General features: G+C 38.2%; 4 protein-coding genes and 1 pseudogene across 5 annotated transcripts in view; 4 read left to right on the top strand and 1 right to left on the bottom strand.

The window, feature by feature from the left end:
- The first annotated feature begins 7,394 nt into the window (after nt 1-7,394).
- Nucleotides 7,395-9,513, top strand: LOC116131004 (pentatricopeptide repeat-containing protein At4g14170-like). Its single transcript, XM_031416671.1, has one exon. It carries the CDS (start codon nt 7,460-7,462, stop codon nt 8,852-8,854), a length of 1,395 nt encoding a protein of 464 aa, XP_031272531.1. The 5' UTR covers nt 7,395-7,459; the 3' UTR covers nt 8,855-9,513.
- A 26,112-nt stretch (nt 9,514-35,625) lies between these two features.
- Nucleotides 35,626-53,493, top strand: LOC116130983 (protein DGS1, mitochondrial). 2 transcript variants are annotated; one of them, XM_031416648.1, is made up of 14 exons: nt 35,627-35,953; nt 36,493-36,607; nt 36,723-36,926; nt 37,611-37,748; nt 37,935-38,096; nt 38,243-38,437; nt 40,401-40,501; nt 41,748-41,837; nt 42,844-42,916; nt 42,987-43,015; nt 43,121-43,244; nt 51,331-51,441; nt 52,804-52,903; nt 53,069-53,493. In XM_031416648.1, the coding sequence occupies exons 1-14, from the start codon at nt 35,727-35,729 to the stop codon at nt 53,071-53,073; spliced, it is 1,674 nt and encodes a 557-aa protein (XP_031272508.1). In that variant the 5' UTR covers nt 35,627-35,726; the 3' UTR covers nt 53,074-53,493. The 2 variants fall into 2 exon arrangements, 1 of the variants encoding a protein (XP_031272508.1); XR_004128172.1 differs by lacking the exons at nt 52,804-52,903; nt 53,069-53,493 and adding an exon at nt 47,311-47,614 and having other exon boundaries at nt 35,626-35,953; nt 51,331-51,413.
- A 4,640-nt stretch (nt 53,494-58,133) lies between these two features.
- Nucleotides 58,134-64,723, bottom strand: LOC116131013 (cysteine desulfurase 1, chloroplastic). Its single transcript, XM_031416678.1, has 9 exons — nt 64,367-64,723; nt 64,122-64,281; nt 63,170-63,356; nt 61,610-61,755; nt 61,460-61,532; nt 61,240-61,303; nt 59,711-59,810; nt 58,669-58,827; nt 58,134-58,470 (listed from the first exon to the last, which is right to left on the bottom strand). The coding sequence occupies exons 1-9, from the start codon at nt 64,669-64,671 to the stop codon at nt 58,300-58,302; spliced, it is 1,365 nt and encodes a 454-aa protein (XP_031272538.1). The 5' UTR covers nt 64,672-64,723; the 3' UTR covers nt 58,134-58,299.
- A 49-nt stretch (nt 64,724-64,772) lies between these two features.
- Nucleotides 64,773-66,110, top strand: LOC116130955 (annotated as a pseudogene).
- Nucleotides 66,111-70,636: 4,526 nt separating this feature from the next.
- The window catches only part of LOC116130998 (G2/mitotic-specific cyclin S13-7-like), a 2,551-nt gene continuing 1,098 nt past the window's right edge, over nt 70,637-72,089 (top strand). Inside the window, exons 1-5 of the mRNA XM_031416665.1 lie at nt 70,637-70,875; nt 71,118-71,215; nt 71,292-71,546; nt 71,631-71,756; nt 71,831-72,079. Coding sequence (XP_031272525.1) covers nt 70,830-70,875; nt 71,118-71,215; nt 71,292-71,546; nt 71,631-71,756; nt 71,831-72,079 — 774 coding nt within the window. The 5' untranslated portion in view covers nt 70,637-70,829. The remainder of the gene's footprint in view (nt 70,876-71,117; nt 71,216-71,291; nt 71,547-71,630; nt 71,757-71,830; nt 72,080-72,089) is intronic.

The raw sequence follows: 72,089 nt of genomic DNA, 5'->3' as shown, positions 1-72,089 counted from the left end.
GGTAGTCTGAATCTTCATTCAATCGGTGCATCATAGCTTCGGGGCTAATCCTCATCATGTCAGAGTGAGACCAAGCGAAGCAATCTTGGTTTTTCTTGAGGAAATTGATGAGCTTTCTTTGGATGTCAGGGGAAAGTTGGGGTCCAACTTGTGTCTTTCAGTTTGGAAAGTCTCGGTGAATTTGGATCTCATCCAGTTCTACCATAGCTAGTTGGTTCGACTTTACACTTCGAACCGGATGGGTTTGTAATTGCTACATGGTGCCTCGCTTTATCTTGAAGGCATTCTAGTAACAATCTCTAAAGGCCTTATAATCTCCCTTTATCTCTTTGATGCCTCACTTGGTGGGGAATCGGATAGTATGGTTGAAAGTGGAAAGGGATAGCCCATATGTCATGAATCCACGGTCAGCCAAGGATCATGTTGTAAGGGGAGAAGGCGTCTAATATCATGAAGGTGATATAATGGTTGATCCTTTCGGCTTAGACTAGCAAAGTAATCTCCCCAATGGTGTACTTTTGCTTCGAGTTGAATCCTATGAGGAGAATTGAGTGACGATTGATACGAGACTCATCTAGTCCCATCACCTTGAATGCTCCAAGGAACATGGTTTGCTAAGAGCCGGGGTCTACCAAGTTTCTCCTAACAATGATGTTAGCGATCTAGAGAGTAATCACGAGTGCGTCGTGGTGGGGATCAAGAGTGTCGCTACTTCGTTTTCCACAAACTCTATGGTTAAGTTGGTGGCTTTCTATAATATCGGTCTAGAATGTTGGAGTTGTGGGTTAGTCGCGGCTCGAGCATGGCGCTTTGCTGATCATGAGTAGCATACCCCACTTGCTTCTAATCCGTCTGAAATAACACCACACATTCTGTCTGTCGATGGAGCTTTTGGTGAAGGAGTGACTTGGCGATCCCTGTTTGCCACGGTGCTTTTCCGTTTATTTGTCAAATATTCACGGAGGTGATCCCTTTTTAGAAGTTCGGCTACTTCAAGGTAAAGGGTGATATAGTCGACGATGACATGGCCGTGGTCCCCATGAAATTCACACCATTTAGTGGTTCTCATTTCGCTCTAGGGTGTTTCAGTTTGGCTGGCCATCTGACTACATTCCCCATCTCCTTCATCACTGCTACTACTTCCACTAGCTCAATGTTTAGGTTGTAATTGGGCTTCTTGTATCTAGGTGGTGTGTTGGAGTTACCCTCGCTATGCTGAGTCGGATGGCATTCTAATTGTCGCATGTTGTCACGTACCAAAACTCTTCTTATTGGATATGGCTCGATCAGTCTTGTGTCATGGCGTCTATCAAGGTGATGGAAGCGGCGATTATCATAGGCGTTCTACTTGGTCTGTGAACTTCGTCTTCCTCCGACCTTATTTCAATCCAAGCGCGGGCCAGCACATCTTCCATGGTGTTGCAATTGAACTTGGTGAGTTCCTTATACAACTTACTATCTAGAATGAGGCCTTTCCTAAAGGCATCAACCACAGTCTCTTGGTTACTGTACGGAATCGAGACCTTCTCACGGTTGAAAAGTCTCACATAGTCTCGGAGCGGCTTATTGTGGTGTTGCCGAATTCGATAGAGATCGCAGGATAGTTTTTCCAATTTTTTGCTGCTAGTAAATTGCTCCACGAAGGTGTCCGTGGGCTGAGCAAATGACGTAATAGAGTGATTGGGAAGGTTAGTGTACCATTGGAATGTTGGTCTTACTAGACTGGAGCCAAAGCTTTTACACATGCATGCCTCACAAAGATCTCTGGGTATGGTGGTGGCAAACATTCTTTACTTGTAGGAGGCTATATGGTCATCTGGGTCGGTGGTTCCATCATACAGCTTCATGTTGAGGAAGGTGAATTTGTGGGGTATATTTACGAGGGCAATGTTGTCTACAAACGGTGACTCGGTGTAGCTTTGGGGTTGGCTCTTTTTGAGGGGTGTTGGTACGTTTGGGATGCGCTGGATCATGGCCTCCATCTCGGCTAACCGCTTAGTAAGTGTTTGCTCAAGGGGTGTGGGCACAGGGGCATAGAGGTTGTTTAGGAATTAGGGAAACACTCTGGGATTGGCATGTATTGTCGAGCCATGCGGGAAGCTTTGCTAGGCTATGTCAGTTTCCATGTTCATGGGATGTGTTTGGTGGGCAAAAGTGGCATTCAGCAGGGGGTAAGGTGGCTTGTGTAAGTGTTTCGGAGGCCGAGTGGGTGATGGGTGGAGTGGTGATGAATTGAGTCAGCTTGGCCATTGGCATAGTTGTTGTTGGGGCCGCAGCATAAGGGTGATTGGCTGAAACGCCATTATCCGGGGTTAGGAATAGTTGTCTAGGTTGAATGGGATGCCGAGAGGAAGATACATGATGCTAGTTAAGAGACTAGTCTAAAGAGTAAAACTGGGTTACCTTATCTTAGAGTGCTTGACTCTCCATACAGATGGTAGCACTCTAAGCCTCCAAGGCCTGATGTTTGTTGTTGTTTTCCTTTACCAGTGCAGTGAGAGCCGTAATCTATGCCGCAACATTGGGCACCGAAGTATCAGTGTCATTGGTCATGGTAGTCGAATGGGGAAGAGGAGAAGCAGCTTAAGCAGGTCGTTTTGGGTCGAAAAATTGCTAGGGCCCCACGGTGGGCGCCAAATTATGAACAATTAAATTTACGATTAAATTTGTAGAGACAAGATCTTGGGAGGTGAGCCACTGACAATCTTGATGGACCTGCGGAGTGTGCACTTGCGGTTGAGGGGGCTTTTATAATTTATGGATGTCATCTGAATATGCCAAGAGCTTGGGGGTGAGAGTACTAGAACTTTGGGATGATTTCTAAATATCTAATGAGAAGGTTTGCCTCTGTTTATATAGTAAACCTAAGGGGTCTGAATCCTAGTAGGATTCTAAGTCTTACTTACTAGGAGAGTTCTCCTTTTGGAAGGAGATTGGATTTCTTGCCTTTATCGGTTCAGGCTTTCCTCTTTGGGTGAGATTTGGGATCTCGTCAGAAGAGGAAATTGACTAGGATTCTGATCCTTATTGTGAACTACTATGGGCAAATAGGCCGAACCCAGTTCAACTTAACTCGTAGAGTAGCCCAACTCATTGAGCAAGCATTTCACAAGATAGTTTAAGCGTGGGCCCAAACGGAATTGGGCTAAGGCCTTTGGACCGTGACATTGTCATCTTGTTATTGGACCTCATAAGGTCTAATATAATTTTTGGCCCATACATCTACTAAGTGTTAGAGTATATGCCCTAAAGCTAATCAATTATTGTAGAATTGACTCTTTGTAATAATATTCATTGATCAAGAAAAGCCATTTTATTCTATATCGCGTAAATCATTATTATTGTAATATGTATTGATATATATCCTTAGAATGGTAGAACCGTGACGAGGGTATCAAGTATTTCAAATCTTGATGGTGAGAACCTTATGAGCACATATGGTGGCCATTCTAGAAACGTTCGTAGCCCCAGTATTATTATGAAGTAAGGGCGCAGATAATACGGTAAGTCTATCATAGTGTTGAACGACATTGTCGAAAGGCAGTGACTGATCTCACTTGTCAAGGTTGTTTGGTGACAACCTGGTGCAACACATGGGTGCTTGCTGTAGGCGAATACACCGCTGCAAGTTCACTGGACAGACCCACCAGAGGATTCCATATGGATGGTAACCCCAGTGTCTATGGAACAAATCCGCTAACGAATGGTGGTGCATGTGATCCTTAGACTTGAGATCACCAGAGCGCCTTATGCACCGATTGGTGCAGTTTGACACTAGCCTAATGCAATTCTATTCAGAGCTGTCAATACGATGGTGATTGACTGCATCAAGGAGTGTATCAAGACTATGGTGGATAGACAGAGGATCACTGGACAGACCCACCAGAGGATTTCATATGGATGGTAACCCTAGTGTCTATGGAAGAAATCCGCTAACGAATGGTGGTGCATCCTTAGACTTGAGATCACCGGAGCGCCTTATGCACTGATTGGTGCAGTTTGACACTAGCCTAACACAATTCTATTCAGAGCTGTCAATATGATGGTGATTGACTGCATCAAGGAGTGTATCAAGACTATGATGGATAGACAGAGGATTCATCACTCACGAGTACGAGAGAAGTTATCTCACATCACAATTCAGTATATGGCAATGACACTAAAACTGTGGCCACAGTGGGATTGAGTTGTTGCTCTATCTGGATTATAATACAAGTCATTGGTCCAGAAACTAAATACATAATATCGAGAGTAACCGAAGGTTGACACTATTTCTATGCCTTCGTCTCGTCGAGATAACGTATGATGAAAGGATCAAATTGTACGGTAACCATATCGTTGACAGGTAGCTACTTTGATGAATCCGAATCTATCAGGTGGCCATGATGCCTTGCTAGGGCCAATCTTGGTCTGTGTATTAGTGAGACGATTAATTGATGTTAATCGCGATACTATACACTCCGATATGATGAGGAGCCTATGGGTCACACACATAGAAGATAATGTAAGAGCCAAGAAGAAAGAATGGCGTTTTCGTCTGTTTAGGTGAAATTGTATTTTGGTAATTTCACAGTACAATTAAATTTGCTGAGGTCGTAGCCTTTATTTAATTTATTAGAAAAATTAAATAAGTGAAATTACGTTTAAATATGTGTTCGCATATATTAATTAAATCATCATTATTGTTAAATGTTAATATATATATAATTGAGATAATGATGAAATAAAATAAATATCTAATTGGGAGTGTTTGGTAACATGGGGTGTTTGGGTTGGAGTCCAAGCCTATTCCGTATGGGGATAGGGCAACTAAGTTTTCAATATAAAAGAAAAAGGTTATTTGTAAAATGGGAGGGTTAATTTATTATTCACCTTTTCTTTGAAAAACAAAAGGCACAGCCCCATACATTCTCTCCCATGGCAGATTTGTTTTCGATTGAAAACAAAACATTTCTTTTCTTCTTTAATCTTAAAGCTAAAGAAGATCTAACAAATCCCTTTTTAGTTCTTTGTGATTGTCTTCGTGTGGACTACGTTAGTTCGATCCTACACTTGGGTCAGTAGCAAAACGTTCAAAGACAAAGTTGGAGGAGCCTCCAAATGTGCGTATGGTTTCTAAACTCAAGAGTAATTTTTCTGCAGATTTCTACATGATATAAACTGTAAAATTATACCTTGATCTTGGCTCTATGTGAACGATCCTTGTATTATTATTTTTGTTTTCCGCTGCATACATCGAGTGTATCCTAACACTAAGACAATCTGAAACTTAAAAACCTAACTAAAACTCTATTTGATAATCATGTGATATGTGACAGTTTTATTGTTTATTAAGTTGACAATAATAAATGCCATTTTGGATTACAATTAATTAGATATTATAAACAGTTTCATTTCAAATAAATAGAGTTCAATATTGAAGTCAATTTTACTGCTAATACATCACATTACTATTGCTTGGTGGGTGAGAAAATAAAGAGTTCGGGCGCCCATGCATTTTCTTATATAACCATTTTCTAGAATTAACATTATTACTGTCATTTGTAATCCTACAAATAATTCTCTTACATCTTCATGTGTGGCAGTGAACTATAGCATCAATCACAATGGAATATGAATTCATAAAGAGGAAGAATTTGAACAATTATGGAACAAGCTTGCTCGATGGGAAAATCAATGGAGGTGGTAACTTGATGACTGAAGGATCGAACTAGGTTTGTTTTGGTTATCTCTCTATGTAGCAGGCAAGTTCAAGATGTCATGAATTTGTTTTCTTGTCGCATTTTCTCTATCTGAGCTTACTGAAACCACGCAATTTTTGCCTACTGAACGTTGTATCATCTTGGAAAAACTTGACAGACCTAGAAATTTCTTGCATAACCTATGTCTGTACTTCTTAAAGGTCGTAACCTCACTTTCCTAACATCAATTTCTGATAAATGTTTCAGTGCCTTTTTCTTTATAATAAGGCAAGCAATTTTCTATTTGTAGTTTTGAATTTCAACAACTATTTATTGTCTTCAAGTGACATTTTGTGTCGTGGAAGAGAGGAAGAATGGTGTTCAAAGAACAGTCGAAAGACTCGATTAATATATACAGACTTAATGGTTGGTTATGCATTCTCACTAACAATCTTTCTTCTTTCTTCAGTACAGGTTTTCATGTTTAAACAATAAGCATCGCAACTATTTCTTTAATGTGAAGAACTGATTTACTAGTTGAGCTCCATATGCTAAGAATTTATAATTTCTGTCAGTGATCACCAGAGGGAGTGTTCAAGGGCAAAGCAATGACAGAAACTACATTGAGGCAGTACTTGTAACAAAAACCAAATTGGCCTAATGAAACAAGTGTTGAATCTTTTGGTTTTCAACTTTTGTTGGCTGAGCTAGCCTCTGATCTGTATCCTTGCTTTTGAATAGAACAACTATTATTTATAACAGCCCAATTAGATTATGTAATTTCTACCCTTTTGTAGTATTAGCATCATCACTTTCATTTGTAATTCTACAATGATAGTTGCATGCATTTTCATATGTTACAGTATGCTTTTGGCATCAAATGTTCATGCCTCATGGAATGATGAGTTGATGAAGACTAGGAATTCAACATAGTTAATGGTTCAAGCATGGTAGACCGTAGATGGTGACTCGTAGGAAGATATAAATTAAAGCAACTTATTGATGAGTTGTGAGATCTAAATTTTCATGTATTTTTAGTTGTTTGAGATAGTAGTTACAGGGTACTGGTCTTACATATCTTGGAAAATATCTTTCTATTAATGTGCATTTGCTTTCAGAATCAAGTAAATTTTTTTTTTTTTTTTTTTTTTTTTTAATAATAGATGCATATTTTTATACAAGGTAAACAAGTGAAAAACTTAAATTAGGTTTTCACTCTTCTATACTCCAAAGTCCAAACTTCAACTTCAAATCTCTCAATTTTCGAGTTCAAACTGCTTTACATCTTATTCCAACTCTTCAAATTGATCATTTTGAGCTCCCTAATTGCTATATTTTCGGAATCAACTTCACTTATATAACTATTCTAATTGTTTTTGAAATATTATTTTTAGATAAATATGTTGAAAACTTTTTCAATTTTTTTGTATTTTTCAAAAGAAATTTTAAATGATGACAATTTAAGTATTGAATTAGATAATAATAATGATGTTACGTCCTCAACAGATCTCCCTAAGATTTATTAAACTCCTTATAAGTCTATTATCTTAAGGTTATGTGATAGGTGATCCAAGATAATTCGAAGTAATAAAATGAACAAACATTGTTTGCCACCATGCCAATTCCTCCGGGTTTGAACCAGCAATTAAAATGCAATAATATCCTTGGCAAATGAAATTTCAAATAATCTAATAAGTTGAGCCATGCAATTATTGACCAAAGAAAAACAAATTCAACATGGATGATTAGTGTTTCAATCTCTTCCCCGAGTATCATCCATGCATAGAACCAAATCCAACCTCATTTCCTACTACTTTTCACTTCTTCATTCTTCCCCTCACCTTTCACATCTCCGCCACCTCCATGCTCGCTTGCTTCGTACCTCTCTTTACAACAATGTCATCCTAACTACCAAGCTCGTTTTGATGTACTCTAAACACCACCAACTCCATTCTCACTCTCTCTCCCTCTTCTTTCACATGCCCCACAGGAACATCTTCTCTTGGAATATAATTCTCCGCGAGTTTTCTCGCTCTAATTTCCCCCACAAATCCCTTCAATTGTTTCACCATATGTGGGAACAATCAAATGTTCGACCCGATGACTTCACTCTCCCGCTTGTTTTAAGAGCATGTGCCATTTTAGGAGACCTAAAACTCGGCCTTTCGGTTCATGGGTTGTGTCACAAATTGGGTTTCGAAAGGAGTTTGTTTGTTGCTTCTGCTTTGGTCTTTTTCTATGTTACTTTTGGGAGGATTTTTTACGCGAGAGAAGTGTTCGATGAAATGCCTGATAAAGATTCGGTTCTTTGGACTGCCATGTTGGCTGGGTATGCTCAACATGCGGAACCCATTTTGGCTTTACAAGTTTTCCGGGAGATGGTTGGTTCAGAAGTTGAGCTCGATGACGTGGTCATGGTGAGCTTGCTTCTGGCGTGTACTCAATCGGGATGGTTGAAACATGGGAAGAGTGTTCATGCTTGGTGTTTGAGGAGGTTCTCTTTAAGATTGGGATTGAATTTAGGCAATGCTGTGATTGATATGTATGTAAAATGTTCGAAATTATGTTATGGGAATATAGTTTTTGATAATATGGATGAAAAAGATGTGATTTCTTGGAGCTCTTTGATTTTGGGGTACGGATTGAGTGGAAGTGTAAATATTGCTTTGGAGCTCTTTCATCGGATGCGTGAGGAAGGGTTTAAACCCAATGATGTTACATTTCTTGGTGTTCTGTCTGCGTGTGCTCATGGTGGTTTGGTGGAGAAAGCGCGTTTGTATTTTAAAATGATGGAAGATTTAGATGTGAAGGCAGACTTGAAACACTATGCCAGTATGGTTGATTGCTTAGCGAGGGCGGGGCTTTTGAAGGAGGCTGAAAGGTTTATTGAAGAAATGCCGGTGGAACCGGATGCAGCTTTGCTTGGTGCTATTCTTGGTGGGTGTCGAGTTCATAATGATATTGTGATTGGAGAACGCATTGCCAGGAAATTAATAAGGTTGCAGCCAGAGAAAGCTGGATATTACGTACTCTTATCAAACATGTATGCAGCCGCAGGGAGATTTGATGAGGCTGAGAAAGTGAGGATCGTGATGAAAGAAAGAAATGTCTCTAAGGTGCCTGGTTGTAGTTTGATTGAATCGAAAAATAGTTTCGTTTTTCCCACAAGATAGTGAAGCTCAAGATGGTTCTCCTGAAAATGAGATAAAGATGATGAGAAAAAAATTATTATGTCTTGATGGGAAATAGAGACTAGAGAGCAAATTTGCTTAGAAATCATGTAAAATTGACATTGGAGATCTCCATTTGCTTAGGTGGAAAGGAAGTAGAGAGTCAATTTGCTTTTTGATGATGACAATAATCTTGAAGGTAGCAGAAAAGAAACTTTGGAGGCAAATGCGGCAGAGCTCTTGGATAAGGTTTGATGGATTTTGATGTTACAACAGTGGCTCTTGAAAAAGAGGTGAAGATAGTGAGGAAAATTTTATTCTCCCTTTGGTGGAAAACAGACTGCAGAGGAATCTGATCTTGAATGTCTTCATTTGCTTTGGTGGAAAGGAACTACATGGTTAATTTGCATTTTGATGATGATGAAAATAATATTTAAGGTGCTCCATTTGCATTGGTGGAAAAGAAACTGAGAAAATGCACCAACGCTCTTGGTCATGGATGAGTTTATGGGTTATGTTAGCGGCACAATCAGCACGTAGAGGCGGCCATTTATGTAAAAATAATTTTACTTGTATGGTCCAGGGTAATTGTTTTATGTTTTCCAAATGTTGCAGGATTTGGCAGCAACTCCAATTTTGAACTCAGAATTACTAAGTAAAGAAGGGGGATTATCAAAAGAAATCTCAAGAAAAGTGGAGATCTTATCTCTATTTGATTAGGAAAAATAACTAATTTTTTTGTTCGCAGTATTCTTGAAAAAATTATATAAATCAAGTTTATAAAATAGAGAGAGCAAGTCACAGAAGAGGGTAAGGAGATCTCCTTTTGATAAAGTTTGAAATATACCCCAATTATTAATACATGATATAGCAAAAACCATATATAAAATGATATTTTTAATCTACATAACATTTTAATCTAATAGTCGTAATTAGGTCGACCGTGCAAAAAAAAAATTTAAGATCTAAATTCAATTAGAAAAATTATCACTTTCTGATAATGTTAACGACAAATCACTGATAGCGTCCCTTAATTGAAAATTTTGTAACTTATGTATTGAAGTATTCAGTTAAATAGTTTAAGTAAGAACTGTGGTTAGTGAACCAAACTTTACTTAACCACTTTACTCTTTACAAAAGAACGAATGTAAGACTAAAAGAGAGAAATTCGCCTTTACTTTGTAACATCTTTTCTCCAAATTTCTGTTCTTTACTTTGTAACATTATGTTATAAAAAGTTTGTTTCCTAATTAATAATATCCTCTCTCTCTCGTATTCTTCTCTCCTATTTTTATCTTTTCCCTGAGGTTTGGAGAAAGCATCATTTTGGTCCAACAAAATCTGAAAAAGTTTGTATAGTCCCTATCAGATTGCTACAATTAGGGGATTATAATTAAAACGTCCATTATACCCCCATTTGTCTTATTAGTTATTACGAAGAAAAAAATAGAATAGAAAAATAGAAATTTAGAGATTTGTATAATAAAATTACACTGAAATATAATTAATGAATATAATTTAAAATAATATTACACCAACAATCCTCTCTCACAAACTTTCTCTCATAATCCTGACATAACAGCTCGCAATTGATCAGTTTACAACGGGTCCCATATGAGTCACACTAATTAATTGCAAGCTGTCATGAATTGTAAGACAAAGTTTGTGAAAAAGGGTTGTTGGTATAGTATTACTCTATAATTTATAAACAATTAAAAACATTTCATAACTAAAATTAAAGATTTAACATGAAAATCCATACCTTCAAAAACAAAACTAAAAATTCTCATATAAAATTTTACTGTCCTTTTTCCTTTTTTTTTTTTAATTATATTTATAATTTAAAATTAAAATGTTTCTTTCTTTAATTTCATTATTTTTCTTAAGAATGTAAAATGACAACCATACCCTTATATTGTTTAATTTTCTCTAATTGTGGTAGCCTGACACTACAATAGGGGTGAGCACGGATAGTGGGTAGAACCGGAACCTGCCTGGAACTGACACTGTGTAGGTAAGTTCCGATTCCATTTTTTTGGAACCGAAACCGGAACTTGGAAAAAGGAATTACAGTGGGTACCTGGCTTGGAACCTGCAGCGAGTACCCGATTTGGAACCTGTTTTGGACCCTAGGCTAAAATGAAATATTTGTGAAAAATGGGGGGTCTAGTAATTTTACATATAAAAAATTTAAAATAGAAAAAGTTAAATTTTTACAATAACCTAATTAAATAAATATACAATAATACTTATTACATATAAACTACACCATATAAAAAACTTTAATATATTAATATTAAAGTTTTGATTAATTAAGTGTCTAATTGGATTAGGACCAATTAAAAGTGTTTTAATGTTATTAAAAAAATTATTTTTAATGAAATAGTATATTTGATTGAATAATAATATAATATTTAGTTATTTACTTCAATTATCAAGTTTTAAGTATAAATTAATAATTAATTAATTATATATGATAAATTAATAAACATTAATACAATACTAGTTAAATGATTACTTAATCAATTATAACATTACATTATAGTTAAATGATTACTTAATTAAATGATTATAAATTTAAATAACTATAATATTACATTAAATATTTATAGTATGATTACTTAATTCATTAAAACATTACATTATAGTATGATCACATAATTAATTATAATATTATATAATTAAATAATTACTTGATTAATTATAACATTCAATTATAAATATTAGTACAATACTTAATTAAATGATTAGAAATTTAATTAATTATAATATTACATTAAAGATTTGTAATATGATTACTTAATTCATTATAACATTACCTTATAGTATGATCACATAATTAATTATAACATTACATAATTAAATGATTACTTAATTAATTATGATATTATATTATAAACATTAGTAATTTACTACATTAACACGATATTTAATTAAATAATTAGAAATTTAATTAATTATAACGTTACATTATAAATTTATAGTATGATTACTTAATTAATTATAACATTACGTTATAAACAAATGATTACTTAATTAATTATAACATTCTATTATAAACATTAATACAATACTTAATTAAATGATTAGAAATTTAATTAATTAAAACATTACATTATAGTTAAATAATTACTTAATCAATTATAACATCACATTATATAATAATCACTTAATTAATTATAATATTACATAGTTAAATGATTACTATTATAAATTTATAACATTGCATTATAAAAATTAGTAATTTATTACATTAATACATTACTTAATTAAATGATTAAAAATTTAATTAATTATAACATTACATTATAGATTAATAGTATGATTACTTAATTAATTATAATATTCTATTATAAACATTAGTACAATACTTAATTAAATGATTATAAATTTAATTAATTATAATATTAAATTATAGATTTATAATATGATTGTTTAATTAATTTAATTAATTATTTGTGTTTTGGTTTTGATTGAGAAATTTTATGTGAATTGTAATGAATTGATTGAATTCAAGTGTTGTCTAGATATTAGAGGATTTATGAGTCACAATGGACACAAATGAATGAGTAATAAAAATTGACAGGGGTGTATTTGTAAACTTTTAAGGTATTTTTATCATTTTTTAAACTAATAAGGGGTAATTGATTTTTTATAGGGTACCCAGGAAAGGAATCAGAACCTACATTCTAGGTTCCGGTTCCTTAAATTTAAGAACATGCACTATGCGGTTCCGATTCCCCCGTAAAATGCAGGGTACTCAAAACCGCTCACCTCTACACTACAGGGACTATAATGAGCTTTCCAGATTTTATTGGACCAGATAATACTTTTTCCAAACCTCAAGGATGAAAAGGTCGCTAACTCTCTATATATCCTACTTTAAAAATTAGAGAAACTATAAAATATGACCCAAATGGGGGTTGGGAATTGTAAAGTAGCCCATATATGGAAAGTGTATCGAGGATTAGCCCAACCACAATTTCCCTTAATTTTCAGGACAAAATTGTCCGCGTTCATTAAACCTTCAACCAAATTCCAAGCTTTAAAATGTTCAATCTTTAGCAATCACTTGCAAATCCTGTTCTTTTGATTCCAAATCAATGAAAACCTAACATACCTTTTTGAAATGTAAATGGATCCTTCGGTTATTTGCACAGATGAAGAAATCAAATCTCTTCTTCTGCTCCGTTTTGATCAATATCGGTCAAATTATGGTTAAAGAAGATTTGAAATTGGAAAGGAGGATGGGGATGGCAAAAATTCCCCATGGAAATGAGCCCCGTTGGGCCATGTCCTGTTTGAACCGGGGATTAATTGTAAAGAAGCGAGGACGAGAATGATTTTTCATCCTTGTATTAATTTCGGGCTGATGATGGGGCTTGATAATAATTCCTAGCCCTCGACTTGAAAGCCCGACAAGATTTGAAAATTAAATAAATAAAAATATTTTTTAAAATAAATTGTTGAACAAAATAAATCATTTTCTCTTTCAATATTATTTATCGGAAACATATTTTACATAATGTACATATTATAGTTAAAGACAGGGGCGGATCCAGAAATTTCTTCTAGGGTGGGCCAAATAAAAATCAATTGGTATATGAAACATTCGTATTCTTTTTTCCAGTCAATATTGTCACCAAAAAAAAAAAAAAAATTACATTTACTATTGTCCTCGGCGGGGCTTCATATGAGGAATCGTTGCATGAATCTCTTTATCAACACTGTCAAATATATCTTTCTCAACGTATGGAATTAGACTATCATTCAAGAATTGATCTCTATCCGATTGCGTAAAATAGTTTTCACAATTTTCATAGCAGAAAATGCCTCTATCACTGCAGTTGCAACTGGTAAGGTTAAAGCCAATTTGATGAGCAAATATCACATGAGTAAATAAGATGCTTCTTCTTTTCAACATTTTCTGAGCAAGACTGATAATATCATTTAGTTCTGAAAAATCACTATTTGAGTGCATACATCAAGTAATTATCAAGTTGAAGTTCAAGTGTCATAAGATCAGTAGAAGAAAATTCAAGTGGATAAATTGAGCAAAACAAACTAATTTCCTTATCAAATGCTTGAAAGCAATCACTTGGATTTAGGGAGGCCAGCAAATAAGTAATTTTGTATTACCTTCATTAAAACGACTGTCAAGCTCTGATAGTTGCAAATCTATATGGCATAGAACAACTCAACACGATAATGAATAAATTTGTCATCTCTTGAACATTACGCCGCGATCTCCCTGTGCAAAAAATTTCTCTTGCATATTGGCATATCTATATTATGAGCAATGCAAAAATGAGAACTTCATCAAGTAGATTATCCCATCCGTTATTTCTATCAACAATAATCTTCTTTTGACAAGTGAACTAAAGACATAGCATTATTAAATCTTGATCCTTCCTTGCAATGCTTGTGAAAGTTCAAATGTGATTCCCAAAATGTTTTCATCATGTGCAGGTTAAAAGCAAAATCAAAAGAAGTCATATAATCCACCAAATCACTTGCTTCAACTCGATTATAAGATTTCAGTAAGATCCTCAAGCACTTCAATAAAAGATGAAAACAAATTAATCAAGCTCAATAAAGTCCCATAATGTGAACCCCACCGTGTTTCCCCTGGTTGTTTTAGACTAGTATCTTGATAAGACCTTGTCCTGTTGAAAGCTCACCACTTTCAATAGCTTTTTCACCTTCAATGCTTGTTTCTCATTAAGAAGATCCCTAGTCTAGGTGACCATCACAATATTTATCACAAGAAACTTTCAAAAAAAGTCTCTCATTATGTATCCTTTTTTGCCACAGCTACAAGTGGCATTGAAGTTGGTGAGCAAAACATGCACATAGAAGGCCTATTCATTATCTTTCAATATAAGTGCCTTAACCCATTAAACTGACCGTCGATTACTCGCACCATCATAACCTTGTCCATGTAATCTTGATATGCTCAAATTGTATTTAGAGAACAATGTTTGCATTCCCACTTTAGTGACAAGCAGTCGTATCCGTGACATGCATAATGCTCAATAGACACTCAACAACACATCCTTTTTATTTACATAACATAAGATAATTGCCATCTGCTCTTTGTTGGATACTCACGAGCTTCACAACTAGTATAGAAAAAAAGCATCTCAAGATCACTAATTAGTTGTTGACGGTTTCAACTGCAAATGCATTGATTATATCTTTTTGGATACTAGGAGCAATCAATTTATCATGTCCAGGAGCATTCTCCAATGCGACTAATCTATATCTCATTTTGCTCAGCTGTATAGTGTAAAGTTCAAGAAAGTTTCCGATATTGATTAACAGACTCATCATGGCCACGAAAAGGCAATCCTTGCCGAAGAAGAAACCGACTAGCAGAAATTGATCATTTCAACCGAATACGATAATCTTCTTGCTGTTGGTCAGATTTTCTATTAATAATTGTACTTACATGCTGCTTTTGGTTCATCAAAGCTTGACAATTTTTCACAGCTTGATTATGATAGCTGTTAGGACCTCCAATATGATATTTAAATTTTTCAAGTCTCTTCCAATTGCGAAACCACAAAGAACAAAGAATCACACCACTTTGCTCACCTATATGGTTTGAAAAGATAACAACATAAACAATATGCAGCATCATTCTCAATACTATATTCAACCAGTAAGGATATTTGTAAACCAAGAACATTGGAAACTCCGTTCATGATCACCAGATTTTGATTTGGGAAACTTAGGTTAACGAGTTGACAAGGACCCTTTTGTAGATAACGCATTATGACTTGGTCTCGAACATAGGATGATAAAACGTAATCTTGGTCGAAATCCAAGATCAAAAGGAAGATTTCACGTCAACTTCGAAGCAATTTTTCTTTGAAAAAGGTTGGTTTCATGATCATTGACACCCGAACAAAGTTGAGATGTCTCAGCAATTGACTTTCTTTAAAATATTTTTCCATATCTAAATACAAAGAAATAAAATTATATAAATAAAAAGAAATAAATTAACTCACTAATTGCATTCTATAATAACTATAGAAATTCTAAATTTTCCAACTTAAAGTTTTAATCATCAACTTAAAGTCTTAAAGATTAAAACAATACATAAAAATAAAACCCTCCTTGATTCTATCTATATTTCTATTTCTATTATCTATTATATATTTTCTTCCAAATTTGGGACCACAAAAAAATCATTTACCTATCACAAAAATAGAATCTAAAAACTTCCCCTTTTTTCCTAAAAGTTCTCAATACAAAATTCAATGCACAACGTATTATACTATACACACAATAAAAAAAAACACATACACAAAGAAAATAATACTAACCAGAGAAAAATTAACTGATAGAATTTTGTTGAAGAGGAATTAGGGAGAGGACCAATCCAGCACAGGAGTTGTGGAAGACGCCAGCGACCACCGCACTGACTTACACTTGCGAGGGTTTGCAAATTGCAACTACAGAGGAAGATTATATTTTACACCGTTTCATTAAAAATTGAAGGTGGGCGGTGAGCAAGTTTTTAGTACTAAAGGAGAGAGTGGGCCAAGACTTTCAGTTCTAAATTGAGAGTGGGCCATAATTTTTTATATTTTACAATAAAAATTAAGGGTGGGCCAAAGTCAAAGTAAATAGAAAAATGTATTTAGTTTTTTTTTATATGAGGGTGGACCAACCCTTAATACACTTTGGATCCGCCCCTGGTTAAAGTAATAAATATTTTAGATGTAAATATATAATTAAAATAGAATCATGTTGTTATGTTTTAAAGAATATTTTTTAGATTTGAGGAGTTTTGAAAAGTAAATAAATATATTTGATATTAATTTTTTTTTTTTTGAATTAAAACTTAATTGATATATAATTAATGATTCACTTAATATTGCATTAATTTATAGCCTGCATGCAAAAAATAATATTATAAGAAACTAAGATCACTAAGTTTCTCTCTATAATCTATATTCATTAAATGAACTTTTGTTAATTGCAATTTACTTTTTTTTTTTTTCCTTAAATTAGTGTAAGTGACATTATAAACACTGTTGATGCGTGATTTTGCACCAACCAACGCACGTGTGAAATGCGAGCAGGCCCACAAGACACACGTGAATGTGAAAATGAGAGTAAATACGATGGAAGAAAAGTGTTTAAGTGGTTCGGATGCTAAGGAAGCAAATCCTACGTCCATTGATTTTGTATTAATGATAGGGGTCAGGTCGCGTTAGCGGACTGGCTACAAATGATATACAGAGAGATAATGCTATTTTTCTTTAGAGAGAGGGAGGCCAATCCCTTGAATGAGAAAAGAGCTCTCAATTTATAGTGAGTGGGTTAGGTTATCATTATTAGATCTATGAGTTGATGAGATTATCCATGCAAATCCTTCTTTTAGTCACATTGCCCATTCTAGAGTGATTACACGATTTGGTACAGGGATTGGACACAGTGGAATCACTACAGTTCTGGCTGGTCTGGCGAGCACCCCCTTTACTGACGGAGTGTGCTGCTCATGTCACCACGCGACGTGGCTACTTCTAACTGGTTGCGGGCTTACCTAAGCTCTGACTTTTTATGTGACTGAGTCTTGTGTCAACCCTATTTTTAGGCATAACAGAAGTCCCCTAGTTTTAAGGTTTGAGAATCGAACCTTGGAAACTATAAATGCCTCCCATCTGATGTGTTTGAAGAGACGTTGGTAGAGCCGACCTGATTGTAAAGGAGATCGAGAGGACATTCTCTCATAAGCGACCTAGGAGGATCCGCGACCTCAGGATCAATGACCTGGTCACGGGTATCAGTGTTAGTGGTGATCCGACCCAAGGGAATTTCGACCTGTTCTCACTTAGCAAACTTTTAGGACAACTGGTCACGCGCTTGTAGTCGGTGTCACATTGCTTCGCGATTGATGTGAGATGGGGTCGAACAATCACGTCGCTTCGCGATTGATGAGAAGTCCGAAGAGTCACGTCGCTCACGACCGATGAAAAGTTTGGAGTCACGTCGCTTCGCAACTGACGAAGAGTGTTTCTGGTAACGATCTCTTCAGATATTATCTGTTGCACCTTTTGCAGGGGTGCTTAAATGAATGATCTTTGCTCTGAAACGTGTCTTATGCGCAATAAGTGCCAGCTACAACGCATTAAATGCAAGTATGCTGAACGACATTCCCTATCAAAGCATAAATGCGGCTATGGGCGCATTAAATGTGGAGGAGGGAAAACATGCCGTCGCTTGAGCATTCAACGGAAGGGGGGTGACGATCTGGTTTCTTGAGGCGTGACGATCACTCTTCCTCGTTGATTTGTGACACGTGGTCGCGATCAACAGTCAGATGTGTTTTCCGCCCAAACGTCGTTTTGATTTTGGGAAACCAAAACGCCATTTGCTTCACTATAAAAACCCCAAGCTCTCTTTAGGCAAAGGTATAACATTTTCATCTCAGAGAGCAAGAAACTTTTGCCAGTCTTGATTCTTTCCTTTCAAAGTGGTGTTTGCTCGATATTCGGAACGAAGAGCTGATCTTTCTCATTCCTAGAGGTAAAGATGATTCCCTCCTTTATCTTTAATGTTTTTAGCTTTTGACAGTCACCGTGTGAGACTGTCTGTCGGTAGCTCATCGGAGGCGAAATACTCTTCGTTGGGTTGGAGCCGTTGGTGAAAGCTCTTTAAGTATCCTGTTAGGGTTTTTCCTGGGTTAGGGAGGAAAATCTTTCCTCCACGTTATCGTACAAAAATGTACAAAGACTAAATGGTACCATTTTGTTGCTTTTGCATATTGCAAAAATGGACCCCCCAATGAACAGGGCAGATGAAAGAGAGGTCGCCATAGAGGATGCCCCTGCGGGCCCCCCTCAAGAGATTTATAGTGTACCGCTAACGAGTTGCAAAGGGTGGTTAACCAGTTCGCTGTCAACGTAGAGGTTTTTCGCGATAGGGGCTACTGCCCGGGATCCGCCATGTGGGATGGCCGCAATCTCGGAGGATATCTTCAAGGGTGGGGGGTTGATCCCTTTCCACCCTTTCACCAGTTCGGTCCTTGATCACTTGAGATCGCACCAATGCAGCTCACCCCGAACGCGTACATGATCATCATTGCCATGTACATCGCGTGTCGGGAGAATCGACTGGGCGAGCAACCACGGTTGAGCTCAGTTGCTCGTACATATTAAAAAGAGCAAGGACAAGAATTCTCGGTACTTGTCTAAGCGAAACTCAATACAAGAGGGGATACATAGCTATCCGAGCAATACGGGACCATACAACACAAAATTTTCTTTTTTCGTTATGACGACATTAGCCACTTTCAGGATCCGAGTAGGTTTTATTCCTTCTGAACTCACTCGATTTTTGTTTTTCGCTAACGAGCTGTTTGTTTTCCTTGACAGTTAATAGAACGACCAGTCAACCTGCTCGCAGACCTGGATAGAATCGTATCATTTGGTTTTCTGCTCGCGGAAAGCCGCGTGCGAGGTTGTTTGTGACAACCAAGAACTTACGGAGGTATGACTTCTTCAACGCGTACGCAGCCTTAGATCCCCACCGAGTAAGTTTCTAGAATGTCCTTTCTAATTTTCCTGTAGTGAATTGTTTTACTAACGGTGTTCGCATGTATGTGACCATGCCTCCTAGGGTGTCCAAATCGCCACGATCAAGACAATCTCTTTTCCCCAGAGGCATACCTCCGAATCAGCTAGAGCTGCTTCTAGCGGTCCCGGCCGGAGAGACACAGGTAAGTACTCCGACCGACCTACGGAAGTTCCTCCATCCTCGACGCTCCGCCAAAGCAGAAGTCTACGGCCTCGAAGCCTAAGAAGAGGCGGCAAATTCAGAACGGAATCGGAGTCCGAAGAGGAAGGCTGGGCATTCAGCCCAAGAGGTCGCCGCGTTACCGAGCGTTCAGTCGGGAGGGCCGCTTAGAGGTGCGACTGGCATTTCTATCGGTAGTCGACTCGACCTATGGCCGCAGTCCTTAGGAGGAGGCCGGGCAAAGAGCCTGCGAGAAGGCTCTACTTGCCGAGGGTGTTAGTACACCTGTGCTAGACTCAATGGCCCAGCTCGGATCATTTGTAGCTGGTGGTCTAACATTGTGAATGTGGGTTCGCGGAGTCGTTCAAGCAGTTCTTGGCATCCAGTCCTGCCAATCTGCTATCCATATCATTCCAACTCTTTAGCCAGGTAAGCGAGTTGTCTGGACGAGGACCTTTGTTCGCTTTTTTGAGGGAAGTAGACTAACTCTTTACTCTTATCGTGCAGGCCTTGCTTTCCATGCATATGCCCAGCAGAAGGCCCAACTAGGGTCTGCCGAGAAATTGGTTGAGCTGTGGGAGGAGAATGCACGGCTTATGCAGGAGCTGGAGTACGCACGAGCAGATAGAGACTGCCCATCGCTCAGGCAGACCAGTACATGTCTAAAAGGGACGTTGCTCACCGCACAGTAGACTTTCAGAAGATCGAGCTAGACAAACACGACGAGGAGGTGAAGGAGCTCCAGCGGACATGACCAGACTCTCCAGAGGCGGGTGAGAAGGATCAAGCGCTAAAGAATACCTCTGAACGAGCCATGCGAGCTGAGTAAGAAAGGGGCAATCTATGGGAGGCTACTAAAAGAAGCGAACAGAGCTTGAGGCCGCGCTCCACTTTGTACAAGGTCGCATTGCCTCACTAACTGCGAAATGCAACAACAGGAAACAGAGATGGAGAACAAGGTTGCGGATTGGACGATCAGGTCCATCTTTGCTCTTCAACCGAAGAAACCCTGAGATGGATCTATCCGATCTCCCTGGCGAGTACCGGGACGAACTGGCTACTCTGACGCAGGCCGGGGCTGAGGAAATGGCGGGGACCTAATCTAGAAGAACATCAGAGTACGTCCTAGAGGTGGTACCCAAAAAGGAGGTCGGCGACCAACATGGGGATGTAAAGGTGCCCCTTTGGGGCCTGGGGATGAGGATCAGTGATCAGCCCTTGTATTTCATCCTGCTCGATTATGTACTTTTTTTATTATAAGTAAATAAATATCGCTTTTGATAATTTTTCATGAGTACTTATAATTTTGGTTACCCTCCATTACATATGAGGTCGCATAGTAACTTTATATTACACTATACTAACAAATACATAATCTTTTAAACTTCAACAATTTTATTATAAATTTGTTCACACTATGATAACATCCATTAATCTAAATCCTAATAAAGATTTATTTAATTTACATTTATTATCAAAATAATGACTAGTCACACAAATATAATCTTGTTTAGCTTTACCACTCCAAATATCGGCAGTTAGAGCCACACTAACAGACAAGTATGTATTTTTATTTTAATTCTAATTTCATTTTATAAACAATTTATTAAATCATTTCAAGTTTCAGTTTTAGAATAACTTTTAAATCCTGGAAAAAATGAATTTTGAACAAATTTTCAAAATATTTATCTTCCCCATATTAATAGGTTGATCAGTTGCAGCAATATATAAAGCTAACGTTCCCTATATACATCAGAATTATAACGCCAATTAGTACCCAATAGTTATTTGAGTTTGATTGCTTTTCTATTTCCATGTTGATTAATATGTTTATTAGCATGCCTTTTTAAAGTACTAGTACCATTACTTGAATCGCTTTATAAATATTCCACAGTATTTGAATCTCGCTTTCTTGACTTGAATGTCATTTTCTGTCTCATAAAACTTGTCGAAATACGCCCAAACGTCTGATGTGTGTCTGTCTTCGCTTTCGACGGCAGTTGATGATCCCGCCTCATTTGAGATGAAGTTGGACGAGCACGACGATTACGAGGATGACTTCTAGAACCACGGGAGCTGTTGGAATTGGGGGCATATTTTGAGGTGTATCGGATTCTGAGAATGGGAAAGCGAGACTATTTGAATCTCCTCCTGCATTTATGTTAGTAAAATCAGCGGGACTAGGACTAGGATAGTAGTTTCCTTCATCATTGTAATTGATGGAGAGAAATATATAGCCATTGTAGTTGAAAAAAAAATGATGTAGAAGAAATAAAAATTAAAGAAAGAGAATTGGAATATGGAAATTGGAATTTGGAAAATTGGAAATATGAATTAAAAATTGCAAAAACTAATAAAAATTAAAATACGAGCAAATTGATAACAAAGAGATTAAAAGAATAAATGAATAATTGAGATATTAGAGATTAGAGAATATGAGAGAATGAGAGAATTTGAGTTGTGAGAAAAATGTGAGAGTTTAGGGCTAATTTATAGAAAAATGGGAAAGAAAAATGATGAAAAAGACCCTTCCAACGGCTATAAAACGGCTACATTTCGAGGGTAAAGGGGTAATTTGAAAAAACAAATTAAATTTTTTATTTTTTTTTATTTTTTTTTGACCAACCCGCCAGGTTGGCGGTCTCTTTTAGAAGAGATAAAACGGTAACCCGCCGGGTTAGCAGGTTGCCATTTTGCAACTCGGCCCGCCCGGTGGTTGTTGCCGGGTTGGGTATTTGGCGGTCCGGGTTCAACCCGCTTCATTGCGGGCCAGGTTAGGGTTGACTAGCCTAACCCGACCCATTTGTTCCACCTCTACTTTGTAGCAATACAGCTCCCGATTTGTAACAAAGGATGTATGTTCTTCGTCTGGCGCGTACATCGGAATTTGATTATATCTCGAGTACACGTCCATAAAACTTAGTAGCTTGTGCCCCGAGGTGGCATCCACGAGCTGGTTGATTCTGGGCAGGGGAAAGCTATCTTTCGGACATGCTTTGTTGAGGTCGGTGAAGTCGACACAGGTTCGCCATTTGTCGTTGGGCTTCTTCACTAGAACCGGGTTGGTAACCTAGGCCGAGTAGAGCGCTTCTCGGATGGATCCGTTTCGAAAAAGGTTATCCACCTCTAGTTTTAAGGTGGCATATCACTCCGGATCCATCGCTATTTTTTTTTTTTTGGCGAATCGACTTGGCTTCACTGTCGATGTTCAATGCATGGTAAATGATATCCAGGTTGATCCTGACCATATCTGCTTGTGACCAGGCAAACACATCGATATTCTCTCTGAGGAAGCTGGTCAGCTCGGAGGCGAACTAGGGGTTGAGATTGCTCCCAATCCTTAACACTCTGCTTGGCTTGCTCTGTTCGACCGATACTTTAGATAGATCCTCAACTGGCCCAGTGGAAGGGCATTCCTGAATACGACGATCCATATTATCCTTGGCTGGACCAGGCTATGGCTCGATCTGGCTGATCGCCATAGCCTGTTGGGGAATGTCGCGCGAGATACCTTTCCCTTTGCACGTTATATGTACTGCTTTTACATAACAGTCGCGAGATACGCACTGAGATCCACTAACTTCCCCTATTCCCGTCGGGGTGGGGAACTTCATCTTCAGATGGTATATCGAAGTGACTGCCTTGAAGTTTCTCAACAGAAGTCGCCACAGGATACCATTAAAAGCAGATGGGCAATCCACTACCAAGAATTCGGTTACCTTAGTCACTTTGTCAAAGTCACCGAGCGTGACTGGAAGCAAGATCGTTCCTTTGGGGATCAGGTGGTCCCTTGTAAAACCATATAGGGGGATCGAGGCGGGCTTCAGGTCGGCCTCGTCCAAGTTCATTCTTTCAAAAGCTGTCTGGAACAGAATGTTCACAGCACTTCCGTTATCCACCAACATTTTGTGGACGTTATGGTGCCCTATGAGGGGCGTGATTACAAGAGCGTCATCGTGGGGATGATGCAAATGAGTTGCATCCTTTTCGAAGAAGGTAATTTCCTCCTCCTTGCAAACCTTTTGTGGTTGTTGCATCGTGCTTATCACACTGATAGGGTTGTGATGGGCCACGTGAGCATATCTTTCCTAGGCACCTCGCTAGTTCCCTGCGAGGTGCGGGCCTCCAAAGATTAAGTTGATACTGCCTATGCCTTTGCGATCACGATGCTTCTTTTCCGGTTCCCCTTGATTTTTCTCTTGTGCGGAAGTAGAGTAGTAAATATATTCCTTAAAATGCCCCCTTCTTGATAAGGTCTTCGATTGCCTGTTTGAGAGCTCGACACTCATCGGTGTGATGCCCATTATCCCAATGAAAGAGACAGTACTTTTTACTATTTTTGGCTGATAGGGGATTTTTCATAGGCTTAGGCTCTCCAAGCAGGCTGGCTTCTTCTGATTTGTCAAAAATAGCCGATACAGATGCATTCAAAGGCGTATACTGATTTCTGTCGTGATTGCGAGGAGGAACAGGAGCATAAGACTTTTTGGGCTCATAGCGCGGTTTCTTTTTTTTTTGTTGATCGTCAGTAGTCCATCTGCGATCAACTCTCTTACTCTCCCTCCGACCACACGCACTGCCTGAAGTGCCGGGGTTGCGGCGGTGGAGCGCTGCCACTGAATTTTCAATCCGGAGGTATTTCTTTGCAAGGTTATAAAAGCAGGTGAGGGAAACATCATTCTCAGCCTGTAACTCTTTCCACAGGTCGGTCTGTGGACGAACTCTTACTATTATGAGAGTCCAAACATACTCTTCGAGAGTGTGAGCTACCTTGTTGAGTTCTCTGTGAAATCCGTCGATGTAAGACTTGAGGGACTCATTCCTCTCTTGCCTTATATTGCTGAGGTAGCTCAAAGGCATTGAGAACTTTCGATTCACTGGGAAGTGCCTTAGGAACGTTGCGCTCATCTGAGGCCACGAGCTGATCGATCCCGCTGGGAGCGACCTGAACCACTGTTTGGTATGAGAGGTTAGAGTTATTGCTAAACAACGACACTTCGCTAGATTTGAGACCTGGTGAAGCTCCATTAGGTCATTGAATTCATATAAATGATCTTGCATATCAGAATTTCCATCGAATGCTTGCATGTCGGGCATTCTAAATCTTGATAGAAGTAGGGCAGCTATCACTTCTAGAGAGAAAGGGGATGTAGATACGACCTGCCCTTGCTCATTTCGCTGAGCTCTTAGTCGGTATAGGGCTCGTTGCAGCTCTTCAATCTGAGGCAGCGGAGCCATTCGGGGATTGCTTTCGCCCATGCGAGTTCGACCCTCGCGATTGCGATTGAGGAGAGTCGGGAGGTCAGATTCCTCTTCTCCTCGGTCGGCAATTTCGATCGCTCTCGACACACGCTGGCTAGAGTCGTGTGATAGCAATGAATAGTGCGAGGAATTTTCATGACCTTCGCGGTGGTACGAACCGCCTCGCAATGTGTGGGAACCTCCCGCACGATGACAATCAGGATCGTTTTTCTGGCGGTGATAGGAATCGGCCTGTCCAGTACTTTTATGGGGTTGTGTATGTGACGTGGCATGGGACGGCTCGAGCTGCGACCTTTCATCGAGTCTTAACGCCACCAGTATTCTATTCGAGACGTGGTCGGTGTTCGCCGGCCCTTTAGAGCCCTTAGGCCTTTTTTTTGCCACTTGCGTACCCTTTCTTCGACATGCTGCAGTGCTCACGGCACGGGCTATCTCCCTTTGCTGCGCTTTCGCGCAACCTGCAGGCATTTTTGGCGGTTGCACCGCCCCAGCTGATTGGTGGCACGCCCTGGTCTAAACGGTCTAACTTTTGGTTGACCGTCTGGAGGGTATTGTTGAACCTCTCCAGGTAGCTTCTGATGGCAGGGTTAAGTTGTGAACTTGACGGGATATCCGCTGCGATATTTTGCGAAACCGAAGGCACCTCGGCAGAGGTGTCCTCTTGGACTTGGGGGATCTCCTCAACCCCCTGATTGGTTCGCTCAGGTTCAAGTCGGCAAGCCATTTACTGTTGTAGGACCAGTAAGAGATTCTCCTGATGAAGGATGAACACTAAATCATGCACTCCTTCTAGCGCCAAATTGTTGTTGTGTGATTTTGACACCAACCAAACGCACGTATGAAATGCTGAGCATGCCTAGAAGACACATGTGAATGTGAAAATGAGAGTAAATACGATGGAAGAAAAGTGTTTAAAGTGGTTCGGATGCTAAGGAAGCAAATCCTACGTCCATTGATTTTGTATTAATGATAGGGGTCAGGTCGCGTTAGCGGACTGGCTTACAAATGATTATACAAGAGAGATAATGCTATTTTTCTTTAGAGAGAGGGAGGCCAATCCCTTGAATGAGAAAAGAGCTCTCAATTTATAGTGAGATGGGTTAAGGTTATCATTATTAGATCTATGAGTTGATGAGATTATCCATGCAAATCCTTCTTTATGTCACATTGCCCACCTTCTAGAGTGATTTACACGATTTGGTACAGGGATTGGACACGTGGAATCACTACAGCTTCTGGCTGGTCTGGCGAGCACCCACTTTACTGACAGGAGTGTGCTGCTCATGTCACCACGCGACGTGGCTACTTCTAACTGGTTGCGGGCTTACCTAAGCTCTGACTTTTTATGCTGACTGAGTCTTGTGTCAACCCTATATTTTTAGGCATAACAGAAGTCCCCTAGTTTTTAAGGTTTGAGAATCGAACCTTGGAAACTATAAATGCCTCCATCTGATGTGTTTGAAGAGACGTTGGTAGAGCCGACCTGATTGTAAAGGAGATCGAGAGGACATTCTCTCATAAGCGACCTAGGAGGATCCGCGACCTCAGGATCAATGACCTGGTCACGGGTACTCAGTGTTAGTGGTGATCCCGACCCAAGGGAATTCTCGACCTGTTCTCACTTAGCAACTTTTTAGGACAACTGGTCACGCTGCTTCGTAGTCGGTGTCACATTGCTTCGCGATTGATGTGAGATGGGGTCGAACAATCACGTCGCTTCGCGATTGATGAGAAGTCCGAAGAGTCACGTCGCCTCACGACCGATGAAAAGTTTGGAGTCACGTCGCTTCGCAACTGACGAAGAGTGTTTCTGGTAACGATCTCTTCAGATATTATCTGTTGCACCTTTTGCAGCGGGTGCATTAAATGAAATGATCTTTGCTCTGACAACGTGTCTTATGCGCAATAAGTGCCAGCTACACGCATTAAATGCAAGTCATGCTGAAACGACATTCCCTATCAAAGCATTAAATGCGGCTATGGGCGCATTAAATGTGGAGGAGGGAAAACATGCCGTCGCTTGAGCATTTCAACGGAAGGGGGGTGACGATCTGGTTTCTTGAGGCGTGACGATCACTCTTCCTCGTTGATTTGTGACACGTGGTCGCGATCAACAGTCAGATGTGTTTTCCGCCCAAACGTCGTTTTGATTTTGGGAAACCAAAACGCCATTTGCTTCACTATAAAAACCCCAAGCTCTCTTTAGGCAAAGGTATAACATTTTCATTCTCAGAGAGCAAGAAACTTTTGCCAGTCTTGATTCTTTCCTTTCAAAGTGGTGTTTGCTCGATATTCGGAACAGAAGAGCTGATCTTTCTCATTCCTAGAGGTAAAGATGATTCCCTCCTTTTATCTTTAATGTTTTTAGCTTTTGACAGTCACCGTGTGATGACTGTCTGTCGGTAGCTCATCGGAGGCGAAATACTCTTCGTTGGGTTGGAGCCGTTGGTGAAAGCTCTTTAAGTATCCTGTTAGGGTTTTTCCTGGGTTTAGGGAGGAAAATCTTTCCTCCACGTTATCGTACAAAAATGTACAAAGACTAAATGGTACCATTTTGTTGCTTTTGCATATTGCAAAAATGGACCCCCAAATGAACAGGGCAGATGAAAGAGCCAGGTCGCCCATAGAGGATGCCCCTGCGGGCCCCCCTCAAGAGATTTATTATGTGCTTACCGCTAACGAGTTGCAAAGGGTGGTTAACCAGTTCGCTGTCAACGTAGAGGTTTTTCGCGATAGGGTGCATACTGCCCGGGATCCGCCATGTGGGATGGCCGCAATCTCGGAGGATATCTTCAAGGGTGGGGGGTTGATCCCTTTCCACCCTTTCACCAGTTCGGTCCTTGATCACTTTGAGATCGCACCAATGCAGCTCACCCCGAACGCGTACATGATCATCATTGCCATGTACATCGCGTGTCGGGAGAATCGACTGGGCGAGCCAACCACGGTTGAGCTCAGTTGCTCGTACATATTAAAAAAGAGCAAGGACAAGAATTCTCGGTACTTGTCTAAGCGAAACTCAATACAAGAGGGGATACATAGCTATCCGAGCAATACGGGACCATACAACACAAAATTTTCTTTTTTCGTTATGACGACATTAGCCACTTTCAGGATCCGAGTAGGTTTTATTTCCTTCTGAACTCACTCGATTTTTGTTTTTCGCTAACGAGCTGTTTGTTTTCCTTGACAGTTAATAGAACGACCAGTCTAAACCTGCTCGCAGACCTGGATAGAATCGTATCATTTGGTTTTCTGCTCGCGGAAAGCCGCGATGCGAGGTTGTTTGTGACAACCAAGAACTTACGGAGGTATGACTTCTTCAACGCGTACGCAGCCTTAGATCCCCCACCGAGTAAGTTTCTAGACTGTCCTTTCTAATTTTTCCTGTAGTGAATTGTTTTACTAACGGTGTTCGCATGTAGTGACCATGCCTCCTAGGGTGTCCAAATCGCCACGATCAAGACAATTCTCTTTTCCCCAGAGGCATACCTCCGAATCAGCTAGAGCTGCTTCTAGCGGTCCCCCGGCCGGAGAGACACAGGTAAGTACTCCGACCCGACCTACGGAAGTTCCTCCATCCTCGACTGCTCGCCCAAAGCAGAAGTCTACGGCCTCGAAGCCTAAGAAGAGGCGGCAAATTCAGACCGAGGAATCGGAGTCCGAAGAGGAAGGCTTGGGCATTCAGCCCAAGAGGTCGCCGCGTTACCGAGCGTTCAGCTCGGGAGGGCCGCTTAGAGGTGCGACTGGCATTTCTATCGGTCAGTCGACTCGACCTATGGCCGCAGTCCTTAGGAGGAGGCCGGGCAAAGAGCCTGCGAGACAGGCTCTACTTGCCGAGGGTGTTAGTACACCTGTGCTAGACTCAATGGCCCAGCTCCTGGATCATTTGTAGCTGGTGGTCCTAACATTGTTAGAATGTGGGTTCGCGGAGTCGTTCAAGCAGTTCTTGGCATCCAGTCCTGCCAATCTGCTATCCATATCATTCCAACTCTTTAGCCAGGTAAGCGAGTTGTCTTGGACGAGGACCTTTGTTCGCTTTTTTGAGGGAAGTAGACTAACTCTTTACTCTTATCGTGCAGGCCTTGCTTTCCATGCATATGCCCCAGCAGAAGGCCCAACTAGGGTCTGCCGAGAAATTGGTTGAGCTGTGGGAGGAGAATGCACGGCTTATGCAGGAGCTGGAGTACGCACGAGCAGATAGAGACTCGCCCATCGCTCAGGCAGACCAGTACATGTCTAAAAGGGACGTTGCTCACCGCACAGTAGACTTTCAGAAGATCGAGCTAGACAAACACGACGAGGAGGTGAAGGAGCTCCAGCGGACCATGACCAGACTCTCCAGAGAGGCTGGTGAGAAGGATCAAGCGCTACAGAATACCTCTGAACGAGCCATGCGAGCTGAGTAAGAAAGGGGCAATCTATGGGAGGCTACTAAAAAGCAGCGAACAGAGCTTGAGGCCGCGCTCCACTTTGTACAAGGTCGCATTGCCTCACTAACTGCGGAAATGCAACAACAGGAAACAGAGATGGAGAACAAGGTTGCGGATTGGACGATCAGGTCCATCTTTGCTCTTCAACCGAAGAACCCTGAGATGGATCTATCCGATCTCCCTGGCGAGTACCGGGACGAACTGGCTACTCTGACGCAGGCCGGGGCTGAGGAAATGGCTCGGGGACCTAATCTAGAAGAACATCCAGAGTACGTCCTAGAGGTGGTACCCAAAAAGGAGGTCGGCGACCAACATGGGGATGTAAAGGTCGCCCCTTTGGGGCCTGGGGATGAGGATCAGTGATCAGCCTCTGTATTTCATCCTGCTCGATTATGTACTTTTTTTTATTATAAGTAAATAAATATCGCTTTTGATAATTTTTCATGAGTACTTATAATTTTTGGTACCCTCCATTACATATGAGGTCGCATAGTAACTTTATAATTACACTATACTAACAATATCATAATCTTTTAAAACTTCAACAATTTTATTATAAATTTGTTCACCACTATGATCAACATCCATTAATCTAAATCCTAATAAAGATTTATTTAATTTACATTTATTATCAAAATAATGACTAGTCACACAAATATAATCTTGTTTAGCTTTACCACTCCAAATATCGGCAGTTAGAGCCACACTAACATGACAAGTATGTATTTTATTTTTTAATTCTAATTTCATTTTTATAAACAATTTTATTAAATCATTTCAAGTTTCAGTTTTAGAATAACTTTTAAATCCTGGAAAAAATGAATTTTGAACAAATCTTTCAAAATATTTATCTTCACCCATATTAATAGGTTGATCAGTTGCAGCAATATATAAAGCTAACTGTTCCATATATACATCAGAAATATAACGCCAAATAGTACCCATATTAGTTATTTGAGTTTGATTGCTTTCTCTATTTCCATGTTGATTAATATGTTTATTAGCATGCCTTTTTAAAGTACTAGTACCATTACTTGAATCAGCTTTATAAATATTTCCACAGTATTTGAATCTCGCTTTCTTGACTTGAATGTCATTTTCTGTCTCATAAAACTTGTCGAAATACGCCCAAACGTCTGATGTGTGTCTGTCTTCGCTTTCGACGGCAGTTGATGATCCCGCCTCAGTTTGAGATGAAGTTGGACGAGCACGACGATTACGAGGATGACTTCTAGAACCACCGGGAGCTGTTGGAATTGGGGGCATATTTTGAGGTGTATCGGATTCTGAGAATGGGAAAGAAAGACTATTTAAATCTCATCATAAATTTATGTTAATAAAATAAGAGAGACTAGAACTAAGATAGTAGTTTCCTTCATCATTGTAATTGATGGGAGAGAAATATCTATCCATTGTAGTTGAAAAAAAAATGATGTAGAAGAAATAAAAATTAAAGAAAGAGAATTGGAATATGGAAATTGGAATTTGGAAAATTGGAAATATGAATTAAAAATTGCAAAAACTAATAAAAATTAAAATACGAGCAAATTGATAACAAAGAGATTAAAAGAATAAATGAATAATTGAGATATTAGAGATTAGAGAATATGAGAGAATGAGAGAATTTGAGTTGTGAGAAAAATGTGAGAGTTTAGGGCTAATTTATAGAAAAATGGGAAAGAAAAATGATGAAAAAGACCCTTCCAACGGCTATAAAACGGCTACATTTCGAGGGTAAAGGGGTAATTTGAAAAAACAAATTAAATTTTTTATTTTTTTTTATTTTTTTTTGACCAACCCGCCAGGTTGGCGGTCTCTTTTAGAAGAGATAAAACGGTAACCCGCCGGGTTAGCAGGTTGCCATTTTGCAACTCGGCCCGCCCGGTGGTTGTTGCCGGGTTGGGTATTTGGCGGTCCGGGTTCAACCCGCTTCATTGCGGGCCAGGTTAGGGTTGACTAGCCTAACCCGACCCATTTGTTCCACCTCTACTTTGTAGCAATACAGCTCCCGATTTGTAACAAAGGATGTATGTTCTTCGTCTGGCGCGTACATCGGAATTTGATTATATCTCGAGTACACGTCCATAAAACTTAGTAGCTTGTGCCCCGAGGTGGCATCCACGAGCTGGTTGATTCTGGGCAGGGGAAAGCTATCTTTCGGACATGCTTTGTTGAGGTCGGTGAAGTCGACACAGGTTCGCCATTTGTCGTTGGGCTTCTTCACTAGAACCGGGTTGGTAACCTAGGCCGAGTAGAGCGCTTCTCGGATGGATCCGTTTCGAAAAAGGTTATCCACCTCTAGTTTTAAGGTGGCATATCACTCCGGATCCATCGCTATTTTTTTTTTTTTGGCGAATCGACTTGGCTTCACTGTCGATGTTCAATGCATGGTAAATGATATCCAGGTTGATCCTGACCATATCTGCTTGTGACCAGGCAAACACATCGATATTCTCTCTGAGGAAGCTGGTCAGCTCGGAGGCGAACTAGGGGTTGAGATTGCTCCCAATCCTTAACACTCTGCTTGGCTTGCTCTGTTCGACCGATACTTTAGATAGATCCTCAACTGGCCCAGTGGAAGGGCATTCCTGAATACGACGATCCATATTATCCTTGGCTGGACCAGGCTATGGCTCGATCTGGCTGATCGCCATAGCCTGTTGGGGAATGTCGCGCGAGATACCTTTCCCTTTGCACGTTATATGTACTGCTTTTACATAACAGTCGCGAGATACGCACTGAGATCCACTAACTTCCCCTATTCCCGTCGGGGTGGGGAACTTCATCTTCAGATGGTATATCGAAGTGACTGCCTTGAAGTTTCTCAACAGAAGTCGCCACAGGATACCATTAAAAGCAGATGGGCAATCCACTACCAAGAATTCGGTTACCTTAGTCACTTTGTCAAAGTCACCGAGCGTGACTGGAAGCAAGATCGTTCCTTTGGGGATCAGGTGGTCCCTTGTAAAACCATATAGGGGGATCGAGGCGGGCTTCAGGTCGGCCTCGTCCAAGTTCATTCTTTCAAAAGCTGTCTGGAACAGAATGTTCACAGCACTTCCGTTATCCACCAACATTTTGTGGACGTTATGGTGCCCTATGAGGGGCGTGATTACAAGAGCGTCATCGTGGGGATGATGCAAATGAGTTGCATCCTTTTCGAAGAAGGTAATTTCCTCCTCCTTGCAAACCTTTTGTGGTTGTTGCATCGTGCTTATCACACTGATAGGGTTGTGATGGGCCACGTGAGCATATCTTTCCTAGGCACCTCGCTAGTTCCCTGCGAGGTGCGGGCCTCCAAAGATTAAGTTGATACTGCCTATGCCTTTGCGATCACGATGCTTCTTTTCCGGTTCCCCTTGATTTTTCTCTTGTGCGGAAGTAGAGTAGTAAATATATTCCTTAAAATGCCCCCTTCTTGATAAGGTCTTCGATTGCCTGTTTGAGAGCTCGACACTCATCGGTGTGATGCCCATTATCCCAATGAAAGAGACAGTACTTTTTACTATTTTTGGCTGATAGGGGATTTTTCATAGGCTTAGGCTCTCCAAGCAGGCTGGCTTCTTCTGATTTGTCAAAAATAGCCGATACAGATGCATTCAAAGGCGTATACTGATTTCTGTCGTGATTGCGAGGAGGAACAGGAGCATAAGACTTTTTGGGCTCATAGCGCGGTTTCTTTTTTTTTTGTTGATCGTCAGTAGTCCATCTGCGATCAACTCTCTTACTCTCCCTCCGACCACACGCACTGCCTGAAGTGCCGGGGTTGCGGCGGTGGAGCGCTGCCACTGAATTTTCAATCCGGAGGTATTTCTTTGCAAGGTTATAAAAGCAGGTGAGGGAAACATCATTCTCAGCCTGTAACTCTTTCCACAGGTCGGTCTGTGGACGAACTCTTACTATTATGAGAGTCCAAACATACTCTTCGAGAGTGTGAGCTACCTTGTTGAGTTCTCTGTGAAATCCGTCGATGTAAGACTTGAGGGACTCATTCCTCTCTTGCCTTATATTGCTGAGGTAGCTCAAAGGCATTGAGAACTTTCGATTCACTGGGAAGTGCCTTAGGAACGTTGCGCTCATCTGAGGCCACGAGCTGATCGATCCCGCTGGGAGCGACCTGAACCACTGTTTGGTATGAGAGGTTAGAGTTATTGCTAAACAACGACACTTCGCTAGATTTGAGACCTGGTGAAGCTCCATTAGGTCATTGAATTCATATAAATGATCTTGCATATCAGAATTTCCATCGAATGCTTGCATGTCGGGCATTCTAAATCTTGATAGAAGTAGGGCAGCTATCACTTCTAGAGAGAAAGGGGATGTAGATACGACCTGCCCTTGCTCATTTCGCTGAGCTCTTAGTCGGTATAGGGCTCGTTGCAGCTCTTCAATCTGAGGCAGCGGAGCCATTCGGGGATTGCTTTCGCCCATGCGAGTTCGACCCTCGCGATTGCGATTGAGGAGAGTCGGGAGGTCAGATTCCTCTTCTCCTCGGTCGGCAATTTCGATCGCTCTCGACACACGCTGGCTAGAGTCGTGTGATAGCAATGAATAGTGCGAGGAATTTTCATGACCTTCGCGGTGGTACGAACCGCCTCGCAATGTGTGGGAACCTCCCGCACGATGACAATCAGGATCGTTTTTCTGGCGGTGATAGGAATCGGCCTGTCCAGTACTTTTATGGGGTTGTGTATGTGACGTGGCATGGGACGGCTCGAGCTGCGACCTTTCATCGAGTCTTAACGCCACCAGTATTCTATTCGAGACGTGGTCGGTGTTCGCCGGCCCTTTAGAGCCCTTAGGCCTTTTTTTTGCCACTTGCGTACCCTTTCTTCGACATGCTGCAGTGCTCACGGCACGGGCTATCTCCCTTTGCTGCGCTTTCGCGCAACCTGCAGGCATTTTTGGCGGTTGCACCGCCCCAGCTGATTGGTGGCACGCCCTGGTCTAAACGGTCTAACTTTTGGTTGACCGTCTGGAGGGTATTGTTGAACCTCTCCAGGTAGCTTCTGATGGCAGGGTTAAGTTGTGAACTTGACGGGATATCCGCTGCGATATTTTGCGAAACCGAAGGCACCTCGGCAGAGGTGTCCTCTTGGACTTGGGGGATCTCCTCAACCCCCTGATTGGTTCGCTCAGGTTCAAGTCGGCAAGCCATTTACTGTTGTAGGACCAGTAAGAGATTCTCCTGATGAAGGATGAACACTAAATCATGCACTCCTTCTAGCGCCAAATTGTTGTTGTGTGATTTTGACACCAACCAAACGCACGTATGAAATGCTGAGCATGCCTAGAAGACACATGTGAATGTGAAAATGAGAGTAAATACGATGGAAGAAAAGTGTTTAAAGTGGCTCGGATGCTAAGGAAGCAAATCCTACGTCCATTGATTTTGTATTAATGATAGGGGTCAGGTCGCGTTAGCGGACTGGCTTACAAATGATTATACAAGAGAGATAATGCTATTTTTCTTTAGAGAGAGGGAGGCCAATCCCTTGAATGAGAAAAGAGCTCTCAATTTATAGTGAGATGGGTTAAGGTTATCATTATTAGATCTGTGAGTTGATGAGATTATTCGTGCAAATCCTTCTTTATGTCACATTGCCCACCTTCTAGAGTGATTTACACGATTTGGTACAGGGATTGGACACGTGGAATCACTACAGCTTCTGGCTAGTCTGGCGGGCACCCACTTTACTGACAGGAGTGTGCTGCTCATGTCACCACGCGACGTGGCTGCTTCTAACTGGTTGCGGGCTTACCTAAGCTCTGACTTTTTATGCTGACTGAGTCTTGCGTCAGCCCTATATTTTCAAGCATAACAAACACAATAAAAGTTTATATTAAATTAAAAAATTATAATTTAAAAACAATTGATTATAGAAATTTATTTTAAAGAATTTTAGGTAAGGCAGAGTGGGGAGGGGATGAGGATTTAGGCTTGCCTTTTCTTTTTAGGGGATCCCTGGCCCAATCCCCATTAGTAAAAACTAGGATTAGGCTGGGGACAGGGATGTCCATTTCTTCAAGGATTTGGCCCGGGATGGAATGCCCCTTTCTTGGGGGAGGGGATGCTCATTGCCATTCCTAGAGGAGGGAAGGGTTAGCTTAGGGTTAACTGAGGGGTATTTCGGGTAGTCAAAAAGAGGAAAATTGGGTTCGGTTAATCCTTGAGAAACTTTACCCATTAGGATTATTTTCAATTCTTACCCCCAATTTGGCTCAGATCATTAATTGCTCTAATTATTCTTTCTTTTTAGACAAGTGAGAGGGCAATTGACGTAATTTCAACAATCATAGAAGGTCTTTGACGTACTTAGATCTGACATTCAGTTCAAATTCCTGAAACTTCATTTGCGGTTGAAGAAGAAATTAGAAAGCTGCAAAGCTTTTGGACTCCAACTGGAAATTTCATTAATCTAACTTGAAAGATGGAAGCGCAGTCCGAATCTCAAGTTGAAGCAGACAACGAATCGAACGCCGTCAAAACCCTAATCTCATTCTACTCCCATTATCTCTGGAACCGACTCACCTCTTTCTTTCCCTCTTCCCCCTTCAATTTTCTCGGGAAAATGTCGCTTCTATATCGCCAAACATCTTGCAAACGTAGGCCTATTCTCCCTCTCCCACTGCCTTCTTACTCCTCCGACTCCTCTGTGTATGTTCTCCTCTTCATTTCTTTTTCTTTGTTTTCTTAAATCAGTAAAGTTACTTTTTTTTTCACTTCAAAATTTTAATTCCGTTACAATCCTCGCTTAAGTGCGTTTCAATTTTAATACTTCTATTGGAGGAAAAAAAAAAAAAAAGTAGCGAACTATATATTGGAAGTTGAAGTAAACAAAATCAAAGCATGCTAAAAATAGCAAACCACTTTTATAGAAGAAAGGAGACTTTTTGTTACAAATACATAATGGAAGGAGATTAACTGAATTTTCCAGGTTCAGGCGGCATGAGCCCCCACTCACCCCGTAGCGGTTCCGTCCCTGAATGGCTCAAAAGCTGTAGCTTTTAGCATATGCGTTTGATGTAGGCCGGTGCTCCTGGTTAACCTGAGCAACATTTAACTGTAGTTTTTGTTTATAATTTTGAAGAAATCTCTCCCTCTATTTTAAATGTACTTTAAGGCTTGGTATTCATTGCTTCACTCATTTGTCTTATTCTATGGCTTTAAAATGGTATTTTGATATACACATATAGGGTTATGACTGAGACATCAAGAGCATTTGATGTGTTGGAGGACATAATGGAACACATGTTCTTAAATTTGCATAATATCCAGGAGGATCTGCAATTTTGGCAATCTAGAGCTGAGGTTAGAATTAGTAATCCCATTTTCTTTTATCTTTTATCTCTTTTAATCTCTTGGCAGCAATGCTGTTATGCACTTTGTTATTTCCTAATTGTGTAAACGTTTCCTCTAAATTTAGGGATCTAATTCTCAAAAAGTATACTTCATGATTTTTGAGAGAGGGCCACAGGCCTTTCTTAACGGGATGGCTCAGTTGTTGAAAGATTGTGTATCTGAGGGTTCTGCCATTGAACAACTATGCCAATACGCATCTGCCCATATTTCTGAGAGGATAGTTGTCTTAACTACCTTAAGATGTTCCCTTGCCACATTTTTGGCGCAGGTTTGCCTCAACTTGTTCCTGGTTTAGTTTTTCTATCTTCACTCATCTTGTACTTTTTCCTTAATTGTTTTTCCATGAGGTTATTAGAAGGATTTCTTGTATTCAAAATTGTGAGTTCTAATGTGTGAGGTTCTTAGAGTAGTCTACGGAGAGTTGTATCTGAAATTCTTCCCTTATTTTCTTGTCTTTGAAGAATGTGGCATGTGTTGGCTGTTGTTTGGATTTTTTAGAATGAAAGAATAGAAGAATCTCTTGAAGGAATTGAAGATACAGTGGAGGTTTTATTGGATAAAGTTTGATGTGTGGCATCATTGTGGTTCAGGTTGCCAAAATGCTTCAATGATATGTGCTGTTCTTTATTCTAAGAGATTGAAAAGTTGTTTTGATTGTTTAAGTTTGACATGTTTAATTTTGTATGTTTGTTCTTTTGGCCCAGTATGTGTTGTGTTGGGTGTAGTTCTCATTTTTTTCTTTTTTTCTTTTTGTAGGTTTCTTTTGTCTTTATTAATACTCTTTTCTTGCTTATTTATCAAAATGTTATCTTCCATCAGATATATCTTATATAGATGCACATTAAGTCCTTATTTGTCACGTGATTATATATTAAGTAGTAGTGGCATATTTCTCATATTTTTTAAAACCATTTCTTATAGATCATGAACGAAATTCCTGATACTCATATAGGTTTACATGGAGGTTGAAAAATGTGGGGAGGAGTTAGTGAAAGAACCAGAGAAGTCATTGCCTTCTTTACTGGTTACTATTAATGGTTTCTTCTCGAAGTTAGAGGCATCAATTGGCCATATACATGCAATGCGTCAGGTAACCACAAGAAGTCATGAGCAATACTTTATTTTTCAGTTGTTTCAGCATTAAGATTTTTCGTGTTATTTTCATTTCCATTTTCATATTCACTTTATGTAGTCTACAACATAAATAAAAGTCACTTCTTTTGTTTGAGTGAAATGATATTTCAGTTCCATGTTTTCTTGTGCAATGGCTATGCAGATCGAATCTTCTGTTGATGGGAGTTATGCATTTCCTTTACTATTTGAGGAACTGCCAGAAGTTAATCAAGAAGAGTCTCAGTGGACAGATTGTGAAATTAGAGTTTCTGTTAACTTGGTATACCAAAATCTACAGAAACTAGATGAATACTTATCTCATATGGTACGGGATTCTACCATTTTATGCTGTATGTACTAATTCTTAGTGAATATCATACTGATTGACTGGCTTAGTTTTATGGAGTTTCAGTTGTAAATTGTTAATCTATTTTTAGACATATGTTCCCTTCTTGCTTTCTCTTCTTGTAGGTTGCCAAATACCAAAAACCAAGCAAAATAACCCTACAATGGATTCACTACACATGTGGAGCCATTGGCCTATCAGTTTGTTCTATTTGGCTACTAAAGCATAGTAGTTTGATGGGTAGTCCTGATCTTGAGAATTGGTTTCACGAAGCAAAGGATTCAACTCGTAGCTTCTTTAATGACCATGTGCAGCAACCGGTATGTTCTTGCATTTCAAGCTCTTCATCTTTTTCTTAAAAAATCCTCTCTCTCCTGTCTCTCTTTTCATCATACCAAATGACTCATAGTAATGCTTTCGCTGCTAATCACCGTAAAATTTTAGCCCTTAATTTTTCAAATCCTTCAAATCAGTGCTAAAATTATGATAAGCTGATTGAGGCAGAACTCAAACAACCTCTGGTTAGCATTATAATCTACTCCAAACATCATCACCCTAATCACATTTTGAAAAATAACTCATCATATTACTCCCTTTCTTTTTACGAAGTTGAACCTTTGAGGGAAGAAAGGTTTGATAGCTCGTTTCAGCTAGGTCATTGCTGGCCCATGTAATGAGCAGAAGTGCAAACTAAGAAAGGTTTGGAAACAAATCATTTACTGGAATATTCCCATGCCAGTATCCTCCCAAAGCTGAATTCCCTCTCCATTCCCTGCCTTCGACCTTTGTATTATTAAGAAAAGAAGGAAAGCCTAGATTTCAAAGATCACTGGTTAGAGCCATTAGTGACAACCTTTAAATCCCCATACTGTTTTTGTTGTCAATATGACTCTTTTTGTCTGTCCTGCTTTTGTTAAAGGTACTTTTGGATTGTTATTCTGTAAATAATAATTTTTTTTTTTTGGTGGACAGCTTGTTTATCCTTTTATAAATTTTTTCAACAAACAAAACTGGTCTTTGTTTCTTATAAAAATAAAAAGTTGTGCTAACCTGAAAACTAGAAAAGGGAAACAGAGGGATGCTGAACGATATTTTTCTCTCGTGGCTCTAATTAGATCTATTTTCAGTTGCGTTTCTTGTAGAGGTGGAAAATTTGGGCCGGGTTAGGCGGGTTAACCCTAACCCGGCCCGGGAAAATGAGGGTTAAGCCCGGACCGTCAAGATGGCGGTCCGTGTTGACCCTAACCCGGCAGCAACCCCCGGGCGGGCCGGGTTGCACAATGGCAACCCGCAACCCGGCGGGTTGGCCGAAAAAAATAAAAAAAAATAAAAATTTTTATTTTATTTTTCAAATTACCCCTTTACCCTTGAAATATAGCCGTTGGAAGGGTCTTTTTCGTCATTTCTCTTTCCCATTTTTTCCTATAAATTGGCCCTAAGTTCTCACAACTCAAATTCTCTCATTCTCTCATATTCTCTAATCTCTAATCTCTCAATTATTCATTTATTAGTTTTTGCAATTTGCTCATATTTTAATTTTTATTAGTTTTTGCAATTTTTAATTCATATTTCCAATTTTCCAAATTCCAATTTCCATACTCCAATTCTCTTTCTTTAATTTTTATTTCTTCTACATCAAGTTTTTATCCCATTGGGTTTTTCTTGGTGAGGTTTTTAACGAGACAATAATTGTTGTAATTTCTTATTTTATTTTTTAATAAATGAATAAGTCTAATTTTTCTTATATTATAATTTTATTGTATCAAAATTGAATTAATATTTGAAATGTTAACAAACAAAAAAATTGAATTGAATTATTGATATTTGAAAAGTTAATTAAAACCAATTGTATTTATAATTATTTATTTGAAAAGTTAAATAAAAAAACAAAAAAAATAGGAAAATCGGGCTAACCCAGCCCAGCCCGCCACCTAACCCGGCGGGCCGGGCTGGGCCGGCCATTTTGGAGAAAATGGCGGGCGGGTTAGGCCCGGCCTGCCAAACAAAGTAACCCGGGTCGGGCCGGGCGGGTTACTTTTCCACCTTTAGTTTCTTGTACCAACTTTTCTTTTTTACATGTCTATAAGAAGCAAGTAATGAAACAGAAACTAAGCTGAAACAAATAAATGCAATCAGAATTACATATATATATATATATATAATGCAGACAAATCTTCTCCTGTTCTTCCTCCTTTTCTCTTCAACTTCTTTCCCAGTACATAATGTTAAGCTTCTTTTTAACGTGAATGATTTGATTTCTATCCTAACTCAATTAATCACCAGCTTCTGTCTATTAGAGATGAACTTTTTGAGACATTCAGGAAGAGGCACAAAGGTATGATGGAGATTGAAGAAGTGCAGTTGACTTCAAATTCTTTGCACAGGTTGAAGTTTGTCTTCTACTTTCCTTTTTCTTGGTCAAATGTTGGGTAATAAATACTAATGATACATATTTAGATTTTACTTCAATCTCGGAGATGTTTCCCTATTATGAAATTATCCACTGAATCTTTCTTAATGAAGCTGTTCAGGCAAAGAAAACTATCTTAGGGTACAGGAATGCTGAATGCTAAGTTTATCCTCTCATTGAACTCCATATTTAGATCTGGCCTCCAATTTTGGCATTACACTCCGAAGTACCTCATCACACCAACATCCTAGATCTTCTTGCAAAGTTGATCTTCTAAGCTAAACAATTTCCCGGATCTTCCTTTGAACTGAAGAAGTACTTGGGAAGATAGTGAGAAAGCAGCTGATGCTCACTGACATATTGAGGATTGTCAATTTCGAACTAATTATCAAAAATAAATGAGGATCCTAATCAATGAGGCTCCTTCCAACATGTTAACTTAAGAAAGCTATATTATTTATTTTAAAAATAAGTTGTGATGTGCATTTGCTTTTGCCTCTGCTTAACTGATTAATAATTATAATTCGTTTTGGTATATTAATTTTTTGAAAAAGATGATGTTCTTGAAACAATCCGTTGATGCAATATTTTAGGTTGTTTTTATTGGAAAAGTAGTAGGAAAGTAACCAAATCAACTCAACTAGGTCTCAATCCTTAACTATGTGGACAGCACTACACTGAATCCACTTCCTCCGTATTGCCCTGTATGAAATATTTCTTGCAAACTGCTTGAACAAATCTTTTTCTTTTGTAAGTACCTTTGCCCATGCAGTTTTTTGCTCTACCATTTCCCTTTTCGTCTCCTCTCAAATAAAACCACTTATCTGTATCTGTGCAGTCTAGGCAAGATAATCACCTAATCAAATATTGCATGCATATAAGAGGAATTTTATCATGAGAGTTACTTTAATGTAATATAAATTCGGAACTTTAATTTCCTTTAAGTTGTCCTGCTTTTCTTTGTTTCAGTCTTGGTCTGCATGAGAGTCATGGGACAATTAGACATATTTAGGAGTGCCCTTAGTTCTACAATAGAGCCATATGCTTGTTCTTCCCCTGTAAAGACTTCCATATGTATACTTTTCACGCATTCCTAGTTATGGAGCATATATGTGCATTGGATCAATTGATGGTAGATTACTGTTTGACATTAAAATATTTGATCTTTGTTGGGTTTGACTTCCATTTAACCTCATTGTATTTATCACCTTGGTATGCAGGATGTTATTGTCATTCAGTGAGCAGACAAAAGGCCAAAAGTTCCCAGAGAATGCATCAGACCAGAAAATGCTTGAAATAGTCATGGCCAGGTGGATTTTCTCTATTGGTAATTGGCTGTTAAATATGATAGTATATAAAATAAGACATGCTTAAAGACACCTGTAGCATAGGTGTAAAGTTTTATTGTAGTTACTGTATTTAGACTCAAAGTCTATCTTCCTCCGCGTCAAATTTCCATTTAAGAAATAATGCAGGATCACCAATATTTGTTTCAAACCTTCAACTTATGTTGTAGTTCATTAGTAGCATTGGAAGGAGAAAAGTAAATACCTCCACTCTCAAAACTGAAGGTGTTATTAAAACTAAGGCAGTAGGTCAAAGGAGATGATTGGGAAAGCCTAGAGGATGACATCCCAGAAATTCTTCTCCAGAGCATGGATATGTTGCAACACCTCTGACTGCTCTACTTTCTTTCCCCACTGCATGAAGTTGGCAGGTTCTGCCTTCTGGTATCATATCCCCTGCTTAGTCTCCCATCTCTAGTTATCTAATAGCTATAAGCAAAGATAGTCCAGTGCCCAATGATGTCTATCTGTATATATAGTCACTGTACAGAAGATGACCCACCGCTAGTTTTGATAGAATTGATTTTCTTGATGACACGTTTGACTTTTTCAATTCTGGGTACAACAACTACATCTGATTGTATAACAACATATGGAATTTTACACCATAAGGGTGACCCAAGCCATACTTCATGAGGGTTGTAAGAACATAATGAAGAATGTTTTAATTTTCAATTTCTGATGTCAGCTTAGGGTTGTCCCTGTAGTTATGTTTGTTTGAGCTTCTCATATACTGTTAACAATTCAGCTGATGCATTGTTACTTAGCCCAGCTTTCATTACTCTTTTGTTACTTGGCCAGGGTTATGCTTGATAAAAGAATTAGACCATCCAAATCTGATTCTACGCCAAGTTTATTATTCATATGTGTTTGAATCTAAAAATTCTATTTCTTTACCACTTTTTTGATTGAAGTACTCTTCTTGCTTCTTGTCTGGACTACTGTTGATTATATATCATTTTGAATGGAGGTATGAGAAGGAACTTGTAAATCCTATTCATAATCTGCTAAGTGGAGAGCTTGCCCGTGCTTTGCTCATCCAGGTAGTACATACTGCTTATAGAATTTTGTTGCTGCTTAAGGTTCAGTTATGTAACAATTGGTACTTTGCAGGTTCAGAAACTGAAACTGGATATTGAGACGTGAGTTCAACTAACTTTTCATCCTTGTCTATATAATAGAATCATATTGGTATTGTAGTTATTGATTAATCAATTCAGTACATAAAGATAAATTTTCTCGTACAGGACGATGCTTGAACTGGAGCAGATTTTGAGGGCAAATGAAATCAACTTTGCCATTCTAGCTGCCTTACCTGCATTCTTTCTTTCATTTTTCTTGCTCATGTTGATCCGTGCATGGTTTAAGCAGGTAAGAATTCAGAATAATTAAATGAGAATGCATTTTTGTGGCAGTTAATGGGTAAAATAGACATCTTGCTTTAACTAAATTCAGCCAATCTAATCTTACTTTGGTTGGTGCCTTCGCTTATTGAGTCAGTAGGTGGAATCATGATTCCTTTCCATGTGCACCATGGGACTTAAGTTTGAGTCACATCATCTACCTATTCTGACTTATTTGCTTTTCTTTTTGTTGGAGTTGGCTATGGGATGAATACTTATTCTCTTGATCACATTTCAACCTGTGTTGACTTGCGTGTTGATATCAATAGCTATCACACAATAGTTTTATAAGATGCATGTCCACTTAATCATAATTCTTCAGCTCTTCTTTTCAACTTGAAATGTTGTTGTAATCCCACTACCTTTTCTTGGAAGGTGATACAACGTCAAAGGGATGATCTTACTATCATAGTTCTAAAAAGTTAAATGAACTATTAAAGTATTCGGGATAGAATAACTAATTCTTCTTCCATTTTCATTTTTCTATTCTTTTTTTTTTTTTTTTGGATAGTTTATTTCAATGAAGTCCATGCTTTGCACATATTGCTTCTGATTGAGAATTGAGAAGGGAAATAGTTTTTGCCCCTTTGAATCGCAGATGGTATATTTTGAATGAGAAATGAGGGTTTTCATAAAAATAGGTTGCTGCTAGTCATGATACTAATAAAACCCCAGGATTAACAAACAACAGTCAACCAATAATTCAGACAATGCACCAGTTTCCAGTGTTTCACAAGACAGATTGGAATGGATTTAATCAGATAGATATTAAGAATTGAAAATAGTAACTAACAGAGCAATATTCCAGGACTGAAATGAAAGAAATTACAACAGATAAATCCCAGCAGTTTGAGGAGCTGGGGACCTCCCTGATTCACACTTTTACAAATTCTCCTTTTCAAACAAAGGCTCTCCCTTTTATACATGAATCAGCTAACAACTTTTATTCCCTTTTAACCAATTGCTTCACACGTCACATGCCTCCAGCTTCTCTCCACTCAATCAGTTTTCTTCAATTCTGTTAGTCTCTCTCCACTAACACATGCTTCTCCAATTCCAACCAAATCTGTTAGTGGCTTTTTACCCTTGTGCCCTCTGTGCTGGTAAACCCTTTTGATGGGTGGTCTATCAATACTACAACCAACACCCCCCCCCTTGAAGAGTCACCTTGTCCTCAAGGTGAAAGTGAGGAAATTGAAGAGTGATAGTGTCGGCCAACTCCCAGGTTGCTTCAAATGGGGTTAAATCCTTCCACTTGATAAGGACTTCCTAAGAGCCATTCACTAGAGTGCAGACGGCCAGGACAGATTCCGGCTGAACCTGTAGCTCCATGTCCTCCGTGAGGTCGGGTGGTAGAGGTTGTATAGGAATCGAGATGTGCAGACTACGCTTGAGCTGAGATACGTGAAAAACGGGGTGAATTTTGGCTGTTGAAGGTAGCTCCAGCTTATATGCAACCTGTCCAATTTTTTCCAAAATGGAAAATGGTCCATAAAAGCGAGGACTCAACTTTTCATTGAGTTTAGAAGTCAAGGACCTGAAGCGGTAAGGCTGAAGCTTAAAAAACACTTGGTCTCCTGGCTGAAAGTTAACATCCCGACGATGGGCATCTGCCTGTGATTTCATGTGGTTCTGGGCATTACTCAGGTTATTTTTCAGTGTATCCAGGATGACATTACGACCAACCATCTGCTGATTGACTTCTTCAACCAGTGAAGGGGAGTCGGTGAAGCCGGGAAGAGTGGGCGGGTCGCGGCCGTATAGTGCTCTGAAAGGTGTCATCTTGGCGGCACTATGAAAAGTAGAATTATACCAAAATTCGGCCCAGGCCACCCACCGTGGCCATTATTTAGGCTGGTTGCTGCAAAAACAACGGAGATAGGCTTCTAAACAACGGTTAACTGCCTCTGTTTGGTCGTCGGTTTGAGGATGGTACACGGAGCTAAATTTCAGCTTGGTACCTGCTGCCTTAAACAATTCTTGCCAAAATTGACTGACAAACACTCGGTCTCTGTCGGATACAATTGAGTTTGGAAACCCATGCAGGCGGACAACCTCCGAAGCAAACAAATCAGCCACTTCCTTGGCCTTGTATGGGTGACATAAGGGAAGGAAGTGACCATACTTAGTTAATCGATCCACCACTACCAATATCGTGTCATATCCTTTGGCTTTGGGCAGCCCTCCGATAAAATCCATACTAATGTCTTCGAACACCTGAGTGGGAATGGGTAAAGGTTGGAGAAGACCCGTAGGCTTAAAAGCTGAATGTTTATTTAGTTGACAGATGGAACACCATTGAACAAAAGTCTGAACATCTCTTTTAATCCCCTCCCAAAAAACCAGATTCGTCACTCGTTTGTAAGTTCTAAAAAATCCGAAATGGCCACCGGCAGGACTATTGTGGAGTTCTTCCAACAACCGCGGAATAAATTTAGAAGATTTAGGAACTAACCTGTTTTTGTAGAGCAGACAGCTGCGGCGTAGATTGTAATTTGGGTGACTCTGATGATCGAAAAGCAAATCTTGGATGATAGTTCGAAGCTTTGCATCTTGCTGTGCTTCAGTTGCTAGATCATCGAATTCTAAGAAAGTAACTACCGAGACAGCAGTGAATTCCATGTCTTTTCTGCGGGAGACGGCATCCGCCACATGGTTTGAACTACTTGGTTGATACACGATCTCAAACGAGTAGCCGAGAAGCTTAGAAAGCCATTTTTGTTGTTTAGGTGTTTTCACCCTCTGATCGGTCAAGAACTACAAACTGCGTTGGTCCGTTTTGATAGTAAACTTTTGTCCGCTGAGGTAGTGACTCCATTTTTGAACTGCGAATACTATGACCATTAACTCTCTTTCATATACTGATTTTTGCCTTGACTAATGGGAAAATGCTTTGCTGATGAATGCTATGGGACGCTGGTTCTGAAGTAAGACAGCTCCCAATCCTTGGCTCGATGCGTCGGTGTGGACTTCAAAAAGGAGATTGAAATTAGGTACAGCCAGCACAAGAACGGATGACATGGCTTTTTTCAGATTATCAAAGGCTTGTTGGGCCTGTTCATTCCACCCAAAGGTGTCTTTCTGAAGTAGTTTAGTCAACGACTGAGCTATCGACCCATAATCTTTCATGAATCGACGGTAATACCCTGTTAATCCCAAGAATCCTCGCAATCCTTTGGTAGTCTGTGGAACAGGCCAATATAGCATTGATTCAACTTTGGTTGGGTCTGCTTCCACCCCAATCGCAGGAATCAAATGTCCCAAATATTCTAACTTCAACTGACCAAATATAAATTTTTTTCGGTTGACAACCAGCTCATTATCAGTCAAGATTTGGAAGGTGTATCGCAAGTGAGTGAGGTGGGCTTCTAGGTTGGGGCTGTAGACTAGGATGTCGTCAAAAAATACCAGTACAAACTTCCTTAAAACTGGTCTGAAAATGGTCTTCATCAAGGCCTGGAAAGTGGAAGGAGCGTTAGGGTCTGGTTGGGAGTTTTTTTTTCACTGGTTTTGGGGGGTTTTTAATTAGACTGGTTTTGAGGTGTTTAAAAACCATTACTTGCCAGATTTTTAATGGGCTGGTTTTGACTAGTTTAAAAACCCCCCAAAAACAGTGTAGTGTATTTTTGAGGGGTTTATAAAACACCCAAAATTGGGGTGTTTTGGCTGGTTTAAATATTTTATCCCAAAAAAATCCATTTCCACTAATAATCGCTGCATTACTACTCATTGCCTTTCTGATGCTTGTTATTTCCTAAGATAAGAACACAACATGGCGGATAGGAAAGTAGTCTATAGAATTATTGAGGCTTATATTTTGCCTCTTTCTTATTTTTCTTCCCAAGGGAAAACCTAGCTAAGACATTATGTACCCTGGGTTTCCTGAACTCCGCCAATTTTCTTCAGCTTTGTGACGCCTGGTGTCACCTTTTCTTGTTCTGCTCTTTATTTTATTGTAACCAAATTTATGACTTATTTTTTATTCCTGCCTCCTATCTGGTCTATTTACAATAAGAGGTTTTATTTTGCTGTAGGGCCCCAAATTCCTTCAACTCCATCTCCAAAATCCACATCAAAAAAGCTTGCATCTCCGTTTCGCTGCCTTTCTATGAAAAAGATTGAAGAACCTGAAGAAGAAACTGAGCACCTGCAACAGCCAGCTAGTAACCCTTATCAAGATCTTGAAACTGCATATGTAGCTCAAATGTGCTTAACTTGGGAGGCCCTTCACTGCCAATACACTCAACTGTGTCAAAAGATCTCATGCCAACCTGAAAATCCCACATGTTACAACCACAGTGCTCAGCATATTCAACAGTTCCAAGTTTTATTACAAAGGTTTATAGAAAATGAGCCTCTTGTTTGATTGGAGAGAAAGAAAATAAAAACAAATAATGTAGGCATTATTTGTATTTATCAAAGTTAATTCAGCAAAAGAGAGTCTTTTAACTTTATGGACATATATGTAAATTTATCATTTAAAAAAACTGTCAGAACCGTTGGAAAATAAACTTCCAAGCACAGGTCGAGTGTTTTAAAAACCGCTACTAAAAACCCCTCAAAACCGTTACGGTGGTTTACCCTCAAAACTACTACGATGGTTTACCCTCATAACCGCTACCATAAAACTCCCAAGCAGACCCTTAGTCAACCCAAACGGCATGACCAGGAATTCGTAATGCCCCTCGTGAGTTCGGAAAGCTGTTTTCGGCACATCCTTGGCTTAACTCTGATCTGGTGATATTTGGAGTTCAAATCCAGCATAGAAAAAACTGTTGCTCCAACCAACTCATGTAACAATTCCTCAATTGAAGGTATGGGAAATTTGTCGGGTATGGTTATGTTGTTAAGGGCGCGGTAGTTAACACAAAATCGCCAGCTTCCATCTTTCTTTTTAACCAACAACACCAGGCTTGCAAACAGACTAGTACTCGGTTGGATTATTCCGGACACCAGCATTTCACCCACCAGCCTTTCTATCTCATTCTTTTGAGTGTAGGAATATTTGTAGGGGCGTAGATTAGGAGGTTTGGAGGATTGTTGGAGGGTTATGGCATGGTCAGTTGGTCTCCTCGGTGGAAGACAAGGGTGTTGGTCAAACAGTTGGTGGAATTCTGTAAGTAATGCAGCAACTTCCAGCTCCAAGGGTTCACTCTGCTCTTCGATTTTCCTCTCATTAGAACAAAACTCTACTACATACCCTGCACCCTCACTTTGTAGTGTCTTGAGCATGGCTTTTAGAGAGACTTCAGTCTTAACTAACGGAGGATCACATTGCAACACAATCCTCCTCCTGTTACTATCGAATGCCATGGCTAAATTTTTCCAGTTAGAGCATACATCTCCTAACGTGCTCAACCAAGATATCCCTAACACCACATCAGCTCCACCTAAATCAAAAGGGGAAAAATCTTGTGTCAACTCCACCTCCTGGATCCTCATACTCACATTTTTGCAAATCCCTTCTCCCCTGACGGTAAAACCATTTCCTAATATTACTCCGAATTGTTTCCCCTTGTCCAAGTTCAAGCCTAGCTTCCATATCAACTCTTTTGAGATGAAATTGTGGGATGCCTCACTATCAACCAACACAATCACTGTCTCATCTCCAATCATTCCCCAGATCTTCAAAGTTTTATCCATCGTCATACCCACAATCGAGTTCATAGACAAAGCCAATGGATTACTTGTTGGGTTGGCCTCATCGTCGTTGTCAGAGATGAGTTCTTCCTTTTTTGGCGAGTCTTCATTGGTTACTAAAAGGATCTGCAGCGATCTCGCCCTACAACGGTGCGTGGGATTGTATTTTTCGTCACATTTGAAGCACAGTCCTCGCTCCCTCTTGCTCTGAATCTCGGCTTCAGTCAGTCGTCGAAAGCTTTCGCCACGAAATCCTTGCATGGGTGTGTCACCAGGCCTTTGTCGTTCATTTCCTTTGCCTGAAATCAGATCTGGAACACGTGAAAAAGAGTTAGGAGACCACGCATTTGTGCACCAGTTTTCTGGGTTGGGTGTGACTCGCTGGTATGGCTCCATTTTAGGTGGTTGGGTCTTAAAGGGTTTGGGCTTATGTTATTCTAAAACCCAGTTTTTTTCCTCAATTCTGTGGGCCTGCTCAATAAGTGAAAAGAGAGTATTTGGTTGGGCCAAACGCAGTTTAGCCCGAATTTCTTCCTTAAGTCCATTTAAAAAAATTCCCATTAGCAAATCTTCTCCTACCTCATGCAAGGGAGCTGAATGCTCCTCAAAATTTTCTTTGAATTCTGTTACTGTTCCAGTTTGTTTTAAGGCTACTAGTGCCTCATATGCTGATCCTTTGAAAGATGGACGAAATCTCGCAACCACGGCAGTTTTAAAAGCTTCCCATGAACTGATTGGTGCCCTTGATTAGACCCACTGATACCAATTCAATGCCTGTCCCTCCATGCAAACTGCAACTGCCTCTACTTTTTCCCCCTCTGTGTAACGATTGACTAAGAAATAGCGATCCGCTCTGAAAGTCCATCCATAGGGATCTTCTCCATTAAATATTGGTAATTCTAATTTTTTCCCCTTCTTTTCCTCCTTAAGGCTTTCGGTTTTCTTACTCTGACCCATTCCACCATTGTTGTTACTGTTGGAGTTTTTCCCCAGTTTTGACTTGCCCTTATCTCTACTATTTTGTGCTTCCTTCTCCTCTTTCAATCTCATCCATTCTCTCATTTCCAGGAGATACCCTTTGATGCTACCTAACTCCTCCTTCATCCCTCCTAACTCCTTCTCCATATTCCCCATTTCTTTTTCTAATCCCTCAACCTTCTGTTTCATTCTCGATTTAGGCATTACCCACACCAGGCTTTGATACCAGTTGATAAAACCCCAGGATTAACAAACAACAATCAACCAATAATTCAGACAAGGCACCAGTTTCTAGTGTTTCACAAGACAGATTGGAATGGATTTAATCAGATTGATATTAAGAACTGAAAATAGTAACTAACAGAGAAATATTCCAGGACTGAAATGAAAGAAATCACAGCAGATAAATCCCAGCAATTCGAGGAGCTGGGGACCTCCCTGATTCACACTTTTACAAATTCTCCTTTTCAAACAAAGGCTCTCCCTTTTATACATGAATCAACTAACAACTTTTATTCCCTTTTAACCAATTGCTTCACACGTCACATGCCTCCAGCTTCTCTCCACTCAAGCAGTTTTACGTCACATGCCTCCAGCTTCTCTCCACTCAAGCAGTTTTCTTCAATTCTGTTAGTCTCTCTCCACTGACGCATGCTTCTCCAATTCCAACCAAATCTGTTAGTGGCTTTTTACCCTTGTGCCCTCTGTGCTGGTAAACCCTCTTGATGGGTGGTCTATCAGATACATAGTGATGTTCTTGGATGATAGCCCAATTATTTGTTATATATGATGTTTCGTCTATGCTTAAGCCACCTGTAGGCAGCTTTTGGTTAGGTTCAAAGTTCTCAACTGTGGTTACTTCACTGTGGCTGTATCTGGGTATATGATGTAAGCTGAATGACTAAATTATATAATGATTCCTCATGCTCTTAGGGTCCAGATAACTGTCTGCAATTGGAATCATTATAATGTGAAGTGGGCTGTTTAAGAACAATTAAGTCTAAAATCAGTAAGCGTGATTTTGGCTATTTAATAATGTCATGTTCAGTTTGCTCTACATCTTGATCGCATTAGGTCGAAAGACCTGATTGTAGCCCATATCAGAAAATTCTTTGATAGCCTTAGAGTTATTTTTATTTAGAATTTTATAACTTTGTCTTCTGCATAGAAATCTTTCTGATGTTCTGTTTGGTAATTTAATTGTAAAAACTGAATCATTCATCTCATTTCTGGTGGCAATGTTTCCTGGACCATTCTAACAAGATCAGTATTAACATCACTAGTAGATGTTTAAGCAAAGGTATTTTGACATTTTCCGTGGAGTACACTGGCAGTACAAGTGAATGTCAAACTTTGCAACTTGTCATGTTTCGAATTATCTCCTTCTTTTGACTGCTGCCCCAGTCATTTATCTGATTTTTCTGATTCTACATCAGGATTCTAGAGCAGAAGGAAGGGGAAGAGTTGCTCGGCACCAAAGGAGATTAATCATTGTTGAGGTTGAGAAAAGAATTATGCACTACCAAATTTACGTTGACCAAGGGCTGGTAAGAAGTTGAATTTATTGTCCAGATTTTTCTTTGTAGTCCTTTTTCTCCCTCAGTAGCTTTATGTGAACATATTTTTATGATAAGAATGACTTCCAACGAAGTTAATCTATCTTTTTGGTGGAAACCTACATTGAAACTTTGGTTGCATTTAGAAAAACAAGAAGTCTTTCTCATTTCTCTCTTTCATTCAATCCTTTGTTGATCCCTGCCTTGTGTACTTATGCGTAAAACTTTAGAAAATAGATGTCAAACAAAGCTGATGCACAAACTATAAGAAATTTATTGACTCTTGATTTTTTTTTTTTTTTTTTTTGTTTTGTTTTTTGGACAAATTTGATGATGTAATGATAACCTCTGATTTACTAGAAGTTTAATTATTATGTACATAATTTTCTTTCACTTGTCCATTTATTATTAATTTTGGTAATTATAATTTTCTTTCGCAAGTTTATAGTTACAAATAGAAAAATAATTATTTAGTGACAACACATAGTTTCGTTAAGTATGCTTTGTAAGATTCTATTTTGCTTGACAGAATTTATTTTCTATTCAATTCATTTTCCAAAAGTTGGTAAGACTAAATGGTGTGCCATCATCCATTTCTCTTAGATTTTGGGTTCGAGGCATTCTTTTTAATCACCTTGTGGTAAAAAATAGTGTTAAAAATATTCCATCACAGTTGTCCATAATGGATGGTTAAAACTGAAGTAGTCCATGGATCTTGGGTAACATTGAGGTGGATTGCTACGTATCATGCAAAGACGTGAGAGTTTGTGAATGAGATTTTAATGTTCTATGAAGAGAACAATAAGAAGACACCATTTGTGTGGTTTATGGACTCAGACTTAATGCATCCTGTGTTTATGCCACTATCACAACAAACTCACATTAGTGTGGAGAGTTTTATCCATCTACATCCAACAAATGCACGAGGAAGGGTTGCTTCTAAGGTTATGAGGAAGCATATGCCTCGCAGCTTAGTGTTGTGAATTTGAAGCACAGAAATCGTACTGGTGCATTTAAGAGATGAGATTCCCTAAAGGGACTTACGAAAGAAATATTTGGCAATGTGAAGCGTTAAAGAGGATTAATATGAATGTTTTATTATGAAGTTACAACCAAGTCTAAACCAGTTAGATCTTTGGCATTTTCTAGTCTAAACTTGTGTGATTGTTATGATGAGAAATACTTCCGACTGAAAAACATAATTGGGTGGAATTAGTTTTAAAAAGTCAATTTATGGTTAGCTTATATTTTTTCTGAATTGCCATGTTTTCCCTTGTAGCTGTATTACATACCATTGTTCTAGATATTATTTCTTAACCATGTGACTGTAGTTCATGACAACTGCATTTTACAGAAAAAGATGCTCAATGCATGTTAGGATTAGTGTTGTACAGTCTGGATCGCCTGTTTCATGCCGTTGAGGGGCATGCGAAAGCAACTGGTGAATGGCATGGTAAGTTTAAGTTGCCGAATTTTACTTGCTTTTTTTGCTCTATTGTACTTCGGTTGTGGCACCTATATGTTTCTGCATATGTACTGCATTAGATAGTTTATGAAGAGAGAGAGGTGCAGTCATAACTGTGAATCTGAACACCAACTAACGAGAATATTTGAACAGTTTGAAACAGGATATTATCGATTTGGCAAAGCCTGGACTTCAACTGAATATAAGCTCAGGGTAACATCACGCATGGAGCGGATGTATGACTGCTTGCTTCCTTCACTGACTGGGAAATAGCTGCTACTTTCTTTTCTTCTTTCAACCTTCAGTGTAAGTCACTGTAAAATCACAATTTTGTAAGGGGCATATAATATTTGGAAAATGATAAAGTTACTGAAAGTTATACACCGAATTCGTATACCGAATAACGTGACAAATTCTGACTGTTGATTAATATTAATTTATAATGAATTACGGTCAGAATTTTGTCACGTCTTTCGGTGTACACCCTTCAGTAACTGTAGTATTCTTATAATAGTTTGGTTTCTGTAGGTTTTTTATTTTGGAAGAAAAGCAGACTTTATGGTTTTGTATAGTCTTTTCTTTGCTGCCCCCCACGCCGCCGGTTTTGTTTCTCTTTGTTTTGTGAAATAAAATCGTCGCCATTTTTTTTTTTTTTTTTTTTAACAAATACTGGGGTTTCTTAATTGTAGAAACTGAGGTGCATACAAATTGTAGAAATATAGGATTGTTTACTTGGTTTTTATTAGAAAAATAAAGAACATGTTTATTTACTTTGTTTAGGATTATTGTCATTGACCTTCCAGAGGTTTGAAATATTATTGGTGGTATCATAAACAATTGAAAGACTTAAAAAGAGAACTTCCCTTCTTGTCTCAATTCCTTTGCGTAGGGGTGTAATTGAGCCAAGTCGAGCTGAGTATCTAGAGGCTTGAGCTTGGCTCGTCTGTAACAGTCAAAGCTCTCAAATGTTGAGCTCGAGCTCAAGCTCAGCTTGATTATGACTTAGTCAAGTTTGACTCCGTTGTAATCAGTCAAAACTAATATGAATTAATAATTTTATCGAACACAAGATTCATAATTTTTTGTTCTAACAACATTGTTTTAAAAACTGAATCGGAGGGCAACCTGCTCTATTGCCTGGATCACAGTTCAACCGGTCCAATCGGTTGGATCGGTGACGTCATCACACAGCATAATGATGATAGCACATTAACCAAAAACATGATGTTGTTTATTTATGCAATCATTTGTTTAAAATGATAATGGTGGATCACACATTTTCAGCAAATTATAATCACTTGTCTTTTGGTTCAGTCGAATTTATTAACTAGACCCCATGTTTAAATCTTAAACTAACAAACCCCAATTTAGAATTCACTCGAAAAATAGCCTCCATATAAATATGTATACTAGTTGTCATCATGACTTCGGTGATACAGGAAAAATAGTCTCTACATTTTGGGATCAAATTTAGTTTAATACTGGCAAAATAAACGCAGAAAAATGCATGCATTCCGGTGATATAACGGAGTAAATATAAGAGATTCTATTTCATTGAGCATCAACATTCTTTGGAAACAAACTACCTTCAGTAAAATGCAAATACGCAGAAAAAGTTCATCAACATTTAATTCCACGGAAAAAGTAAATATAAGGGATTCTATTTCATTGAGCACCAACATTCTTTGGAAACAAACTACCTTTAGCAAAATGCAAATACGCAGAAAAAGTTCATCAACATTTAATTCAGCAAGCAAGCATTCCTCCTACTAGATGGTTGAACCAAAGTTTCTCCAAAATTCTAATACGTATTAGAGATGAACCTGTGAATGGCGTGTAACTGGTTCAATTGTTGTTGCCGATTAACAGTACAAATTATTGCAAACAAAAGAATCACATTTAAGCATTAAAAACGAAATCATTATTGAAGATAAACTTGTAAATGGCATGTTTATTACCTGGATCGTCGAGGAATGGAGCTGTCGCCGACGAATGGGACTGCTGTCGTCGTCGTCCAAGAATGGAGCTGCCGTCATCGTCGTCGATTTCTAGCAGGGAATGGAGCAGCCATCGTCGTCGTTGATTTCCAGCAGGGAATGGAGTTGTCGTCGTCGATTTCCGGCGAGGGAGGAACGCGTCAGCATCGATTTGAGAGAGTTTAGTTGCGAACTTGCGATTTGGTGAATGGTTGCGATTTGAGTGCGATTTCAAAGAGGAATTTGCTTAGGAGAAGAAGATGAGAAATCAGAGAAACAGAGATGAAATCAGATTCAGATTTCAGAATGAACGGGCTTGCAATTGCGATTGTGTAGAGTTAGGATTTTTTCACATTCGACCGGTTTTTCCATCGGTCCGGTTGGACCGGCGGTTCACTTATTATATCTGGTTTTCAAACGGTTTAAAGCGGGTTAATGTGTAATTACGGGTTTGATGGTGACTCGAACCGGACACTTGACTTGGTCCCGGTCCAACCGGTTGGACCAGCCGGTCCGATCCGGTTTTTAAAACAATGTCTAACAATCAATCCAAAAACACAAATCAATATTTATACTAGCCAAAATAAACCCAAAAATCAATATTCATACAAGCGAAGTCGCGGGTCAGGTCTTGAAGGCTTGAGCATGGGTTAAGCTGTGACGTGGCTGCCGTTCACCAGCGGTCTTCCACTGCGGCAACCCGTGGTCACCCTCACCATGGTGACCTGTGGGCTGAAATTGTTTTGGTTTGGTGATGGCCTTGCTGGCCCATCTAGATCTCACCATAATCTGCGGGTTGAATCAAATTTGCAATGTTTTAATACCCAACTTGGGGTGTCACCCGACAATATGGCCGGGTCTTAGGTCGACTAGTTAAACCGGTTCGACTGGCAGGTTGGGCCGGTGATGTCATCTTGATGATGCCATCAAACCTGAAAATTTTAAAAAATATAAACCCATTATTTGCAATTTGATTTGATAAAAAAACATAAACTTGAGAATTTTAAAAAGAATAAACCCATTGTGATTAGTGAACAAGAAGCATGTATTTGATTTGTGAATCCTAGATCAAAGTAGTCAAAAGGATATATATCAAATTCCTCCCTTGAATTTATAATGCAACAATCAAAGTAATCAAAGGGATATGTTTTCTCACTATCAAATTTATAATGCAACTATAAATAATCGGTTGTAAACATTTGCCATGTATCCTGTGCGAGTTAAAAAAAGAAAAATAATCAAGTTGGTTAGAAACTATGTTGGTCAGGTAATTTATCAAACACTTTGTGACCAACAATAACAACGTCCACAATTTCAAACATTGGGCACTCACAAAAGCCAATTATACATTACAGAGTTGTACGAATCAAAGAAGAATGATGAGAATCAAGATGAGAAAGGTCGCAATAAAAGAATATTTCAAAGCGGCAACAAAGAACGAAATTACCAGCAATTGCCACAACACTTGAACCCTCGCCCAAGTCAATACTCCTGTCAATCCAATGGTGAATATGTTATCCGTATCCGGGTCCAAAATCTCACCCCACTTTAAACTAAGTAGGCTTCGTCAATCTTTCTTTGAATCATCACCATTAACGGACCCATTTGCATATTGTTCTCTGCGCCTTTTTCACTGGTTTTTAAGTCATTTTTCTTGGGATTTTGCGTGAAAATGACGAATTTTGAAGAAATTTTTTGGGTTTGATTTTGATGGAATAAAGATTGCTTGTGCAAATGGAAGATTCACACAAGGTAAAGTGAAGATGAAATGAAGAAAGCAAAAATGGAAGAGAGAAAATGTAGGTTACGACTCGATTGTCAAATGAAAACATGGTAAAAGGGATTTAGAATGGGGGAGTCATTGGTGGAAGATTTTAGGGACATGGATCACAAATGGGTGAAAACAGGTGGAAAGTGGGTTTAGCAAAATAAATGGGGTTTTAGTTTGACTCGGTTTTTGGGAAAAATCGGTTGGACCGGCAGGTTGCTACAATACATCGGTCCAATCGCAGGTGAAACTGGGCCAAATGACTTTTCTGGTTTTTTGCCTCTCCCGACCTTGTTCACCAGTCGGGTCTCAGTCGAATCGTTTCAACCGGCCCGGCCGGGCCTAGTTTTAAAACATTGCGAATTTGTTGAGAAAGAAAGAGGAAAAAGAGAGAAGAGGTAAAATAGAAAAAGAGAGGGAAAAGAGAAAAAAAGACGGAAGAAGAGAGAGTGGCGAAGAACGAGTAGCCATGGCAATGGCCCCCTGAATTTTCCCGGTTTTTGTAGGGATAAGGCGAGGACGGGAGGAGTTTTAATCCCCGCCCCATATATATATACATACATGATAAACATTACCTTAAGTGTTTATCATGTAGATGAATCTCAATATTGAAAGAGAATTAACTATTGTGTTTGGTAATACTCAAATAGTTTTTGTTATATGTCTATTCTCATAATTGATGTCAATATAAAATTAATGAGATGAAGACAGACCTCTAAAATTCCCCGTGGGGCAGGGACGAAGAATCCCCCGTCATCCTTGTAATGGGGACGAGGAGTATTTTGAAGATGGAGGCGGGGATGGGGAATAGGGTCCTTGGCCCTGACCTGCCCCATTGCCATGCCTAAGGAGGGGAGAAAAAGCAAATAAATAAAGGAAGGGTGGAAGGAAGAATAAAGAGAGAAAGAGAAGAATTAGCTCCGTTTGGTTCATTATTCTGATAGTTTTTAGAATAATCTTTTGAAAAAAGTTAAATTGGGCGAATATTACGATATAGGATTTGAAAATTAACAAAAATATCCCTTATGTTTGTTTATTTACTAAATACCCATATAATAAAATATTAAAAGTTAACAAAAACACCCCTAACCCCCCCATTAAATATGGACAGCCGGCCACCATAGCGGAAGGGTGGCCAGAGTATTTTTGCAATTTCTAAAAAAAATATTTGAGAGTGTATAGTTAAATTAACAAATTTAGGAGATTTAAAAGAAATTGAAAAATATAAAATAATATTTTAAGAATAATGACATTTTATTGTTTAGCTTTTTTGAGAATACTAATAATAGTAATCCCAAAAACGAAACAAACGAAACCTTAGGGATTTAGGATTATATTTTGCCGAGCTCGGTAAGCTCGCGAGTCACTCAGGTTAAGAGTATTAGAAAGCTTGAACTTGGCTTAATTCGGCGCATGATTATTGCAATTAGACAACCTCTATCCATAAATATTTCCGAATTACTCAGTCCGCATATTCCAACAGCACAAACACATAAGAAATCTGGTAAAGGTGAACTCAGAGTCACAGGCCGGAATCTCTAGACAAATATTAGCCATCATAATACAGATCAAAGAAGATTAACTCATATAGTATACAGTAAATGTAAAGAACAATTGATTAAAAAAAAAAAAAAACACCTTTACTTAAACATGTTGAAGAAACTGACAGTTTCATTCAGTGCCTGGATGAAATCATCAACATCTTCTTTAGTATTGTAAAAATGGAGGCTAGCGCGTGCACTTGCATTGACTCCTAAATGCCGATGAAGAGGTTGAGCACAATGATGACCCGATCTGATAGCCACTCCATGCTGTATTTGAGTGTGTTAGTAGCTACCAAAATATATTCCTATTCAATCTGTTTAAGCAATTTTTTTTTTTGCTTTTTGGACAATACGTTAGAATGACTAATATATATATATATATATATATATATATATAAGAGAAAAGAAACACAAAATGTAAACATTCCATGTGTGCAAGTGTTTAAGGCCTCATTTTTCTAGTACCTGTTGGTCAAGGATAGTTGCTAAATCCGTTGGATGAATATCCTCAATGTTGAAAGAACAAAGAGCACCCCGATGAACATTCTCTGAAGGTTTGGGGCCATAGATCCGAATATTTGGGACGGAAACGAGGTTTTCATATAAATACTTAGCCAGCTCCGTCTGCAACACACCAATTGTGGCCATGATAAGCATATGATAAAACTAGACAGCACCATAATAATATGGCTTCTAATTCACTCCCTTTAAGGAATATTTAAAAAAAAAAAAAAAAAAAAAAAATTGAAGTATAAAATTAGTCAAGAAAGAGGGTTACAGAAAAAAGAACTAAAAATACAAATACCTAGTTACCAAGTTCATAGAAATATAAAAGGGATGATGTAGTAGGATAGAAAACAGAGATTCCCAAGAAAATAACATCCCCATAAACTTCTATAGTAATGTGTTAAAAACTTGTCTTCACACCCGAAACACTCTTGTAGATGACTCTTCCAGATCAAGTTCTAAATTACAGGCTCTTCCAAATCACACAACCTTGGTAACAAAGAAACTCACTGGATAATGTCTTAAGTAGGTGGGTCCAAAGGGATTTGAATCCTTGACTTCTTAGTTGAAATATAGGGCATTTACCACTAAACCCGGCTCTTGAGGTTTCAATGAATGTAATTTAAGAGCCCACAGGACAATGCACAAGCAACTAATCTCTTATTTCTCTGACCAAATCAGTAACAGTCCACAGCAAATCAAATGCTGCAATCCAAGCTCAAGTTTTATATTCAAAATGGATTAAGCTGAGATTACAAATGGACACCCAACCTGTACAAGTAGATGTATGCATCTCGATATCTTGGAAGATCTAAAATTTTCAACAGAAAATATAACAAAAATATATAAATCCCTTCAGGATCAGAGAGGATTCCTTTATTGGGAAGTGCAATGCAACAGATGAGGGCTACAGTTCATGCAAATATACCGAAGTAATTCCAGTGGTAATGATATGTTAGCATTTCTCTGGGAAAGACAGAAAGCAGAAAAACCAAATTACCTCATACTCATGGATCCTCTGCATGCCAATTGCTGACAAATAATCAATTGCTGCTCCTAACCCAACTGCCTCTCCAATTGCTGGTGTTCCAGCTTCAAATCTGATCCACAGATGATTATACAATAAAAATGCATGACTGAATGATCCTCAACTTTGTTAAATTAGAATTGCAGATAAATTTAAAATTATTTTTAATGAGGAGAACATAGCTCAGGATAGTGTACAATGAAATGTTCATACATAGTGGCACATTATGGATTTAACTACTGTAGTCATTCAGAAGGAAAAGGAATAATGCACATATAGGAAGTAATAACAATTAACATGCACTCAAGATACCAGAGTGATAAATAGATCATATTAAAAATATTGATTCCCTGAAAAAACTGAATCAACCATTAAAAAAAAAAAAAGAACAAATTACAAGAATGTAATACAAACTTATTGAATTATATCCTTGAGCAAAAACTACATTACCGTGACATCTGACAGATGCTTTCAATTGTAAAGAACGAAAATTGAAAAGGAGCAATCAATAGAGACAGCTCAGTTTGCACCACAAATAAAAAGGATGATTTCTCTACCACTATCTTCCAACTTGTTCAACCTATTACTAAAAACGGCATATACCATCAATCTCCTTTATAAATTCAGTCCACATAATGTAGACCCCTATAAATCAAAACTTTATCTCACATCTCACCTACTGTTACCATAAGTGAAATCTGTGATAGAATTTTAAGGGACAAATCTAACAGTAGACGAGATACATTAGGGTTTAAATCTTGGGGTTCTTGTGAATCAAACCGGGAAAGGAGGTACACATCCCTAAGAGAGAAAAAAACTCAAGTGGAATAACTCTAGAAGTAGTAGAGATATGGACTACACCCCCATCTAAGGTTCTCGAGCACATATCTCCACGATGATATTTGTGTAGTATATAATGATAGTGATAAAATGTTAGCAACATAAAAAGGCAACACATTCTTAAAGCAATATCTGGAACAGTGAAACTTAGGTATATAAAGAAACGTCAATGAAATAAATATTTGGTGAAAAAGGAACTGGAAAAATATAACATAAAAGGAAGTGGTTCTAGAAAGAGTGGGTAAATCAGTTTTGTTCCAATCTAACTACTTCCCCAATAATTTCTAAACGCATATTTATAAGTCATGATGTTCATATGTTTCCACAAGAAAACTTTTTTTTTTCCTCACCAGGAATAAAAGGATAAAAATTAATGATGAAAAGGAGTTACAAAAGTGGACTACATGTCCACAATAGCAGAAACAAACCCTTTCCTTTTTGGAGATAATTTCATCCCAATTCTTATGAAAAAGCACAAGTTATATGGTTATCAGCTAATGTCCTAGAAGAATTGATGACTAAATACATTCACATTTTCACCGGGCTACCAAAGTTTAAACAGATTCAATAAATGTAAGGTAAATAAAAGAAATCTTCCCGCACTCCAGTACTTGTGTCCATTTATAATATAATATTGGTAAAAAGTGTAATAAAAGTCCAACCTGGATGGAGGATCTGCATATGTAGAATGATCAAGGAAAACATCAGAAATCATTTCTCCACCACCTAAGAACAAAAGAAATTACAACACATCAGATTGGAACCACCTAGAAACTGTACCAGTGCAAAAACTGACACAGAATCAGAGATGCACAACTCTTGTAGGCAAAAATTTAACTTCAAAGGAAAGCTCTAATTTTAGCTCCAAAAGTAAGAGCTTACCCAAAAACGGAGGCATGGCAGACAAAAGATCACTCTTCCCATATAAGAATCCGATGCCTGTAGGCCCACACATCTGAAGCATGATTATTTCTTAAGCTCATAAAGTTTCCAATAAGGCTTAAATTTCACTATACAAGGCAATAACCAAACCTTATGAGAAGAGGCAACAAGAAAATCAGCATCAAGACCCTGGACATCCACCACCATGTGGGGAACACTTTGACAAGCATCTACAAGAACTTTAGCACCGACGTTGTGAGCCCAATTCACAATCACTTCCATTGGAAGAACAGAAGCTACAGAAAAATTATATATAAACATATTAATATTTTCATTAACAAGTAATCACTATTGATTAATATCTAAAAGATCTCCCATCAATATTATCAGTAAACGAGGGGGAGCATCTAATTTGCACGGTGTTTGTTCATAGTTTCAAAGAAAAGATTGCTAATTGTGTGGCATCATGTACTTACGTATATAAATGAGATCTCAATAGGGACAATATGATGTAAAACTCAGTAGAAAAGAACATGAACAAAAGAATTGGGCAACTTCAAGAAATATTAGGGCATGAATCACGGTAGGAGCAGGACAGAGGGGTATATTGTGTTTCCATCTTAGTTGGCATTTCCTTTTTACTACAAGGGAAAAGCCACTCCCAAGTACAATGATCAACGTGAAATATATCCTCTCATTAGAACCACGAAAATAAAGAAGCTAAAGAATAACCAGCCAGATTTCCTTCAATATACAAGCCATTGATCATTACCAACCACCAATCTAGAATTAGAAACAAAGGCATCATATCCTTAAGTAATAAATTACCAGGGACGTCCTCTTTTAAAATTAGCAAGCCCCAAACCACCATGATTCCTAGGTGTAGACACTATCTTGTACCTTACTAAATGATTCTTCTTCCTTCGCCATAACCTTCCCCCCAAAAATCTCATCTTCTCAATCCTTCTAGCCACTGTAACAAGTATTCTAAAAATTGACAAATGATATATTAGCAGACTATGTAACAATAATTACACTAGTGTCTCCCTCCTCTAGAAAGACAAGCACTCTTTCACCCTTCCAATATTCTTCCTCAACTCTCCGCAACCGGAAACCAAAAACTCCAAGGTCTTCAGATTTCCCCCTAAAGGATGACCCAAGTACTTTATGGTCCATTTCGCAATACGAAATTCAATACTATTAGCAAAAGATGGAATCTTCTCATCTAAAGAATTAATGGCCGATTCACTTTAAGAACCAAAATCTTAAACAAAAAAAAAATCTCAACCAGCATAACCAATTTGTTACCTTTCCCTCAGTAGAAAAGGAAATGGTATAACCTGAGAATTAGTCAAACCATCAACCACTAAAACAAACAAAAAGGGAGAAAACATGACTCTATTTATACTATGTAAAGGCACAACTATATGTCAGTTCAGAGCTTACCAAAAACATGGTAAAGTTGGTAATTATAAGTAAACAGTAGGAATTTTAAATGGCCACAGTTCTATTGAGGTAATAAACAACAACAGATCTGACTTAATAGGGTCTCCAAAGCACTAAAATCATACATGCTGAAAAGTATATGCCAAGTACAAGAGCAATAGATACTGTAAACCCAAAAGGCTAACAAATAACAAGAATTTGTCAAATAATCAACCATTAAAAGTTTATTGCCTCAAGCAGAAGTTTCCGCAATGGGATACCTACCAAGCACGTTTGAGACATGATGAAGAACTACAAGTTTTGTCTTCCTTGAGAGCAATTCCCTCAACTTGGTTAGATCTGGAACTTCATCTTCATTTATATCCAAAAACTTCAAAACCGCACCAGTCTTTTGAGCTGCAATTTGCCAGGGAACAATCGCACTATGATGTTCAGCAATTGAGAGTACGATCTGCAAGAAAATTAATGTTATGCAACGTCTATATATATAAACAAACATCAATCTGTTCTTCAATCCCTCTTTCCCAAAAATCCACCTTAACCACAAATTAATCCTTAATCCTCAACTCTTACATCCGCAATCTTTTCACCAATTAAAACTGAGTCTAATATTCAGCGGCTAAAATATAATATCTAAAAATAATAATAATAATAAAAAGGGTTGTCTAACATATGCCCTCAAACAATCCTAATAAACATAAATAAAAATAAAACTAAAAATTATACCTCATCTCCTGATTTCAGATTTGAAAGGCCCCAAGAATACGCCACTAAATTGATAGCTTCAGTAGCATTCCTCGTAAAAACAATCTCTCTAGAATCCGACGCGTTAATAAAAGCCGCGACCTTCTTCCTGGCCAATTCATACTCCTCCGTAGCCTTCGCACTACGTTCACAACAAAACACTACTAAAATCAAACAGAATTCAGCCAACTCAAACACAATTATCAACAAAAGCAATTAATTAAAACCTCAAGTAATGAATTCCGCGGTGGACGTTGGAATTATGAGCTTCATAATAATTCTGTAAAGCATTCAACACAGAAATTGGTTTCTGAGAAGTTGCGGCGTTGTCTAAGTAGACGAGTTTCTTGGAGCCATTAACCTGCTGGTGGAGAATGGGGAAATCGGGGCGAGTGAGGTGACCGAGCGAAACGGCGTCGGTGGAAGACAAAAGGCAGAGACAAGAAGAAGAAGAAGGAGAAGAAANTTATACCTCATCTCCTGATTTCAGATTTGAAAGGCCCCAAGAATACGCCACTAAATTGATAGCTTCAGTAGCATTCCTCGTAAAAACAATCTCTCTAGAATCCGACGCGTTAATAAAAGCCGCGACCTTCTTCCTGGCCAACTCATACTCCTCCGTAGCCTTCGCACTACGTTCACAACAAAACACTACTAAAATCAAACAGAATTCAGCCAACTCAAACACAATTATCAACAAAAGCAATTAATTAAAACCTCAAGTAATGAACTCCGCGGTGGACGTTGGAATTATGAGCTTCATAATAATTCTGTAAAGCATTCAACACAGAAATTGGTTTCTGAGAAGTTGCGGCGTTGTCTAAGTAGACGAGTTTCTTGGAGCCATTAACCTGCTGGTGGAGAATGGGGAAATCGGGGCGAGTGAGGTGACCGAGCGAAACGGCGTCGGTGGAAGACAAAAGGCAGAGACAAGAAGAAGAAGAAGGAGAAGAAAACCTGCGAAGTGGTGAGTTAGGGTTTAAGAAAGTGAAAGACGCCAGTTTTGGAACCACTGCTTCCATGAATACTCCAAATTTTCTTCTGGCTATGTTACCTTATCAACGTGATAACCGGTTTTCCTATGAATTTTAATAATAGTTATTTATTTAGTTTATTTTTAAAAATGTATTCAAAAGTTAGGTATAATTACTTTAAAATCCCCAAGGTTTAGCCAAATCTATAGCCCCTCGGGTATTAGTATTGACGCACGCAAGACCTCCTACTACCTTTCAAACGTTAACAAAATCCCGTTAAAGTTGTCAGGAGAGGTAAAACTGGTACACGCACTTGAGATAGTTTTTCAGGTTTAAGAGTAAACGACATTTTCCTCTTACCCAGGTTTGGCATTAGGGCACTTTCTTACTCGAAAAGTTCAAAACGACACTTTTCCATCGACCTACGATTAACTTTAATTAAAGAAGAATATAATGGTAAATTCAAAAAACAGTTAAAGAGTAATTATGTTATTTTAATCTGTATATGTAAACTTAAGAAAAAAAAAACTAAAATCAAATCCTTTTCACCTTTCTTCCCTGCTCCATCGCCTCAAAATCACCAAAAAAGTTAAGAGGTAAAATCCAAAAAGACATCAATTTCAAGAGAAAACAAATAACATTATAATCATATTTTACTAAGGTTTTCTAATTGAGTCATGTATATGTATAATTTTATTGTATAAAGAGATTATTAATTTATATATCACGTGTGGTTTTTTTTTAAATGTATTCATATCATTTGGTTGAAGTTTTTCCCCATATTTTTAGCTGAATTCAACACTCATCCAGTCTCAATTTCCTTTTAGGACACGACTGTGGAACAACTTCGATATAACATTTGCATGCACAAAGTCTGCTAATTAGATCCAATGAGAAATTTCTGAGCCCAGGTAGTACTATCGGGAGAACTAAAACAAATATTTAATTTCTTGTAGTGATCAAGTGCTAGACTGCATGAAGAGAGCCCAAATTGTCGTAAAAAGACTGCTGGAAGTGCTATTGAAAGGACTTGATGTGAGACAAAGCAAAGTTCACCAAGAATCAACCTTAACTACTATCCAAGGTCCCAAACCCTGAACTCACAGCAGGATTAATATCAACAATCACTGTCCTTCTTCAAGATGATAATGGTGGGCTTTATGTCCGAGGAACTGAGGGTGACACTTGGATTCATGTCCCCCCGATCAATGGAGCCCTTCTTGTTAATGTTGGAGAAATTACAAATAGTAAGCAATGACTGATACAAAAGTACTGAGCACCGTGTGGTTGTCAACCGAAACAAAAACAGGGATTCAGTCCCTATCTTTGTTAACCCAGGATCTGATGCTGTTATCGGTCCCTTGCCAGAGTTGATGGAAATAAGAGAGATTCCTATATACAAGCAACTTCTCTTCTCAGATTACTTCAACTACTTCTTCAGTAAGCCCCATCATGGTAAGAAGACTACTAACAATGCTAGAATATGAAGAATCTTCCTCTGTCTCTTACAATCTTGAAAACTCTTTGCATATGCCTTTCCCTTCTTCAAACTCCAATTTCATTTTTTTTCATGGACAAGTCTAAGATCAAAGGAGCAGGATCCATTTTGCATGATATCTAAGGAATAACCAGTGTAATAGAAATATGAACCATAAAGTCATGTTTATTAAGAAGAGGCTTTTTGTTTCTGCAAAGGTTGAACTCTTCTTGTTTGCCAGTTTTGGTTTGGGGATAAGCATGTTTTTAGTTTCATATTAAGGTAAGGTATATGCACTATTTACGCTATTGAAGCATGTGTGGTTCCCAAATTAACTTCACAGGTGTGTATGGAAGCCCTAGATTTGCAGAGTTTAATGTGTTCCAGCCAAGACATGTTCAGGACTTGTCATTGCATCGCTGGATTGGCTTCTAGGTAGAAGTAAGAAAGAAACAGAATAGGCTTTCATTATGATTCATCTATTCTTGTACAGCTCCATAATTTGCTTAAAGCAGGTCTATGGCATCAATTTTGTTCCCCATAATAATCATAGTTTTCACTTCACCAAATAATTCCCATGGTTGTCTCAAAATCATTGATGCCATCAAAAGGGTTACTTGAGTGGTCAAGCAACATTTTACACCTACTTAGTGCAGATTTCCTGTGAAAGTTTTGCTAAGAACAAAACAGTGCACGTTGGCAATGCCTTTCACATTTTAAACTGAACATAACAAACCTTTTATGCAGAGGTACCAATCAGCTCTTGAAAGTACACTTGGATATTAATATGTCAAAATTGAGGTAATTCAACAGACGTTAAAAGATATCAATATATGATGAGAATGAAATAAGCAACAAGCAACTGAGTGAGATCTAACCTCTGGAAGTCATTCAGAACTGAAACAGCAGAAGAAACATCTAAATTCGCTTCTAATGAGCTAACTGAAGCAAACTGTTCTAACTCAAAGCGACAGGCAATGGCATTTTTAGGTATCATGTAAAGCTTGATAAATACATTTCTGCATTTGGAGACAGATAGAAAAGCATGTAATGCATTTCAAACAGTGTTCTTAATGCGAATTTACACCCACTTTGCACCTCCTGAAATTTTCACATAAAAAATAAGAGAAAATTACACAATGCATGTGAGGCTAGCAGCACAGGGGAAAAGAGAACCTTCAAGTAAGGCTATGACATTTTCAAAGTAACATGTAGAATAATCTGTCTCAAATAAAAGTAATATATCGCAAATAGAAATGCATATTTTTACTTACCCAAAAAAAAAAATAAAAAAAAAAACAGGCATATTTTAGAATAAAAAATACAAAGCAAATAGAAATGCATATATGAGAATAACAAATGCAAAGGATTTCCTTCATGAAATAACAAGGACAACAAGCTAGAAAGAGCTCCAGAATCCAGAAGTACACTCTTACAAATAAAAGCTTGCCGTTGCCACATCAAAAATTTATTTTGATTGTTTTCATAAAAACACACACACACACAAAAGGCCATAGCCTTTCCCGTTGTTTGATCCTCAATAATACATTGCTCAATCACACAGTTAGCTTTCCTAACCAGTAACCACAGAAACTATATCACATATACCTTGGTTATTAGGCTCCAAGCCTCAAATGACTTAACTTCTAAAATTGAAGTCGCATTTCACCATCCAACCCAGAAGAGACTCCAAATTGTGTAACTAAATCTAAAATACTTTGCAGTCAACCATATGAAAGAACAATTGAAATCTTAAGTTTAACACATTTCGTTGTGCCATTTAAAAAAAAAAAATACCCTTTTAGCTAAAACCCTTTCTTATTCCCTTGTTAGTACAGTTCTTGAAAATGAATGGCACAGGTTTCACACAAAACTAAAGTGAGAATGAAAGAGTTACCAGTTTTTGCTGAAAGAAGGAAAGAAGCTGCATTGCAAATGCCAAGTAGAGAAGCACAAATTATGCACATGTTTTTTAAAAATTTGGTCATTTTTGCTTTCATGAGATTGCTTAGCATTATCATGGCTTCGATCAAAAAGTATTTGAAACTATTATCTATGGATTTTTGATAATTTTATAAGATATTTGTCATATTTTTAAAGAGCTCTGTGTACAATTATAGAAGTGTTTTGAAGGGAAGTGACTTTTAGCCGTTATAGTTAATGAGAATCCCCATCGTTAAATACACTTTTTTTTTTTTTTTTTTATAATTAAAAAAGTCATATTTAATATCTAAAATAATCTTTTAAACTTAATTAGGTTTATTTTTCCAAATTTCAAACTTAATCAGGTTTTTATCTTAACCTCTTTTTTCCAATCCCAAACTTAATTAGGTTTTTGGTTTACATGTTTTCTCCAATTTCTTAATTTCAAATTTGAAACATTTTTTTTTTAATTCAGATTTAAATTTATCATGTTGTGTAAATACTTTTTTCATAGGTTAGTATTATATTTTCGTGGAACAAACAAATATTTAAATAAAACAAAGGGTATCAAATATTATAAAAATTTAGGGTTATGGTTTATGTAAAATCAAAGGTTAAAAATTACAATTAAAAAAAAAAAGAGAGAGAGAGAGAGAGAGAGAATGTATTTAGAAATTATACTTTCATTTATTGTAATTTTAATTAAGAATAAACTTGTCAAAACAAAAACTATATTTAGAAGTGTGGGGATACTGATCAATTAGCTAGACGCTAAAAATCACTTCTCGTTTTAGTACTTTTTGAATAAAACGGATAATATATATATAAAGATTTCAAAGATTTGAAATGAAATAAACCCCTGACCAAATATTAGTTTTGAAAATCTTAATAGATGCGTATATGATCTCCTTTTACAACTCTCTCATTTTCTTTGTCAAGTATGTGTAGGGCTGCAAACAAGCCAAGCTGTTCACGATCAGTTCGATGTTCGTTCGATAATATGTTTGATTCGAGTTCGAACATGGGATGATCGTTTGATTATGTTTATGAACATACTGCATTTGAGTGATCCATCCATTCGCGAATACCCTGTTGGCTTATTCGTTCGTACATGATATATATTATTATATATATTTATATGGTGCTAAGTTTATTAAGGATTTTCTATGGTTTAGTATTAAAAATGCAATTCTTTTGACTTTAAGGTCTTTAATTCATATTTTTTCTTTTTTATATAATGTTTGGTTTAGTTTAGATAATTTTTTTTAATGGTAATCAATAATAAAATATTATGATGCATTTGTTTATATATATATATTTGAATTTTTTTTTTCAAATGTCATCAATAATTAAATATATAAGTATATATCATTTTAATTAATAAATAATAAATTATTATGATATATATCATGACAAATTTAATAGCATAATAGATTTTATAATCAAGTGATATATAACATAACAAATCTAATAACATAATAGTTTCATATTTTTCCAAATATAATCAATAATTAAATATTATGAGATAGCATTTCAATTAATAAATAATAACTATAGTATGATAAATTAATGAACATAACATATTGTATAATCAAGTGATACATAGCATAACAAATTTAATAACATAAATTTATGGGTGTTGATACAAAATATATATATAGACATTTAAAATATTTATGATAATTTATGTAATGATAATATATATATGATAACCTATAATTTTGATAATTTAATAACATATTAAACATATTTAATATATATATGATAATAATTTTGTATATACACAATTACACATTATATATGTATAAAATAAAAACCTAATAACCAATAAACTAACCTGGCCCAACCCAAATTTGGTGTATATTTTTTATTCGAACGAGTTAATTGAACGATTGGTCGAACGATCACGAACAGCTCGTTTTGTTAATTGAACGAACTCAAACGGCCATTTTGTGTTCGTTCGAGTTCAAACACGATTTCGAATACCCTTTGTGCTTATCGAACGATTTTCAAACGAGGTGTTCGTTTGTGTTCGATTCGTTTGCAGTCCTAGGTATGTGTAGTGGGAATGAAAGAGTTACCAATTTATCCACAAGAATTATTTGGTAATAAAGAATTAAATAAATATGAAATTAGATAAAGAACAGAAATAGTTATTTTTGAAATTCCTTACCGTTTATAAAATACTTTTATTTAATGATAGATATATTAATAAATCAATTTAATTTAATTTTCTTTTAGGTACACATTGTCACACCATTATCATGATATCATCAGTCTCCACCATTTGTTTCGATAAGTGTAAGCAATCATTAATATTATGTTTATTAATAAAATCAAAAAAATTTATTAAAATATGCTCTTTGCAAAAGGCCATAAGATCCATGACATTAATTGAGCCAACCCAAACCCGACCCGAGCCTTTCCAAATGGAAAGCCCGTTCCTCAAACGGCTAGAAAATTCCAAACCATAAAGCGAGAAGATAGCCTTTAGATTATCAGAGAATCCAACGGCCAATATTTGACAACAATAATAAGACCGTTGGAGGCTTGGAGCTTGCGCTCCTTCAAAAAGGGGACGAATGAACACAGCCCTTCTCCCCAGAACTCATAACAGAACGCACAAAAACAAGAAAGTGAGAAAGAATTTGCCGAAAAGCAAATAACTTTGAAAGAAATAGAGAGGGTGGCGACCATAAACGCAGAAGGAGAAGGAAAGACGCGTACTAGCCGTCTCCAAAACTTTATTTCTTCTTTGTTCGCAAGCATTGGAGGAGCCTTTGCCCCATTTCAAGAAGAACCAGACATGGACATCGCTTCAAAAGTTATTCTTCCTCAACATCAACTTAAAGGTACCATTTTCTTCACTGAACCTTTAACTAAATTCCGTTCCAGCTTTATCATCTTTTGTGTTTATGGTTTTCGCAACTGGGTTTGCGAAAAAATGTTAATTTGGGATTGTTTATACTGTTCTTTCTTTGGATCTTGCAAAATTTTGGTTGGAATTTTTTTAATTAGTTTTCTGGGTGATTTTTTTGTTCATTCGTTTTGTAACAAAGATTTTTGGAAATTGAATTTCTTGGAAATCATTTAGGGGAAGTGAAGCAGAAGAATGCATTAGGAGATGGAAGGAGCAGGAGGGTTCTTCAAGATATTGGAAATTTAGTAACCGAACGAGCCCCACAAGGAAAGGTAAAAACTCTCTTTTTCGCCCTTAATTTTGTTAATTCATAATTTCATACTCATAATTGCTACTCTTAATGGGCAGAAACAAGTCAGTGAAGTTGTCAATGCTGCACTTGCTGCAAATGGAGTTGCATTAAAGAAAGGCGTTGTAGCCGGAAAAGCGGTGGCGGATCAAAGGAAAGCTATTGACAAGCCAAAACCTGAGACAGTGATAGTGATAAGCTCTGATGAAAGTGATCAGGAGACTAAACATGTTAGTAGAAAGGTATCAAGAGAAGAAGGGTCTTCAAGGAAGGATGGAAAGGCCTTTTCGTCGGTCTTGACAGCTCGAAGCAAGGTGATCTTTTATAGTTACTGTGATTCTATTTGTTCATTTTGCTTTGTGTTCTTGTTCTTTTGCTGAATATGATCTATACTACAGGCTGCCTCTGGACTCACCGATAAGCCGAAGGATTTGATCCCGGACATTGATGCAGCTGATATTGATAATGAATTGGCAGTGGTTGAATATGTTGATGATATTTACAAATACTACAAACTCGCAGAAGTAATGATCACTTAATCTCGATATCTTTCTCGGTATCTGTCGATCAGATATTAATGTGAGCTTTTTTGATGTAGGATGAGGGTCGAGTACACGACTACATGGATGCACAACCAGAAATTAATGAAAAAATGAGATCAATATTGGTGGATTGGTTGACAGAAGTTCATCGAAAATTCCAGCTAATGCCAGAAACCCTCTATCTTACCTTAAACATTGTCGATCGATTCCTTTCGAAAGAGGATGTGCCAAGGAGGGAACTTCAGTTAGTTGGCATCAGCTCAATGCTCATTGCCTGCAAGTATGAAGAGATTTGGGCACCTGAGGTAGTATTGT

This window comes from Pistacia vera, unplaced genomic scaffold (assembly GCF_008641045.1).
Source record: "Pistacia vera cultivar Batoury unplaced genomic scaffold, PisVer_v2 Contig227, whole genome shotgun sequence".
NCBI lineage: Eukaryota > Viridiplantae > Streptophyta > Magnoliopsida > Sapindales > Anacardiaceae > Pistacia > Pistacia vera.
Note: the sequence above shows the minus strand (reverse complement) of the source record. Positions and strands in the feature narration are given on the sequence as shown.

Excerpts from the sequence above, each read along its gene's own strand:
- LOC116130983 (XM_031416648.1), top strand. The coding sequence starts at position 35,727 with ATGGAAGCGCAGTCCGAATCTCAAGTTGAAGCAGACAACGAATCGAAC. Across the intron at positions 38,438-40,400 it reads ATGACCATGTGCAGCAACCG|CTTCTGTCTATTAGAGATGA; the intron begins GTATGTTCTTGC and ends ATTAATCACCAG. Across the intron at positions 43,245-51,330 it reads TCCGTGCATGGTTTAAGCAG|GATTCTAGAGCAGAAGGAAG; the intron begins GTAAGAATTCAG and ends ATTCTACATCAG.
- LOC116131013 (XM_031416678.1), bottom strand. The coding sequence starts at position 64,671 with ATGGAAGCAGTGGTTCCAAAACTGGCGTCTTTCACTTTCTTAAACCCT. Across the intron at positions 64,282-64,366 it reads CGCGGAGTTCATTACTTGAG|TGCGAAGGCTACGGAGGAGT; the intron begins GTTTTAATTAAT and ends TTGTGAACGTAG. Across the intron at positions 61,304-61,459 it reads TGCCATGCCTCCGTTTTTGG|GTGGTGGAGAAATGATTTCT; the intron begins GTAAGCTCTTAC and ends TTTTGTTCTTAG.
- LOC116131004 (XM_031416671.1), top strand. The coding sequence starts at position 7,460 with ATGCATAGAACCAAATCCAACCTCATTTCCTACTACTTTTCACTTCTT.